We start from the raw sequence: 71597 nt of genomic DNA, 5'->3' as shown, positions 1-71597 counted from the left end.
TCTTTCTTGAGGGCTTAGTGTCTGAAATCACACCAGAGTTTTGCCAAATATCAGAGAAGGGTAAGAATATTGAGCCTCCTTTCCTGAAAAGAATAATACCTGATCACACGTACTTTTCATGTTCTGAAAACAATTATTAAAACATTTGAGTTTTATTAAAATAAGTTAGGTAAGTACAGTTATGTACCTTCACTAATAAAGTGACTGAAGCAAAGACAGCTGTCACTTGCACAAAATCATAAGTGGAATCCCTGATAGGATAAGCCTGCATGCTGCATTTGGGTTTCTGCCATCCACGTAACCCTGTGCAGAAGAGCAGAGCTCCTGCACAGTTCTGAATGGCATCCCTCCTGCTCAGTGCAGAGACCATTTAATGTGTTTGCCTGAAGGATCTCTCCTAGGTTTCCTCCTTCTCTAACTATAAGAATGATGTCTCCCTAAACCAACAGTGTTCAAAGGACAGGCTGTGGTTTGTGTCTTTGGATATACAAAATGTTTCAAGAATTTCTTGAATATAATTAGTTACAGGTAATTGGATTCCAAATTCTCAACAATTTATATGGCCTTCCCTAGACTGATCCATCTGAAAGTTCCTGAGTTTGTGGAGTGTTTCTGTATCTTCTTTCTATATGGCACTCTCACTGTTCCTTTTCTGTCATTTTTTTCAGAAGCAGATTCCTCTTTTACATTCACATAACACTCTGTGAACTACCTCATTTAGAAATGCAAAATCAGTTTTCCAGAACCTAAAACACAAGAACACTGTGGAATATTACTTTCCAAGAAGCATAAACTGTGCTTTAAGGGAGACTCTTCGAACCTATGGTTTGACTTCTTATTTTTCTCTGACACATAAATGTAAATAAAGATATAATTATATATATAATGTTCATGGAAAATTAGGACATTAGATGTGTTTTACCCAATACAGTGATGTCTTGAAATTGAATATTAATAGATTGTCATTAGTTGAAATTCTTAATACACCCTAAACTTGTTTTCACAAAATGTATCATCTGAAGAAGGCTGTATATTGTCAAGGCGGTATATTGTCACCCTGCTTATTTAACTTATATGCAGAGTGCATCATGAGAAACACTGGGCTCAAGGAAGCACAAGCTTAGAAAGTCATAGAAAGTCATATTATATGATGGACATTACTTTGCCAACAAAGATCCGTCTAGTCAAGGCTATGGTTTTTCCAGTGGTCATGTATGGATGTGAGAGTTGGACTGTGAAGAAAGCTGAGTGCCGAAGAATTGATGCTTTTGAACTGTGGTGTTGGAGAAGACTCTTGAGAGTCCCTTGGACTGCAAGGAGATCCAACCAGTCCATTCTGAAGGAGATCAGTCCTGGGTGTTCATTGGAAGGACTGATGCTAAAGCTGAAACTCCAGTACTTTGGCCACCTCATGCAAAGTGTTGACTCATTGGAAAAGACTCTGATGCTGGGAGGGATTGGGGACAGGAGAAGGGGATGACAGAGGATGAGATGGCTGGATGGCATCACCGACTCGATGGGCATGAGTTTGAGTGAACTCCGGGAGTTGGTGATGGACAGGGAGGCCTGGCATGCTGCGATTCATGGGGTTGCAAAGAGTCAGACACGACTGAGTGCCTGAACTGAACTGATGATGGACAAAATAAAATGAAAGGAGTTATTAGTTCTAACTTTTTCCATTTGCAACATTCCTTATTTAGATAACTATTGTGGATGGATCTACTAATCCAACTGAGTCTCTGAACTGTTTTTGTATATCCATTGCAGCTGGTATTTTCCTAAGGAATACTTAACACATTGAAGTGAGTACATTCACTCATCAGCTAGTAGCATAGTATGCACATAACTGATAAAAAATATTTGCACAGGAGTGCATAAGCAAGTGAAACTGTCTAAGAAAAATTTGAGATGTTTGCCTCAAAGAAAAACACATATTGTTACTGTATTTTGCATGCATACACAAATCAATTAAAGCCTTGAAGAGAATATGTTTGCTTCTAAGTATCAAGAAAAATAAGAGAGACATCTAAGAAGAGAGCATAGCGACCTCATTTTAGCATGTTTTGTTCAGACAAGGATACTTCTGTCCTGGGACAGCTTCACTGCTGAGGAGGACGATGACTCATTCTGAATTCTAAGTGGAGTATACACTTTATCAGGATTTATAACTTATGGTTTAACTTCTATCACAGACCTAGACATTGTATACATGTCTTTTAAGGGTCTCAAGATTTATCAGGTAAGAGTTCTCTCAGAATTAACTACTTCTCATTTTTGTAAAAGTTTATATACCAATTTAAACTACACATAAATAATTATGTATAAATGTCCATTTCCCAGTAGCAAGTTTATTCTCTTCTTTGTGAAATAGTTGTCAGTGGTCTTGAAGCATGATTGTTAATTTCTTTCTTTAATATTATTGGACTCAGAATTGGCTAGCATTTACAGTGATTTAACATAAAAAGAAAAGTGAAAAGAAGACCTCAGTTATCATTTCAAGAAAATAATATTTTTACTGTGTCACAAACAACTTTAAAAACTTACCTGCAACAGAGAAGCATGTCTCCACCATCCTGTTTCTCTGTGGGCTGAGTATAACTGGGAGACCAAGGCTCTTACATCTGAGTCTGTAGCTCTGGGGACTCAAACCCTGGAGGACCACTAGCAACATTTTCTTCACAAGCATCACAACAGATCTTTAAGGCAAATGGCAGGTCTCATACCATTTTTAATGACTAGAAATTTTTGGAATTACACAAAAAAGTGTACCTTGAAATTGGCTGCTGGGGTTTGTTTCCCTGTAATTAAAATGCCCCTGGAATGAATAACACGAAGTTGAAAGTAAGGGAAAAGATATATATATATATATATAACAGTTCAGTTCAGTCGCTCAGGCATGTCTGACTCTTTGCGACCCCATGAATTGCAGCACTCCAGGCCTCGCTGTCCATCACCAGCTCCAGGAGTTCACTCAGACTCATGTCCATTGAGTCAGTGATGCCATCCAGCCATCTCATCCCTTTTCCTCTTGCCCCCAATCCCTCCCAGCATCAGAGTTTTCCAATGAGTCAACTCTTCCCATGAGGTGGCCAAAGTACTGGAGTTTCAGCTTTAGCATCAGTCCTTCCAAAGAAATCCCAGGGCTGATCTCCTTCAGAATGAACTGGTTGGATCTCCTTGCAGTCCAAGGGACTCTCAAGAGTCTTCTCCAACACCATAGTTCAAAAGCATCAATTCTTCGGCGCTCAGCCTTCTTCACAGTCCAACTCTCACATCCATACATGACCACTGGAAAAACCATAGCCTTGACTAGAGGGACCTTTGTTGGCAAAGTAAGTGTCTGCTTTTGAATATGCTATCTAGGTTGGTCATAACTTTCCTTCCAAGGAGTAAGCGTCTTTTAATTTCATGGCTGCAGTCACCATCTGCAGTGATTTTGGAGCCCCCAAAAATAAAGTCTGACACTGTTTCCACTGTTTCCCCATCTATTTCCCATGAAGTGATGGGACTGGATGCCATGATCTTAGTTTTCTGAATGTTGAGCTTTAAGCCAACTTTTTCACTCTCCAGTTTCACTTTCATCAAGAGGCTTTTGAGTTCCTCTTCACTTTCTGCCATAAGGGTGGTGTCATCTGCATATCTGAGGTAAGTGATATTTCTCCTGGCAATCTTGATTCCAGCTTGTGTTTCTTCCAGTCCAGGGTTTCTCATGATGTACTCTGCATAGAAGTTAAATAAGCAGGGTGACAATATACAGCCTTGACGTACTCCTTTTCCTATTTGGAACCAGTCTGTTGTTCCATGTCCAGTTCTAATTGTTGCTTCCTGACCTGCATATATATACACACATAAAATGATGTCTAGAATTGGAAGTTTACATACATAGTTTTCTTTGCAATTTGGTTTGTCTGTTTCTTGAGTATATGTTTAATATCTATTCTTTCTTGGAATTAATTACCGTTTACCAAAAAATGTAAAAGATTCAGATATAATTTTCCAACTTTTTTTTCATACATGATATGCCCAGTGTTGTAATTATTTTCCTAGAAAGCATCTTGTCAGAGATATATTTCATGTTTGAGTTATAATGAACAGGACACAAGTCAATTCACAGTCAGCTACATCAGCAATACGTGAACCATGCACTTCCAGATGTTCAAGCTGGTTTTAGAAAAAGCAGAGGAATCAGAAATCAAATTGCCAACATCCCCTGGATCATTGAAAAAGCAAGAGAGTTCCAGAAAAACATCTATTTCTGCTTCATTGACTATGCCAAAGCCTTTGACTGTGTGGATCACAATGAACTGTGGAAAATTCTGAAGGAAATGGGAAGAGCAGACCACCTGACCTGCCTCTTGAGAAACTTGTATGTATGCAGGTCAGGAAGCAAGAGTTAGAGCTGGACATGGAACAACAGACTGGTTCCAAATAGGAAAAGGAGTTCATCAAGGCTGTATATTGTCACTCTGCTTATTTAACTTCTATGCAGAGTACATCATGAGAAACACTGGGCTGGAGGAAGCACAAGCTGGAATCAAGATTGCCAGGAGAAATATCACTTACCTCAGATATGCAGATGACACCACCCTTATGGCAGAAAGTGAAGAACTAAAGAGCCTCTTGATGAAAATGAAAGAGGAGAGTGAAAAAGTTGGCTTAAAGCTCACCATTCAGAAAACTAAGATCATGGCATCTGGTCCCATCACTTCATGGCAAATAGATGGGGAAACAGTGAAAACAGTGGCTGACTATTTTTCTGGGCTCCAAAATCACTGCAGATGGTGACTGCAGCCATGAAATTAAAAGACGCTTACTCCTTGGAAGGAAAGTTATGACCAACCTAGACAGCATATTAAAAAGTAGAGACATTACTTTGTCAACAAAAGTCCGTCTAGTCAAGGCTATAGTTTTTCCAGTGGTCATGTATGGATGTGAGAGTTGTACTATATGGAAAGTGAGTGCCCAAGAATTGATGCTTTTGAACTGTGGTGCTGGAGAAGACTCTTGAGAGTCCCTTGGAGTGCAAGGAGATCCAACCAGTCCATTCTGAAGGAGATCAGTCCTGGGTGTTCACTGGTAGGACTGATTTTGAAGCTGAAACTCCAATACTCCGGCCACTTGATGCAGAGAGCTGACTCTCCTGATGCTGAGAGGGATTGAGGGCAGGAGGAGAAGGCAACAGCAGAGGATGAGATGGTTGGATGGCATCTCCGACTCAATGGACATGGATTTGGGTGGACTCTGGGGGTTGGCGATGGACAAGGAGGCCTGGCATGATGCAGCTCATGGAATTGCAAGGAGTCGGACACAACTGAGCAACTGAACTGAACTGACCCCGTGTGTAATGGGATCCCCTATGATGTACAGGGAAGGCATGAGGTCACAGAGTCGGACATTCCTGAGTGACTGAACTGAACCGATGATGGAATCATTAATATTTGATTTCCACCCAATTGAAATCAGACAAAGATGCTATCCTGGCCTCTCTGTCTTTGTGGCTGAACTCACTGTTGACCTCTTCCCTCATCTGTTTGTATAAAATATCTAATACATTAAACACATTGTATCTTCCATATAGCTCACACTGTGAAACTGTACCCCTTTTATTTGTAAATCAGTTTGTGAAGAGTGGTCTAGGTGATTTTTGAATGATATTCAAGTAGGCCTTTATCTTATATTTCAATAACATTTTTTCAGTTTTGATTGACAAATGAGAGAGGAATTTAGGTTTGCCTCTGTCAATTTTCTGAAACAGCATAATTTACTCTCCTCTAGTGTAATGCATCCAGAATAACTAGATTGCTCTCCTCTAGTATAGTATAACTATAACTTATAACATTATTCTTATAGGATTAAGAAAAATTTCCAGAGGCATCCATACCATGACTCATTTTTTCCATGATTTTCCTGGAGAGAGGTCAGTCTAAGGAATACAGAGCTGCTTTGAAAATACTAATGTCCTGGATTTCTGATTTTCTTGTGATATTCTTGCCCCATATCTTTGGCTAAGAGATTAATCAACATATTAAATTGTGGTCATAATTTTTAGCCTCTGATCATGCATCTTAAAAGGTTCAATATTTAGAAAGATCGCTATATTTTTTTTCCTATTGTTACTGTTAAAAATTTGCCACAAACCTAGTGGCCTATAACAATTCATAATTATTATCTTGCTAGCAAGAAGTCCAAAATGAGTCTTATGGGGCTTGAGACAGGGAATGAGCACAGCTCTTTCCTTGTGGAGATTCCGTCTCTTTTTCCTGCTTCTGGTGGCTGCTGGCATTCCTTGACTCGCAGCAGCCTCACTCCAGTCTCTCATCCATTGTCACATTTTCATCTCCTCTGTAGCAAATCTCCCCCACCTGCCTCTTGTAAAGACCCTTATATTTAGTACTCAGATAATCTTCCTATCTCAAAGTCCTTATCACAGCTGTAAAGTCCCCTTGTAATAGAAGGTCACACTCACAGATTCCAGAGTTTAGAGCCTGAGTGACTTTGGGAGCTATTATTCAGTCTCTCACAGTAATTCTCTAATTTTGTCCTGAGAAGACTTTTTAAGTATGTATGTATTTGTGTATTTATATGCTTACACTGTCATGATTGTATTTATCTACCTTCTTCCACCAAGATACACAAAGTACTGGACAATGATGCTCGTTATGAGGAAATAACCACCCCCGCCCCTCAGGACTTTGCTGCTGTGATAGTCCTCTACTGTATCTGCACTTACTTGAAAATTTTGTCTTCTGTTTGTATCATCTTCTCCATTTAATAAAGACATGAAATTTGCTACTTTCTTCTCTTTCCCACCTTTATTGAGGCATACTATTTTCTAGCTTTATTAACTTAGGACTTTCCTGGTGGCTCAGATGGTAAAGCATCTGTCTACAATGCGGGAGACCCGGGTTCCAGCCCTGGGTCAGGAAGATCCCCTGGAGAAGGAAATGGCAGTCCACTCCAGTACTATTGCCTGGAAAATCCCATGGACAGAGGAGCCTGGTAGACTACAGTCTATGGGGTTGCAAAGAGTCGGACACGACTGAGCGACTTTTTAATGTGTACAATGGGATGATTTGATATACACATGTATTGGGAAACATTACAATAAAGTTAGTTAGCATATTTGTCATCTCACGTAGTTACTAATGTGTATGTGGTGAGAGCATTAAGATCAACTCTTTAGAAACTTTCAAGTATACACGACTATTTTTTAACTACAGTCACCATGCTTACATTGGATCTTCAGAACTTATTGCCTTCTTTTTTTCTGAAAAGCTTTATTTATTTATTTATTTTTAATTAATTTATTTTAATTGGAGGCTACTTACTTTACAATATTGTGGTGGTTTTTGCCATACATTGACATGAATCAGCCATGGATGCACACGCGTTCCCCATCCTGAACCCCACTCCCACCTCCCTCCATCCCTCAGGGTCATCCCAGTGCACCAGCCCTGAGCACCCTGTCTCATGCATCTAACCTGGACTGGTGAACTAATTGTCTTATAACTGGAAGTTGCACCATTAGACCAATATCTCCCTGCTTGCCTCATTCCCTAACCCTTGCAAACCACCATTAAACACTGCTTCTATGAGCTCATTTTTTCTGATTCCATATATAAGTGAGATGACATGGCATTTGTCTTTCTTTGTCTTAGTTTATTTAGCATATCACCCTCAAGATTCATGCATGATGTTGAAAATGGCAGGATTTCCTTCTTTTCTATACCTGAATAATATCATATATTATTATACATACTCATAAAATTCTTAATCCTTTCATTTGTCAATGGACACTTATGATACTTGTATGGCTTCCATGTCTTGACTATTGTGAATAATGCTGCACTGCATGTAGGGGTGCAGATATCTCTTCAAGATAAATTGATTTCGTTTCCTTTGGACATGTACTCAAAAGTGAGATTAACAAATCATACGGTAGTTGTATGTTCATTATTATGCACCTTTTTCTATACAGTCACCAACAGTGCACCAAGATTCTGTTTTCTCTTCACTAGTAGCAAATTCTTGCTAGCATTTTCTCTCCTCTCTCTCTCTTTCTTTTTTTTTTTTTGTCTTTCTGTTTAGTTTTTGGATAATAGCCATTCTTAAAAAGGTGTTGCTGCTGCTGAGTTGCTTCAGTTGTGTCTAACTCTATGCAACTCCATAGACAGCCGCCCACCAGGCTCCTCCGTCCCTGGGATTTTCCAGGCAAGAACACTGGAGTGGGTTGCCACTTCCTTCTCCAAAAGGTGTTAGGTGATATTTCATTTTGGGTTTAATTTGTATTTCCCTAATTATCAGTGATGTTGAACATGTCTTCATGTATCTTTTGGCTATGTGTATATTTTCTTTGGAAATAAGCTACTTCTCTTCTGGAAAAAAAAATCATTATAATTATGTTGTAAATCAAGGTGACTCTGCCTTTTGGCTAAGACTTCAATTTTTTCCGTGAGTTAAACATTTCAGAGTACTAAATAGTAAGGTCAGTTAAAGAGCAGTTCCATCTTTTAATTTTCTAGAGCCTGCTTTTCTCTTTACTAATATATCATTGGATAAGAACCATTTACCATTCACAGCACTTCTAAATCTTCTACATGTGAAATGTCTAAGTGGTTTTAGATTTACACCAGAGATTTATGTCACACTGGTTATAAACAAGAAAACTAAATATGAAGACACATTGTTTTATCTACTCCAAACTCCCTGAACATCAAAAAGTAATTGCTTCCTAGAAAAAGATATTTTGGTACTTTTAATGATCTCCCTTGGGGAAGAAATAAAGAACACTGAAACTTTTAATTGTGACTTTTCTTTCCCGTTGAAGCACGGAGAGCTCGATCTAAAAAAAAAAAAAAATTGTTTATTTATTTGTTTTAGAACACTACATCACAGATCAAAGATCCTTTCATAACCTCCTGGCAGTTCAGTTCTATTCAGTTCAGTCGCCCAGTCATGTCCGACTCTTTGCAACCCCATTAACCGCAGCACGCCAGGCCTCCCTGTCTATCACCAACTCCTGGAGTTTACCCAAACTCATGTCTATTGAGTCGGTGATGCCATCCAACCATCTCATCCTCTGTCATCCCCTTCTCCCCCTGCCCTCAATCCCTCCCAGCAGCAGGGTCTTTTCCAATGAATCAACTCTTTGCATGAGGTGGCCAAAGTTCTGGAGTTTCAGCCTCAACATCAGCCCTTCCAATGCACACCCAGGACCTATCTCCTTTAGGATGGCAGTTCATTCCCCTCTTATTTCTTGGTGAGTAACTTCATCTATAATTTGGATATTTTCACTTCCATGATATTGTTTATCTTGTACCTATGTGAATATTTATAATCAAGATATGTAGTATTCACTGTACTTTTGAATATAAATGAGATTGAATGATATTTATGCTAACTGGTATATTTTTCTAATGCAATAGTTTTAACTTGCACAGTATTTAATTGTGTGACTATACCATTTTTTAATGTCCGTTAAGGCTATTTCCATTTTTTGTCATTGCAATCTATATGCAGCTGAATGTTTTTGCACATCTTTTTGTGCATATACATTTGAGTTTCTCCAGAGCAGTGATTTGCCATGGTTTTCATGTGATGACATACACAGAAAAAAATACCTGTTGGATACACAAGGAAAAACTGAAGATGATTTGTTCCACATATTTTTTTCAGTTTTATCACTTCTTTATTGTATTTTCCTAATTATTTTGTCATAGATATTATAATATTGATATTTAGTAGATACTGATTGTAGATATTGATCTTTGGCTTCTTAAATATATTTAATTTTTTTCTCTCATTCTGAGGCTTCTTTTTAATGTTTCCATGTGCTTTGATAGAACATACTTTAATTCTAACACATTTATTTTGATTTTTAATATTAACCTACTCTGAATTCATAATTTGTTCATTACCTTAAGAGAGACCAACTTTTATAAGAATTTTTAATTGAAACATTAGCATAACAAGTAAGTATAATTGCTTAAAGAGAGATTTTCACAGACTTTCTATAAGGTTTTTAAATATTTCAGACACTTTTTCTTGTGAATCATGCAATTTTTCTGGAACCTGAATATTTTTGAGGTGCTATACTTCAGGAATATGAATATCACTATTTCAAGCTTTCCAATAAGCACAATTATAACTTGGTAGGTGTCCCAAAGCAGTTTAGCTAGAAAAATGTGGAATGATCCAGTATTATTCTGGCTTTTAATCCAAGTTATAAACAAATTTCTCCAATTATGGTGGACCAGAATCAAGCTCATCAAGGATATTATTTATCAATTATATCTAGCACTCGACACGTTTGAATTTCTGGGTCCAAGTAATTCAAATGAACAAATATACCTAAACTATTAACTACATTACTGAATAAACTCTTCAGATTTTCTGAAATCTGTATTAGCTTAGAAAGGGCAAGATCTGACCAGTTTTAATAATCTACATTCAAGGCCTAGTTATGAGACACTTTTGATAATGGAAGTGTCATTTCTGTGGTTCTGAAAACTGCAAGAGTCAAGTGTTTATAGAATATGCAACTACAGCTAAATACTCAAAATTAGACAAAGAAATATATTCCAGGGTACAGTACTCAGCAATAGAAGCATTTATATAAGTATGGTTATTTTTTATCTTTGAGTGTATTATTTATATTATTTTACCTTTTAAAATTTCATGTGACAACTATATTCATTAAAAAGACACAACCTGGGTGAAGTGTTAGTCAGTTAGTCGTATCCATGTCTTTGTGACCCCATGGGCTATAGCCAGGCTACTCTGTCCATGGGATTCTCCAGACAAGCGTACTGGAGTGGGTTGCCATTTCCTTCTCCAGGGGATTTTCGCAATCCGGGGATCGAACCTGGGTCTTCTGCATTGCAGGAGGATTCTTTACTATCTGAGCCACCAGGGAAGCTCCCTTACTTAGGTGAGCACAGTACTAATTATTATGAATTTAGTCAAAAATTTTCATTTCTTTTCATCTTTTATTCATCTGACAAGTATTCATTGGAGGCCAAACATGTTTATAGGTAATTTTTTAGGCATTAAAGATATAAGATACAATAATAATACCATAAATCTCTGGTCTCTTGGAGTGTATACAGGGAGAAGGAAATAAGAGACAAATAAATTGTTGCATGTATTAAACATATCATCAATTTCTAGGAAAAAATATACATCAAGTTAAGGGAATAAGGAGTGATTATCTCATTATGTTAGGTTTTCAGAAAAGAACTTTCTTGGAAGGTGATAGTTGAATACACACATACATGATTTCATTGAAAGATATTTATTAATGCTGGATTGAACACTAAAATATTTTGGAGTCTATTAATTTCTTTACAAGGTGTTTCATGTTTTTGTATTTCAAGTATTATGTCAGTGAGTATATCAGTATATATACTATATGTCAGTGAGTTCAGCGTGAGGATTAGCATGCTATAAAACAGACTCTACTTGAACAATTACTTATGAGCATTTGGAACTGAGCATACTATAGAGGGGCTTCCCAGGTGGCATTAGTGGTAAGGTACCTGCAGGAGACATAAGCGACTGGGGTTCAATCCCTGTGTCCAGAAGATCCCCTGGAGGAGGGCATGGCGACCCACTCCAATATTCTTGCATGGAGAATCCCATGGGCAGAGGAGCCTGGAGGCTACAGTCCAGGGTCTCAAAGAGACAGACACGAGTGAAGTGACTTAGCACACAGCATGCACATACTACAGAGAGAAAGGATGATGATGTGTGGAAGGCACAGGTAGACAGGACTGTGTGATGCCCACAGGTAGAAAGTATGTTTAAAATAGTGACAGAAGGGAAAGCTAGGAAATTATGACTGTGAACTTTCTTAATTCATTGAATTGGCTAAAGCAAAACAAGATCTAAAAGGGCAGCAGACTATTCATATCAAATATGTTAACTATGATGGACTCACAGTAGGCAGTACAACTGAAAGAATGAGTGTAAGAAACAGTCTACGCTCAGCTGTATCATCAGCCAGAAGGATGGAACACAGCTTCTGGGGCACAACAGCTGAGTAAAGTGCAGGTTTACAAACATCCAGGAAGCAGTTATGTACCAACAATACTAAAAATGAGTTGTTTTTTTTTAAGAATTGTGTTTGGTTTAGGAGGAAAGAGAGAGAAGCAGAATTCACACACCCTCCTTCCCTGTGTCTCTGTGTATCTTTTTCTGTCTCTTACAAGGACACTCATTGAATTTTGGGTTCAGTTTAAGCTCATCTTAACTATTACCTTAATTACATCTGCAAAGATCTTATTTTCAAATAAGGTGACATTCTGAGTTCTGGGTGACATGGATATTTGGGGGACACTATTCACCCACAGCACTTCCATGGTGGCTCAGAAGGTAAAGAATCTCCCTGAAAAGCAGGAAACCCAGGTTCAAACCCTGGGTCAGGAAGATACCTTGGAGAAGGCAATGGTTACCCGCTCCATTATTCTTTCCTGGAGAGTTCTATGGACAGAAGAACCTGGCAGGCCACAGTCCGTGGGGTGGCAGAGACAGACATAACTGAACAACTCAGTTTCACTTTTCATACACCCACAACGCACATCATTTTACACATGATATACAGCTATTTTATTTGACATTGAACTGAACAGAAACTAAGAGATCAAATAGCCAATTCATGACTCTAAATTTATGATCTAGTGAGTTGACTACATAATTTGAGTCATCATCTCTACAAGAAGATTTAATCAACACTATGTAATGATCAAATTTCTTTTGGACATACAGATCTTCAACCAAATTGTATTATGTGATTCATTAATATCCTGACACTCTCTTTCACATCTTTGTTCCTGAGGCTATAGCTCAGAGGGTTCAGTATGGGACTCACCACTGTATAAAATACAGAACCTACTTTGACCATGAGCCATGAGTTTTTGGAGCTGGGTACACAATAAAGGAACAGGACAGTCCCATGGAACGTGGTGATGGAGGTCAGATGGGAGGCACAAGTAGAGAAGGCTTTTCGGCGAATCCCAGCAGAGAGCATTTTTATGATAGAGACAAAAATGGAAATATAAGTAGTGAGGATAGTTGCCAGGCTGCTCACCTCATTGAATATGGCAATGGCAAAACAGCACTTGGCTGATGAAGGTGTCAGAGCAGGAGATGGAGACAATGACAGAGTGCTCACAGAGGAAATTATTTATGATGTTAGACCCACAGAAGGATAATGTCTGGAGAGAACAGGTGAGTGTCAGGGAGGAGACTACACCCCATGTGCAGGGACCGGCCACTAACTATGCACAGAGCTCTGGGGACATGACCACTGTGTAGAGTAGAGGCTTACAAATGGCCACAAATCGATCATAGGCCATCACTGCCAACATGAATGCCTCTGCCACTGCAAACAGAAGCTGAGAAGAATTGCATGATGCATCCCGTGAAAGAGACGGTTCTGTCTTCCACACCAAATTCTCCAAGAGTTTGGGTGTAACTGTGGTGGAATAGCAGAAATCAACAAAGGACAAGTGACTGAGAAAAAAGTACATGGGGGTGTGGAGTTGGGGGCTGATCCTGATGATGGCGATCATGTCCACGTTCCCCACCACGGTGACTGCATAGATGGTGAGGAAAACCAGGAACAAGGGAACCTGGAGGTCGGGATATTCTGAGAAGCCCAAGAGGGTGAACGTGGCCCTGGCACTCTTATTTCCTTCAGCAAACCACATAATTATTGTTGGAGAAAATCTGAGACAGTGACAATAAAATGATAACAATGATAATGATGACAGTCCATGGATGTCACATTTATCATGCAGCAGACATTGTATTAAAATATTGGCACATTAGTTTTGACCACTAAACAATACTTATGAATTTCAAAACAACCAGTCTCATATTTTACAAAAGGAAATGGTAGCATATATGAGTTAAGAAACTTGTTTGAATTAACACAGCCTGCTGGTGATGAGTTAGGTTTGAAGTGACCATGAGTAACAGAAATTGAATTTAGTTTAGAGTCAGAGAGAAATATTTTCTATAGTGTCATAGAAAAACATGTTTTTCACAGTTCCATCATTCTGAAGGTCTGTGGTGCTTAATGGGAGTAACATAACAATAAATGAAAACACAGCACTCAAATTTATTTTAAAAAGCAGGAGGAGTAATATTTTTAGAGGCCGTAGTACTTCTATCGTTATGTTCAAACTGAAGATCATCAAAAAGGCAGAGGTCATGAGTCACCACAAGAATTTTCACATTTTGGAAAACATAAATGGACGTTGAAGGAAATAAAGCTCTATCTTCAAGTTTTCCAATGATTCCAGTTTGATGCTGAAATTGTTGGCTTTGTGTTCAATGCAGCGACCTGGTAAAGCAATGATGCTGTATTGTAATTTGTAGCGCCCTCACTGTTGTTTTCTTTCCTGTTTGACTGTTTATCATTTGTCTCACATAGTGCCACTGATGCTCTTAATAGAGCCTTTTAAATTCTTTGATCAATATCTCTAACTTGCTATAAATATTTTTACTTCTAATAAATTTACTAGGAATATTATAGCATTAGATGCTTATAGAATATCTGAATTACAGAGTAACTTAAAATATATTTTGCTCAACTCTTCCACATTCTATACTGTTTCTCAAGAAAATCAGAAAATACAGTAATAAATACGAGTGGTTACATTATCACCCTCAAAACTTCTGGTGACAGGAATATTGAGTTTGATTAAAACTACAGGTGATGATCTTGCTTTGAGTCATACAATCATTTGTATACATTATTGTGAGAAAGCAAAAGCATCTTGTACTGGTAAGCAGTTTATAACAACAGAAGCATATTTATTTAGCAAAGATTTTAAAATAAGCTAACCAATAACAAGCACACATCTGAAATATTCAGATTAATAAAGACTATTAGTTCGACTCTCATAAACACAGATGCAATTTTAGTTTTGTCTGACCATGTGAAGGGAGAAATAATTCATAATTTCTTGAATAGCTTTATGGTAGTTTTGTCACTCAAAAAATGTATTTCCTACATGCAGAAAAGGGAATGGGTGGGAAGTGGAAAAGAGTGACAGACAGACTGGCACAATGAAAGAAGGAGTTGCAACCATAGATTTAAATTTGGTTCCAAGCTTTGGCATTTACTGTATGATCTTTGGTGAATCACTCAGATTTTATGAGCCTCAACTTCTTTATCAGTAATAGTGACATGATAATATATATTTTATATTATTGTATAAGTATTAAGTTAGGAAATGACATTAATATAATTAGCACAAAGTCTGATAGTTGTGGAGTTCAAAATATATAGGTTTTCCCACTCTCATCCCTTTTAATTCTTAACACTCTGAATAATTGGTATTATTTTTAAACACATATTATTTTAAAAAAATCTAAGAATCAGGTCAAGGTCCAAAGTTGGCAGCAACAAAAATGAAGGAACAATGCTGTTGGTAGCTTGATAGGGATTGCATTGAATCTATAGATTGCTTTGGGTAGTATACTCATTTTCACTACATTGATTCTTCCAATCCATGAACATGGTATATTTCTCCATCTGTTAGTGTCCTCTTTGATTTCTTTCACCAGTGTTTTATAGTTTTCTATATATAGGTCTTTAGATTCTTTAGGTAGATATATTCCTAAGCTAGAACAAATAATTTCACAATTTGTATGGAAAAACAAAAAACCTCGAATAGCCAAAGCGATCTTGAGAAAGAAGAATGGAACTGGAGGAATCAACCTACCTGACTTCAGGCTCTACTCCAAAGCCACAGTTATCAAGACAGTATGGTACTGGCACAAAGACAGAAATATAGATCAATGGAACAAAATAGAAAGCCCAGAGATAAATCCACGCACATATGGACACCTTATCTTCGACAAAGGAGGCAAGAATATACAATGGAATAAAGACAATCTCTTTAACAAGTGGTGCTGGGAACTCTGGTCAACCACTTGTAAAAGAATGAAACTAGAACACTTTCTAACACCATACACAAAAATAAACTCAAAATGGATTAAAGATCTAAACGTAAGACCAGAAACTATAAAACTCCTAGAGGAGAACATAGGCAAAACACTCTCTGACATACATCACAGCAGGATCCTCTATGACCCACCTCCCAGAATATTGGAAATAAAAGCAAAAATAAACAAATGGGACCTAATTAACCTTAAAAGCTTCTGCACATCAAAGGAAACTATTAGCAAGGTGAAAAGACAGCCTTCAGAATGGGAGAAGATAATAGCAAATGAAGCAACTGACAAACAACTAATCTCGAGAATATACAAGCAACTCCTACAGCTCAACTCCAGAAAAATAAATGACCCAATCAAAAAATGGGCCAAAGAACTAAATAGACATTTCTCCAAAGAAGACATAAAGATGGCTAACAAACACATGAAAAGATGCTCAACATCACTCATTATCAGAGAAATGCAAATCAAAACCACTATGAGGTACCATTTCACACCAGTCAGAATGGCTGCGATCCAAAAGTCTACAAGTAATAAATGCTGGAGAGGGTGTGGAGAAAAGGGAACCCTCTTACACTGTTGGTGGGAATGCAAACTAGTGCAGCCACTATGGAGAACAGTGTGGAGATTCCTTAAAAAACTGGAAATAGACATGCCTTATGATCCAGCAATCCCACTGCTGGGCATACACACTGAGAAAACCAGAAGGGAAAGAGACACGAGTACCCCAATGTTCATCGCAGCACTGTTTATAATAGCCAGGACATGGAAGCAACCTAGATGTCCATCAGCAGATGAATGGATAAGAAAGCTGTGGTACATATACACAATGGAGTATTATTCAGCCATTAAAAAGAATACATTTGAATCAGTTCTAATGAGGTGGATGAAACTGGAGCCTATTATACAGAGTGAAGTAAGCCAGAAAGAAAAACACCAATACAGTATACTAACGCATATATATGGAATTTAGAAAGATGGTAACAATAACCCTGTGTACGAGACAGCAAAAGAGACACTGATGTATAGAACAGTCTTATGGACTCTGTGGGAGAGGGAGAGGGTGGGAAGATTTGGGAGAATGGCATTGAAACATGTAAATATCATGTATGAAATGAGTTGCCAGTCCAGGTTCGATGCACGATACTGGATGCTTGGGGCTGGTGCACTGGGACGACCCAGAGGGATGGAATGGGGAGGGAGGAGGGAGGAGGGTTCAGGATGGGGAACACATGTATACCTGTGGCGGATTCATTTTGATACTTGGCAAATCTAATACAGTTATGTAAAGTTTAAAAATAAAATAAAATTAAAAAAAAAATGTAATCTAAAAAAAAAAAAAAAAAAAAAAAAAAAATGAAGGAACAATTTGTGATGTTGAAGAATAGCTCAACTCTTTTTTTTTCTTCTGAATTTCCTCTTGGCCCTGTTCATGTTAATTCATCAATCACTATCCTTCAATAAATTGTATCCATTTCCCCTTTGTGTTTTCATTATTATCTGACTCTTGCTAATCATCCAGTTTTAATCTCGTAGTCACCTAGGCTCAGCCAACTTGCCTGTAGTGCTGCTACCCTGGACTGTGAGAAAATTAATTTCTTCTTTTCTCAATTACTGTATCTGTTATGACAGTTTCTGACTCTTAAAAACTTTAATTTCTCCCTATTAACTAATTTATCAAGTCTAAATTTCTCTCCTCAGTTTTACCTAAAGCCTTATCCTAGCTATATTCTTCAATTTTCAATTTTCTTTAATCGCCAGTATTCTCAGAATATAATGCCTATTATTTCCTCTTTTCTTACATATTGATACAGCACTTGAACAATATACAAAGCATTTCATGAAAATTGCTATCATAAGGACACTTTTCCTTTTCACTTCAACAATATTTCCTACATCCTTGACATAGCTGCAGACATTACTGTCAGAAAAATGGAATTGTATATTATGGTGTTCATTATTATTATATACATATGATTCTTACCTTCTTTTGACTCAATTTTGAGGTGTTGAGGAATTCCCAGGCATTATAATATTTTTAAAATTTCATTGTGACTATTCTGCTAAGCACAGTGTGGATATCCTCAGAACAAAAATCAGGATGATACCCCAGTGAAGGGGGAGGAGATCAAAGCGCAGCCTTCAGGAAAATGGACTCAGGATATATCACCACACAAAGACTGACAAAGTGTCCACTGCTTTAGAGGTTTCAGGATCTCAGAGTTCCCCAAAGGACAGAAAAGAAACACGATATAACATCCCACCTGAAACTAACTCACCTGATGATCCTATATCTACTATTAAATGTCTCCAGGGGAGTTCCCACTCTGAATTCAACATGTAAAATATCAAGGAGTTGGTCAATGTAGCAGGAGCCCACAAAAATTTAATGGGACTGGAATATAATTCTTTCTTAATATGCAGAAAAACTAAGAGAAAGGAAGAGACAGAGAGAGAGAGAAAGAGAGAGAGATTTGGAAGCTGAATCTGATTCCTATGAACAAAATGTAGGGCTTATTTATGCTTCCATGACCTTGGGGATTTAGACCCCAGAGAGTATTTCTTGAGCTATTTCTTTTTATATCCCACATCCAGAAATTAGCTTGAATGCTTTTCTATGTGGCAATTTGCAAGAAGGCAATTTCTTCTAAATCACTGGAGATAGAGCCTCAATAGCCTATTTCATGGATTTCTTAAAAAAATAATTATAGAAAAATACATGAACTGAATAAGAAAACATGGTGACTACAATAAAACCTCAAATGAAAGATAAATAAGTTAATCTTTCAGAGATATTAATAACTGCTATCATAATATTTACTGTATGATTTTTCTGTCCCATTCTGTGTATGAAATGCTATGTGTTTTGAGATGTATGAACAACATAACTCGGTCTCTGGTTTTATTGCCTAACCTAAATGAATATTAGTCTCTGCAGAAACAGTGATGTTCTTTATTGAAATTAAATTGTGTTTCCTTCTATAAGTGGGCTATACACACTTTCAAGTTTCAGTTCAGTTCAGTTGCTCAGTCGTGTCCGACTCCTTGCAACCCCATGAACTGCAGCACGCCAGGCCTCCCTGTCCATCACCAACTCCCGGAGCTCACTCAAATTCAGTCCATCGAGTCGGTGACACCATCCAGCCATTTCGTCCTCTGTCGTCTCCTTCTCCTCCTGCCCCAAGTCCCTCCCAGAATGAGAGGCTTTTCCGATGAGTCAACTCGTCACATGAGGTGGCCAAAGTACTGGAGTTTCAGCTTTAGCATCATTCCTTCCAAAGAAATCCCAGGGCTGATCTTCAGAATGGACTGGTTGGATCTCCTTGCAGTCCAAGGGACTCTCAAAAGTCTTCTCCAACATCACAGTTCAAAAGCATCAATTCTCCGGTGCTCAGCATTCTTCACAGTCCAACACTCACATCTATACATGAACACTGGAAAAACCATAGCCTTAACTAGACGGACCTTTGTTGGCAAAGTAATGTCTCTGCTTTTCAATATGCTATCTAGGTTGGTCATAACTTTCCTTCCAGGGAGTAAGCGTCTTTTAATTTCATGGCTGCAATCACCATCTGCAGTGATTTTGGAGCCCCCAAAAATAAAGTCTGACACTGTTTCTACTGTTTCCCCATCTATTTCCCATGAAGTGATAGGAGCAGATGCCATGATCTTTGTTTTCTGAATGTTGAGCTTTAGCCAACTTTTGAACTCTCCTCTTTCACTTTCATCAAGAGACTCTTTAGTTCCTCTTCACTTTCTGCCATAAGGGTGGTGTCACCTGCATATCTGAGGTTATTGATATTTCTCCCGGCAATCTTGATTCCAGCTTGTGCTTCTTCCAGCACAGCATTTCTCATGATGTACTCTGCATAGAAGTTAAACAAACAGGGTGATAATATACAGCCTTGACATACTCCTTTTCCTATTTGGAACCAGTCTGTTGTTCCATGTCCAGTTCTAACTGTTGATTCCTGACCTGCATACAGATTTCTCAAGAGGCAGGTCAGGTGGTCTGGTATTCCCATCTCTTTCAGAATTTTCCACAGTTCATTGTGATCCACACAGTCAAAGGCTTTGGCATAGTCAATAAAGCAGAAATGGATGTTTTTCTGGAACTCTCTTGCTTTTTCCATGATCCAGCGGATGTTGGCAATTTGATCTCTGGTTCCTCTGCCTTTTCTAAAACCAGCTTGCACATCTGGAAGTTCATGGTTCATGTATTGCTGAAGCCTGGCTTGGAGAATTTTGAGCATTACTTTACTAGCATGTGACATGAGTGCAATTGTGTGGTAGTTTGAGCATTCCTTGGCATTGCCTTTCTTTGGGATTGGAATGAAAACTGACCTTTTCCAGTCCTGTGGCCACTGCTGAGTTTTCCAAATTTGCTAGCATATTGAGTGCAGCACTTTCACAGCATCATCTTTCAGCATTTGAAATAGCTCAACTGGAATTCCATCACTTCCACTAGCTTTGTTCATAGTGATGCTTTCTAAGGCCCACTTGACTTCACATTCCAGGATGTCTGGCTCTAGGTCAGTGATCACACCATCGTGATTATCTTGGTCGTGAAGACTTTTTTGTACAGTTCTTCTGTGTATTCTTGCCACCTCTTCTTGATATCTTCTGCTTCTGTTAGGTCCATACCATTTCTGTCCTTTATCGAGCCCATCTTTGCATGAAATGTTCCCTTGGTATCTCTAATTTTCTTGAAGAGATCTCTAGTCTTTCCCATTCTGTCGTTTTCCTCTTTTTCTTTGCATTGATCTCTGAGAAAGGCTTTCTTATCTCTTCTTGCTATTCTTTGGAACTCTGCATTCAGATGCTTATATCGTCCTTTTTCTCCTTTGCTTTTCACTTCTCTTCTTTTCACAGCTATTTGTAAGGCCCCCCCAGACAGCCATTTTGCTTTTTTTCATTTCTTTTCCATGGGGATGGTCTTGATCCCTGTCTCCTGTACAATGTCACGAACCTCTGTCCATAGTTCATCAGGCACTCTATCTATCAGATCTAGGCCCTTAAATCTATTTCTCACTTCCACTGTATAATCATAAGGGATTTGATTTAGGTCATACCTGAATGGTATAGTGGTTTTCCCTTCTTTCTTCAGTTTAAGTCTGCATTTGACAACAAGGAGTTCATGATCTGAGCCACAGTCAGCTCCTGGTCTTGTTTTTGCTGACTGTATAGAGCTTCTCCATCTTTGGCTGCAAAGAATATAATCAGCCTGATTTTGGTGTTGACCATCTGGTGATATCCACGTGTAGAGTCTTCTCTTATGTTGTTGGAAGAGGGTGTTTGCTATGGCCAGTGTATTATCTTGGCAAAACTCTATTAGCCTTTGCCTTGCTTCATTCCATATTCCAAGGCCAAATTTGCCTGTTACTCCAGGTGTTTCTTGACTTCCTACTTTTGCATTCCAGTCCCCTATAATGAAAAGGACATCTCTTTTGGGTGTTAGTTCTAAAAGGTCTTGTAGGTCTTCATAGAACCGTTCAACTTCAGCTTCCTTAGCGTTACTGTTCGGGGCATAGACTTGTATTATTGTGATATTGAATGGTTTGCCTTGGAAACGAACAGAGATCATTCTGTGATTTTTGAGATTGCATCCAAGTACTGCATTCGAACTCTTTTGTTGACTATGATGGCTACTCCATTTCTTCTGAGGGATTCCTACCCACAGTAGTAGATATAATGGTCATCTGAGTTAAATTCACCCATTCCAGTCCATTTTAGTTCGCTGATTCCTAGAATGTCGACATTCACTCTTGCCATTCTCCTGTTTGACCACTTCCAATTTGCCTTGATTCATGGACCTGACATTCCAGGTTCCTATGCAATATTGCTCTTTACAGCATCAGACCTTGCTTCTATCACCAGTCACATCCACAACTGGGTATTGTTTTTGCTTTGGCTCCATCCCTTCATTCTATCTGGAGTGATTTTTCCACTGATCTCCAGTAGCATATTGGGCACCTACTGACCTGGGGAGTTCCTCTTTCAGTATCCTATCATTTTGCCTTTTCATACTGCTTGTATTAATAGAATTAAATAATATAATCTCTTAAAAATGGCAAATGCATCTTGGAAATATGTTTCAGTCTCTAAAACCTCTGAGTGTCAATCAATCCACTGGTTTCACTACACTGAAATATCACACAGTTAGATCCACTGACTTGCCTGGTAGCTCAGCAGTAAAAAAACAAGTTGCCTGCAATGCAGGAAATGTAGGTTCTATCCCTTGGGTTTGGGAGAAACCCCAGAGAAGGAAATGGCTACCCCCTCCAGTATTCTTGCCTGGGAAATACATTGGACAGAGGAGCCTGGTGGGCTGCTATTCATGTATTTGCAAAATATTTGGACATAACTTAGTGACTAAACAACAACAAATGCTTTCCCTAGGCTCCTGACAACCTGACTAGCCCTTGCCAGACTCAACCAGGAAGCCATAACACACCAGAGGCTGTTTCCCACCAGGCACAGAATCATTGTACATTGCGTGATCTTGAAACAAAATCCTACAAGTCATCATGGATATTCTTTCACTGAGATAGATTTGAGTTCCACAATGCATCTTCACCCCATTGCTGACACTTCTGTACCCTGGACTAACTTTGGAGCCAATATCTACACTCTAGTCACCCAGAGTTAGCAACCTTGTTGGATATTAGTTTTCCATGCTGTACAATAAATTGCCACCAACTTAGAGACTTAAACTGCTATCACAGTTTCTGTAGCATAATAGTCTGGGAAGTGTTTGCATAACTTTATAAGATATTGCTAAACTATTTTCAAAGTTATTTAACCTTGTATTCTTATTTGAAATGCATAAGCATTCAACTTGTTCCACATTTTTGCCAAGATTTGAAACTCTTACTCATTTTAGCTATTCTAAATAGGGTACAGTAGTTTCTCCTTGTGGTTTAAGTTTTAATTTTAGTAAGAATGTCATTGATGACTAATGATGCTTAGTATTTTTTCATGTGTTTATAGATGGTTTGTGTGTTTTGTTTTGTCAGATGTATGCGCAGATAGTTCATCAAACATTTAAGTAGTTTTTTTTTCTTGTTGTTTTGACTATAAAGACTTCTCTGTGTGTTTTACATAGAAATAATTTATCAAATATAAGTTTGCAAATATTTACTCACAATCTATAGCTTATATTTTCATTTTATTAATGGTGTCATTTATGCTTAAGAAACTTTTACCAATTATTTTTAATGGTAATGAAGTTACTTTTATTGTTTTTTAAAGATCCATCATTTTTAAGTTCATTCAAAAAATTCTCACCCCAAGTTTTGAAAGATATTTTGTTTTATGCTAAATTTTTTAGTTTTAATTTTTATGTCTACATCTATGATTCATTCATCTATGACTTCTTGGAAGTCATGACAAACCTAGACAGTGTATTAAAAAGTACAGACATAACTTTGCTGACAAAGGTCTGTATAGTCAAAGCTATGGTTTTTTCAGTAGTCACGTTCACGTGTGATGGTTGGGCCATAAAGAAGGCTGAGTAATGAAGAATTGTTACTTTTGAATTGTGGTGCTAGAGAAGACTCTTGAGAGTCCCTTGGACAGCAAGGGGATCAAACCAGTAAATCCCAAAAGAAATCAACCATGAATAGTAGTTGGAAGGACTGATGCTGAAGCCGAAGCTCCAATATTTTGGCCATCAGATGAGAAGAACTGACTCATTGGAAAAGACCCTGATGTTGGGAAAGGTTGAGGATAGGCGAAGGGGGCAATAGAGGATGAGATGGTTGAATAGCATCACTGACTCAATGGACATGAGTTTGAGCAAACTCTGGGAGATGGTGAAGGCTAGAGAAGCCTGATGAGCTGCAATCCATGGGGTGGGAAAGAGTTGGACATGACTTAGTGACTGAACAACAGCAACGATTAATTTCATTTCATTCATGTTAATAGTTGTGTATGCTATAAAATAAAAATAAGAGCTTATTCCTCCGTGTGGATACTCAATTATTTCAGCCTTGTTTATTGAAAATTATCATTTCTCTATTTAATTATAGTAGCAGGTATTTTTGAAATTTAAATGACCAGAGACACTTGAGTCCATTTTGGTACCCTATTAGTCTAATATCCTATTGCCTTGATTACTGGAAAAGCTTTTGTAAGAAAATAAGGATATCCACTGGATCATGTAAAAAGCAAGAGAGTTCCAGAAAAACATCTATTTCTGCTTTATTGACTATGCCAAAGCCTTTGGCTGTGTGGATCACAATGAACTGTGGAAAATTCTGAAAGAGATGGGAATACCAGACCACCTGACCTGCCTCTTGAGAAATCTGTATGCAGGTCAGGAATCAACAGTTAGAACTGGACATGGAACAACAGACTGGTTCCAAATAGGAAAAGGAGTATGTCAAGGCTGTATATTATCACCCTGCTTGTTTAACTTATATGCAGAGTACATCATGAGAAACGCTGGGCTGGAAGAAACACAAGCTGGAGTCAAGATTGCCAGGAGAAATATCAATAACCTCAGATATGCAGATGACACCACCCTTATGGCAGAAAGTGAAGAGGAACTCAAAAGCCTCTTGATGAAAGTGAAAGTGGAGACTGAAAAAGTTGGCTTAAAGCTCAACATTCAGAAAACCAAGATCATGGCATCCAGTCCCATCACTTCATGGGAAATAGATGGGGAAACAGTGTCAGACTTTATATTTTGGGGGTCCAAAATCACTGCACATGGTGACTGCAGCCATGAAATTAAAAGACGCTTACTCCCTGGAAGGAAAGTTATGACCAACCTAGATAGCATATTGAAAAGCAGAGACATTACTTTGCCAACAAAGGTCCATCTAGTCAAGGCTATGGTTTTTCCAGTGTTCATGTATGGATGTGAGAGTTGGACTGTGAAGAAGGCTGAGTGCCAAAGCATTGATGCTTTTGAGCTGTGGTGTTGGAGAAGACTCTTGAGAGTGAGTCCCTTGGACTGCAGGGAGATGCAACCAGTCCATTCTAAAGGAGATCAGTCCTGGGTGTTGATTGGAAGGACTGATGCTAAAGCTGAAACTCCAGTACTTTGGCCACCTCAAGTGGAGTTGACTCATTGGAAAAGACTCTGATGCTGGGAGGGATTGGGGGCAGGAGGAGAAGGGGACGACAGAGGATGAGATGGCTGGATGGCATCACCGACTTGATGGACATGAGTTTGAGTGAACTCCGAGAGTTGGTGATGGACAGGGGGGCCTGGTGTGCTGCGATTCATGGGGTCACAAAGAGTCGGACACGACAGAGCGACTGAACTGAACTGAACTGACACAATATCCTTTCTGTGTTGGTGCTTGTATTTAAGACTGTAAATCTCATCAGCTTTTGCACAGTTAATGTCTCTATTAGACTCATTAAAAAAGTACCTTCTATGGTTAATAAAATGTAAAGACTGCACCTGCTATTATGCTAGCTTTCATTTTTACATATTTTCACAGGGAACTTGCTTTAATGAATTTATTGTGAGAAGTTTTAAATCAAATTCTATGTCAGGATTTTACATTAATGTCCAAGAGGTGGTTAGATTTGTTCAACGTTAAACTAGGTATTATGGTAACTTCCTCATCAGTTAAATTACTAATTTAAAGTATAACATGTTTTTGATTAAGAGAAACTAACTTATAGAGAGATTTGGCTGAGAATAGACACCTGTTAAGGCCCTTTGTTGTACAGAATGCTGTGCTTTAATAAATCATGATGTTGTAATAGAATGGTATCTTCCTGAGTAATAATTTATAGTGTTCCTCTAGTAAATCTTGAATAGCTTATTTAACTTCTGTGGTCAAAAAAAATGTTCTGCTTCCAGTCACATTTCTCTAAATCTTCATGTCACTTACATGTTTGCCATCATTTTTACTTTACTGTATTTGCCTCTACGGATTCTTGAAATTTTAGCTTCAAAGTCGCAATGAATCTAGTTTCTCTTCATTTCTTTGCATGCATCTGTCAGCCTAGTGATTTAAGGAAGCAGCATCGAAAGGTAAACTATTTAGTAATTTAGCAGGCCTTTGTTTCTCTGTGAAGTATTGAAGAGTCCTTATCGTTTAACGTGAATGAACACTGTGTGGTTATGTCCTGGTGAATAATTGACGGTTTAATGGAAGTGATGAAACTCACCCACCACTTAAAATGTGCTGATGGTTCTGTTGGAAATTGGTCATTCGTTGGGACAATTGTAACAGTGTGCCTTTCTCCCACTTGTTGGCCTTCTGATCATCTCATGCTTGTTTATAATAGACATAGTATTATTTATTATTTTTAAAATGTTCTTTACTTATGTTTTTGGCCATGCTGCACAGCTTATGGGATCTTAGTTCCCCAACCAGGGATCAGACCAGTGTCCTGGCAGTGAAAGTGCCAAGTCTTAACCTCTGGACCGCCATGGAATTTCCACTTAGTGTTTTCTTATAAGAAATGACTGAATCAGAGCCAAAGATGTTAGATTTGCGGGAAGCCAATTTAATGATGGTGGGTAGCAGTGTGCAGGAGACTCTGTGTGCTGGACATGTGCTTTCCGAGTCTTTCATCTCATCCCCAGGTGAGGTCCAGTCTACTGCTATCCCCATTCAGCAGACATAGACACTGAGGCTTAGGGAGGCCGGGCACCCTGCCCAGGCTCTCACACCCAGCAGCGTGGTGCAGACTGGTCTGATCAGAGCCTGGACACTTAAACATGGTGCCATCCAGCCACCTTTCCTCCAGAGGCTCTCGTGTCCATCACGGCATTCCTGATGGAGGGAGCATCAGGAGGGAGCTCTCTGCTTCTCCCCTCGGGTCACTTGGATGAGCCCCTGTTGTTGGAGTCCAGTGCCCCAAGGGCTGGCCTTCCTTGTCCCTCTCCTGCTCCCAGCCCGCTGACCGAGCACTCCTGGGCCTTCCCGCAGGACTGGGGTGGCTGTGCTCCAGTTCAGGCAGCTCAGTGCCGGGGAGCCCTTCTGCTGGGCACATCAGGCCAGCGCCGTCCCCCTGGGGTTGGTGACCTGGGTGTGCCGCTCGCCTGCTCTGTGGCCTGCTTTGCCCTCCTGTTAAATGGACACGGTGCTGCCCATCCTGGCCACGTGGGCACCAGTGGTGTGGCTCCCATCCTGGGGGAGGGCAGCCAGGCTGTGGACCCAGAGGCCTTCCTCAGGAGGATGCCCGGGGGAAGGGGCTGGCCAAAGTCCCTGACTTTGAGGCAGGTGTTTGTCTCCACTGAGTCCATAGCCAACCCAGGTGTGTCACTTCCCTGCTCTGTTCGTTGCTGTTTTCTGATTTTTATAAATGCTTATTTTAACTTGAATTTGAGATTGATCCCTGTTCAGTTCCATGTGGAAAATTTCTAGCCTTTGTAGCCTTCTGTTGTCTGAGGGTTCTTGTTAGAGCTCAGGGGAGGGAGCCCAGTTTATCCAGCTGCTGTTAAACGAGTTCAGCTGCATTTTGCACTGTCACTTTGTTGTCACCAAGCTCCCGTGGGACTGCACAGGGTCCGTATTCTTTACAGAATCCCACTAAAAAGGCACAGGTTAGTTGGTTAAAACAGCACACTCATTGTTTATAAAAATAAATGCCTTGCATGTCTCCTAAAACCTCCCCTGGCTTAACCACACACCCAGATGTATGAGTGAGACCTGTCTGGACCCTGAGGGGTTAATCTGTCCCCACACTGTTGCCACCACTGTCTTTCCTGTCCTCACACCCAGGACCAGCAGAAAAGCTGGGAGTCCAGGAGAGATCATCTCTCTTTTTGTTTTTTTTTAATTCGTTTATTTTTTAGCTGAAAGATAATTGCTTTACAGAATTTTCTTTTCTGTCAAACCTCAACATGAATCAGCCATAGGTACCCATATATCTCCTCCCTTTTGAACCTCCCACCCCTCTAGGGTGATACAAGATCATCTCTTAGTGAAGACCAGGGGGTGCTTTATGGAAACCACTGTGAGCGAATGCCACTCGAACTGCCTGTAAGTACTTCAGTGGGGAGCCCCGAGTCTGTATGTTACCGAGAAATATGATCCAGGCACATGGTGTTGGCGTGGAGGGGTTAGGTACCTTTTCTGTGTTTCTCTTGTTGTCATGGGTTCCAGTAACCTGCATCATCACTACAAATGATCTTGGGTGGTGGCACAAGCTGTGTCTTTTTCTCCTTCAAACAGAAAGGTCTGGACGGCTTTGCTGAGAGGTTTTGTACTCTAGCTGTGGTGCTTCTGAGCAGCATCTGGCGATGAGCACAGTCCTGTCATCAGGGCAGTTCATGCCATGCAGGGTCCACGGTGCCAGGGTCGCTCTGCTGTCCTGCCCGGCAGGGCCATCTGGTCGCTGGATTCCAGAGAGGGCCGAGCCCGGCTGCAGGGAGGCTCCCGTCCAGGGTCTCTGCACTCAGTCGGATGCTCTCGCTGCCCCATAGCCCTGCTTCTCTTGAACAAGACAGTCCTTTAAGATGGCATTAAGCTAGAACAAGGGGGTTTTTTGTACTTGGGGGAAAGCATAGCTAATAGATTTTCAAATAAGTTTCTGGTTATAATGTAACGCCTGTGTGATTGCCATTTTCAAAACAGTCTATTGTTAGCCAATTTGACACTTACCTCACTCCCTCAGCTGCCAGCTTTACGGGAAGAGGTAGGAGATGACAAGACCGCCATCAAATGTGAAACCTCGACCCCCGCCTCACCGCAGTCCTTTCGGCTGGGCCGCCTGCACATGGGGGCGCTGCACACAGCCACCCACGAGGACCTCAGGGACGCCCACAAGTAAGTGGCCTGTGTGCGCGTCATCAGTTTCAGGAGCCCTGCGCCTCTTGTCTTGAAGGAGTTGCAAGGATGATTTTAAAGGAATACCATTGGGTTCAGTGCCTGTATTTAGTGGTGAACTTCAGGTGCTGGGGAAGAAGAGCTCAGTGACCTCAGTGATTTTAGAAAACGTCCTTCTCTACAGATTGACTCCTGTGGGAGCTTTCTTCCTGATCTTGGTAGAGGTCTGCCTGGCCCGGGGCACGTTCCTGACAGTGACGGCCCTGTGCCTCTCAGGCTCGCTCTTGAGTGTCCCTCCTGTTTCCTCAGGGGTCTCCTCTCAGGAGACTCCGTCCCCTCCTGTGACTGACACTGTCCTCATTGAGACCACCACCTAAGCTCCCGTCCTGAGCCAGGCAGCACTCGATGGACGACACATGTGGTCACTTGGCCAGCTGACCTGCATGGTGACCGTCGCTCTCCTGCCATGGCCGGGGACAGTCACCCTGCAGGAGGTGGGGGGAACTGCCCAGAGCAGGGGAGCTTGCCTTCTGCTGGAGCGTTTTCACCTGCTGAGCAGCGACCCTGATGGAGGGTCGGAGTGCCCTCTGCACCAACTGGCCTGGAGTCAAGCCCTCCTCAGGGGAGAGCTCAAGGCAGAGAATCTCAACTTCCTGGGGTGGTTCTCTGTGTCTCGGAGCCTGCATTGCTCGTGTGGAGTGTGTTTGGTGAAGGAGACGCCACTGTCTGCTGCGAGGTTGAGGCACGGGTGTTGCTGGGTGCCTGTTTCTATCAGTAGCTCTTGTGGAGGGCTGTGTGTTTGCACGAGGGTGCCAGTTAAAGGTCCTTTTCTCTCCCTAAAGCTCGACAGGCTCTCAGGACAACCCCGGGAACAACCCCAGCAGCAGCACCAGCAGGCAGGACTCGCTGCACAAAGCCCCAAAGAAAAAGGGCATCAATCAAGTCCTCCATCAGCTGCTTGTTTCGCAAGAAGGAAAAGGGCCGGCTGAACACCCCAACAAGGAGGCATTAGGACCAGGTGGGTGCTTCACCGTTCAGAGGGAGGAGGGCCTGCAGGCATCTCCCTTCTGTGTCTCCCCTGTTGTCCCCACGAGGCTCCAGTCACTCACGCTGGGAGTCCTCCTGGGAGCAGGAGCGGAAGAGGGGTCTGTCTTCTCAATGAGTCTGAGATGATCAGATGAGTTAACGAGTGGATGGATGGATTGATTAGTGAGTGGTGGATGGATGAACAGATGGCTGGCTGGCTGGGTGGATGGACGGAGCATGGAATGAATAAAGCAGATGATTGTACTCCAATGCTAGAAACATATTGTACGAAATTGATTGAATAGGAGCTGGGCAATGATTGTTTCCTCCTAACAGTGACACGTGTTTGGAAACTGCCTAAGTGCTCATCAGTGAGGGGTGAAGTACAATCTGTGGACACCCCAAAAGGAATAGCCCGCCCTCCTTCCTGCCACCTTCCCCATCCCAGGAGCTCATCAGGGGTTCTGCCCATGCCCCCACCCCACCCCACAGCCACACAGGTCCTCCTGGGGTCCCCTCATCACACAGGGTTATCACTAGGCCCTCATCTCACTTGGCTTCATCTTCTTGAAGACAGGATATGTTCCTGCCTCTTCAGCCACAAATTTGTTGAGTCTTATTTGTGCTGGGTGTGGGATTTACAGGGGTAAGTAAAGCAGATGTGATCTGGAGCACAGTTAAGTGACAAGAGAGAAAAAGGAGCAGGTTATTAAATGCGATCCCTATTATTAATATATACAATGCTGCGATGGATGGTGCATTGATTATATACCAGATGCTGTGTGTGCCCCTTCCCAAGCAGGTGTTGCCCCCTCACAATTTACAGAGGAGGACACGGTGAACGGTCACACGGTCAGGGAGTGGTGAGGGCAGGTTCACACCCACGCAGCGGGACCAGGCATTTTGCCAAACCACAGCCACCTCTCTGGTGGATGCCACCGGAATGAGATGGTTCTATGGCATGATGATTCAATGGACGTAAGTTGGAGCAAATTCCAGGAGATAGTGAAGGACAGGAAAGCCTGGAGTGCTGCAGTCCACAGAGTGGCAAAGAGGGGGACACACCTGAGTGGCTGAACTAAAACCTGAGTGTGTGCTAACTTGCTTCAGTCGTGACTGACTCTGAGACCCCAGGGACTGTAGAACACTAGCTCCTCTGTCCATGGGATTCTCCAGGCGAGAATACTGGAGTGGGTTGCCATTTCCTTCTCCAGGGGATCTTCCCGACCCAGGGATCAAACCCCAGTCTCCTGTGGGCGGATGCCTTGCCATCTAAACCAGGACACTGCTAATTCCCTAGGCAAAATACAATGAAAAGAGCTCGTGTTCTACCAAGTGGAAAGATGATTTAAGAAACAGAAGGTGTCCTTTGTTGGTATATTTGAATCTTTCTTTAGATTTCGTTGATTTTTACTATTAAGCGTACTTGAACAAGGCAAGAGAGAAACCCCAGAACTGAAAAGCAATTGACTTTTTTGAAAGAAACCTGTGCAGGTTAAGCACTCTTCGTTTTTGAGAGATGGTGAAATGCAAAATCTTGATTCAACACATATGACTTTGGTGAACTTTATTTCAAATCTCCATGATGAACCCCTAAGGCGTCCAGGAAGAAAGGAGTAGAGCGGGAGACAAAAAGAGCAACCTTTCCCCTTGGTGCCATCCCAACCAGCTGCTTAGTTCCTTCATCTCATGAACTACCATCTGGGCTTATCTGGTTTGTCTGATTCTTGTTTCGGGGCCCGTTTCTAGTCACAAGGCTGTCAAGAGTGGGGTGGATGTTGGGGAGGGGGGGAAAGCCCTTCTTTCCATTCCACATGAGACCCAGTGGACAATCCAGGCCCTGGCTACTGCATTGAGTGTGCAGCAGCAATATCAACGGTGATGCTGGTTAACAATGCATATTCCTGGAATCCAGTCCTTTGGCTACTGACTGTGTGTGGTGGTGGTCTGGAACCTATATCTGGAAGCTTTCCTTATGATTGCAAATGACACCAAAGTCTGAGGACGATGGAAGATCTTCACATTTCTGCAAGAGCCACACACCTCCAGAAGGAACCACAAGACTTGCTTGAAATGGTCAAGGTATAAGTATTGGACTAAACGTTGGAAGGTCTCCACCTTTGCTATGGAAATCAAAATATCTTTCTTTGAAATGAAAATGGATCATACTCAACGTTCACATTCTTGTAGAGCTTTTGAGAAGCCCTAAATTGTAGAAATCTGCTGTACGAGTTCCTTGAAAGCAAGAACCTATATTTATGGATATGTCTTAGTGCCTTAGATTGTGCCTTGATTATAGTGTACACATCAACCCAGGAAATAAAGAATTGAATCGCCAAATATACAAAGAGATCAAAAGTGCCAAGCCAAGTGACACCTTGAGGCTTCCAAGAACTTTTCTGTCTTTCACACACTAAGTAAATCCTGAGCACCTACGATGAGCTGGGAGGCATGTAATAAGTTTCTGGAACTAGAAGGCGGAGAGAAGAAGACACAGAGTTCCTGCTTTCACTGAGACGAATCTAATGATACATCACAGGCAGATCCTTTGAGAACTTATCGAGGGGCCTCTTGTCTCACCAAAACCTGGGTGTCAGGGATGGCTTTTCAGAGTAACAATTGAGTTGAGGTCCATAGGTTGAACCTACGTAAACCAGGGTTAAGATGCAGGAAGAATTTCAGGCAGGGAAAATAGCATCTTGGAAGGCTATGTGACCAGGTAAACTTAGAACATTCAAGAAATGAAAAATGCCCTATGGGATGGAAGCCAAAGAGTACAGAGGGCATTCCAGTTAAAAGACATCAGAGACTAACGTGGGGAACAAGCATGAAGGGATGTGATCATATATTCAATATGATGGGAAAATACAAGAGCAGTTGGGGCAGGGAGATGATAGAATTTCTCTGCATTTCCAAAAGGTCATCTTGCTCCATAACACTAATGTTTGGAGCGACTCAACTCCAAGTTACAAGGAGGGACCACTTCCACGAGTTCGAATAGTCCTCATTGCAAAGTCTGTCAATAACGAATGCTAGAGAAGATGTGGACCAAAGGGAACTCTACTCCACATGCAGATTGTGTGGGTGAATTCTCTAAGAAATTAAGGGAAGGAGTGCTACATCTTGTTTATTGTATTGTGTTTGGGGGGAACTATTTTGGAATTAGAGGAGCCCATTTCTCAGTATATGATTTCCAAACTAGGCAAGTATAATTACAGTCTGATAAGATGTAACTCAAATAACTTCTGAATGTTAATTGATTTTGAAAGAGGAAATAATCTTGCAAGAGAAATATAGACAAACAGGAAAAGCATAGTTGTCAATATATTAACCTAGAGATGCTACAAATATTGTTTAAGAAATATGAAAGTTTCACGGAGTATTTCACATGAAGGAATTATTTCCTCTTAAAAGTCAAAAGGGCTTCCCTGGTGGCTCAGAGGTTAAAGCATCTGCCTGCAATGCAGAAGACCTGGGTTTGATCCCTGAGTCAGAAAGATCCCCTGGAGAAGGAAATGGCAACCCACTCCAGTATTCTTGCCTGGAGAATCCCATGGATGGAGGAGCCTGGTGGGCTACAGTCCACTGGGTCGCGAAGAGTCAGATACTACTGAGCAACTTAACTAACTTAAAAGTCAAAAAGGATCATGAGTCCACTCATAAAAATGATTTGTTCTTCAGTTTTATCATGAATTACCTGACTAAAGGATGATTATGTATTGTATTATTCCTTCAAAATTATAGCACGTTGTTCACTTTCCAGATTTTTATTTAATTGATATTTATTTAACATTGACTCTGTGCCAGCACTGCAAAGCCCACCCACACACCCTACACCAATTTTGTGACTTCATTAGAAACCGCTTAATCAAGCAAATTCTATAGTTACCTCTATTTTACATCCTAAATTGGCACATTATATGTCGCCCTACTTAACACTATTAAGATTATCTCTTTTTTAAAAATTCTTGATAAATATAATTCCTGGCTTCCTCACAAAATAATTTAAATTATATAAAAACTGGAACTTTGTCTAATTTATCACTGTATTCTTAGCTCTTCGAGGAATATTAGTACTAGATATTCAAAAGACTCATATTAAATGAAAATGATTTCAGTGGGTCTCAAAATAACTTGTCTTTAAAAGGCATTGGTGCGGGGAGCTGCCCGTCAGAACGGGGTCCTTTGTCCGAAGGACACAGCTCTGGGAGCTGCCTCAGTCCTTGAGGGTTTGCTTGCAAACATAGCTCTCTGTCCCGCCACCCCAGAGATTAGGCGCTTATTTACTGCAGGCACCTGGAGTTCTGTGCAAACTTCTCACGCACAGAGAAATATTATCTGGTGTAAGAAATAATAACAGGGTGCCATTCCCATGCTCTCAAGATTTCTTGTGACTGTTTGTAAGATGTGTAGGTCAAACAAAGAAAATGTTAACTGTCTTGTCTTTCTCACGCTCTTCTGTATAAATGTGAGATGCTGAATAAAGTTGGTGTCAGACTGCGTCCCTTCGTGGAGACGTGTCTGAACCTCTCGACCCCATCCTTGTTGGAGATTTCTCTTGCTTTCGTTTCTTTTCTCAGCCCCGCCGTGCACGTTCTTGGGACCTGATCGACTTTGCCGTCTAGCACCGGCACATTGGTGCCATTTAAAGTAGATATTAGGTTTCCATTTTCTCATCAATGATTCGTTTCATTGGTTTTGTCATTTCAGATAACTTTCTTGAACATCAGATCATGGAAGATAGAAATAATGTTACTGAATTTATCCTCTTAGAACTTTCTATGGACAAGAAAGTCCAGATCCTCTGCTTTTTATTTTTCTTATTCTGTTACCTGGCTATTTGGTTGGGGAATTTGATCATTGTGATTTCTATTACATGCAGTCAGCTAATCACCCAGCCCATGTACTTCTTCCTTAACTGCCTTGCACTCTCAGATCTCTTCTACACCTCCACTGTGACACCCAAACTCATGACTGACTTACTGATGGAAAAAAGGCCATTTCCTATAAAAACTGCATGACACAGCTTTTCACCACCCACTTCTTTGGGGAGGGGGGAATGAGGTCTTCACCCTCACAGGGATGGCCTGTGACTGCTATGTGGTCATCAGCAAACCTCTCCACGACGCCATCACCATGAACAGGCAAAAACGTCACTCAATTCTCATAGCGTCGTGTGCAGGGGGACTTCTTCATTCTCTTGGTCTCTTTCTTCTTGCGATTGTTTTACCTTTCTGTGGCCCCAGTGAAATAGACCACTATTTCTGTGATGCATATCTTTTGTTGAAACTAGCCTGCACTGATACACACAAAATTGGCTTTTTTGTCATTGCCAATTCTGGCTTGATGGGACTGGTGCTCTTTGTGGTTTTGATGGCCTCCTACATTTTGATTCTGTATAATGTGTGCACATATTCTGCAGAAAGCCACCATAAAGCACTTTCCACCTGTAGTTCCCACATCACAGTCCGTGATCCTCTTTTTCACACCTGTCATCTTTGTTTACATTAGACCTGCCACAACATTACCAGAGGATAAAGTGTTTACGCTCTTCTACACAATTATTGTCCCCATGCTCAACCCGCTTATCTACACACTTAGAAACATGGAGATGAAAAATTCCATAAGAAGAGTTTGGTGCAATAAAAGGTTCTGGGAAAGGAGCTTAATGATCTGAAGGTCATTCATCTCTGACGCCAGTGACTGTCTTCTCATCACTCCCTCTGTTGCTGAGTCTCTCCTGCTAATGGGAAAATCAGTCAGAATGTGTAAAAGCCCAGCCTCCAACAACAGCTTGCCTTCAGTGGTTCCTTCTTTATTTTCCTCTCAATGCGTTTTCCTTGATTTCACTTTTCACTAATAATCCCCTTTGTTTAAAAAAAAAAGAAAAGGAAACTTTTTACAGAGTAAAAACACACTGAAAAATCTGGAGGGAGAGTGATCCTGCCTGTATTGAAGGCTAAATCTAGGGGAGACTTCGCTCTCAAAATACTTGGCCTCAAGGTATAAAAGGTAATAATATGTTACAAGGTAAAAGACAGTTAAAGAATCCACCTGCTAATGCAGGAGACACATGTTCAATCCTTGGGCCAGGAAGATCCTCTGGAGAAGGAAATGGCTACCCACTCCAGTGTTTTTGCCTGGGAAATCCCATGGAGAGAGGAATCTGGTGGGCTACAGCCCATGGGGATGCAAAACAGCTGGACATGATTCAGCGACTAAACAAAAACAAAAAGGCAGTTATAGGAAAATAAGAACAATCACATACTGCAAACTCCTTTCAGAACTATATACCTAGCCTCGTATCCTACAACTCTAGATTTCTTTTAATCAAGTACCTAGAGATTTTTTTGTGTGTATTTGTGAACTGCTATTATTTTACTTAAGTGAAAAGAATATATAGATCTAAATACAACATAGTGTAAAGTCCAGCCTTATAGTCGACATGGCAAGTCTTACAGTCTGAAAAGCAAGTCACTGTGTGATCTGTTTGTGAAGTAACATTGTAAGTATTGGGGGAAATATATGTGTATGTGTGTGTGTATATATATATATATATATATATATATATATATATATATATATATATACAAACTCATGCTATTTGAACTGGGTTTGACATTAAGTATACATGATCAAGGAATAAATAAACTACAACTGACTTTGCTACAAAAAAGAAGAAAATATAAATCCTTTAGTTCCTCAAAACAGATGATTTATCTCAAAGTAAAAGACTTTCACTTACTATCTAAATTCAAGTGTAGAATAATCCTAAAATAATATTTGACAAAATATAGATCAGACTCAGTGATGGGAATATATATATATATTCTGCTGCTGTGCTTAGGTGTTTCTGACTCTGTGGCCACATGGACTGTAGCCCACCAGGCTTCTCTGTCCATGGGGATTCTCCAGGCACAAATATCGGAGTGGGTTGCCATGTTCTCCTCCAGGGGATCTTCCCAAGCCAGGGACTGAACCCAGGTCTCCCACATTGCAGGCAGACTCTTTACCAACTGAGCCATCAGGGAAGCCCAAGAATACTGGAGTGGGTAGCTTATCTCTTCCCCAGGGGATTTTCCCGACCCAGGAATCAACCAGGGGTCTCCTGCATTGCAGGTGGATTCTTTACCAGTTGAGCTACCAAGGAAGTCTAATGTGTATACATCCATACCTATAGGATTTTCATGATTTTCTAGGGCAAAGTATACATTTTGTTTGAAATACATTTTTAAGATTGCTGCATTTTCTTATGAAAATGTGCATAGTTTTGGATATAAAATGTAACTATTAATAGTATAGATTTGTATTCTATATAATGAGTTAAACTATATTTAATACTATAGATTTATTTTAGGTAATAGGATATTTTCTAATGTTTCTCTCTCAAATAATGTAATATTTTGTAGAATTAATAGGACAGATGATGGATTTTAAAGAATCATATTATTAATATGTCATAAAAATGTTGTTAACTGTTCTCCACACAAAGATAGGCCATATTAATATTTGGCTATATTATGTGTGTGTCTCCTTCAGAATTTTCCACAGTTTATTGTGACCCACACAGTCAAAGGCTATGGCATAGTCAATAAAGCAGAAATAGACGTTTTTCTGGAACTCTCTTGCTTTTTCGATGATCCAGCAGGTGTTGGCAATTTGATCTCTGGTTCCTCTGCCTTTTCTAAAACCAGCTTGAACATCTGGAAGTTCATGGTGCACGTATTGCTGAAGCCTGGCTTGGAGAATTTTGAGCATTACTTTACGAGCAACAAAGATCTGTCTAGTCAAAGCTATAGTTTTTCCAGCAGTCATGTATGGATGTGAGAGTTGGACTATAAAGAAAGCTGAGGGCCGAAGGATTGATGCTTTTGAACTGTGGTGTTGGAGAAGACTCTTGAGAGTCCCTTGGACTGCAAGGAGATCCAACCAGTCCATCCTAAAGGAGATCAGTCCTGGGTGTTCATTGGAAGGACTGATGTTGAAGCTAAAACTCCAACACTTTGGCCACCTGATGAGAAGAGCTGACGCATTTGAAAAGACCCTGATGCTTGGAAAGGTTGAGGGGAGGAGGAGAAGGGGACAACAGAGGATGAGATGGCTGGATGGCATCACTGACTCAATGGACATGGGTTTGGGTGGACTCCGGGAGTTGGTGATGGACGGGGAGGCCTGGTGTGCTGCAGTACATGGGGTCTCAAAGAGTCAGACACGACTGAGGGCCTGAACTGAACTGAATATGTATGTGTCTTATTTTTGTACTTGCAAGATACTTTGCAAATATTATTTTGCATATTTTGCTGAATATTTAAATGTCAAAAAAGAATGGTGTTTCAGAATTGTAAATAATAATCTTAAGGAGGCAGAAGTTATCAAAGTAACTGAATGAATATGTTGTAAATAATGTAAATCAACCAAATCTTACTTAATTTCCCAATTGAATTATCTCCTCAAGTGGATCAGTTGTTTGGAGTTACATTTTCATAAAGATCATCCATTCGTCTTCCCAGATAGTTGCGAATATCTGGTAATAACTGATATTTTTCAATATCCCCATCTCTGTGTTTGCTTATAGTGTTTAACAGCCTTCCATAGAGACCTCAGCTCTGCCTTCATGTGTAAATTAAGCAGAAACCATAATCCATGACCTTCAGCCATGAACTACAGAGTTTAATACCAGATATTTTGGGTGAGGACTTTTTAAAAAAGATGCTTACAATATATGCCATTCTTATCTCTCCTGTTAATAAATACAAGTACTAGGAAATAAAGAGGCCGGAATATATTGCTTCATTTCACAGAGACATCATTCATGCAAATCTCTCTCTCTCGGAATGAGGCTTAAAATAAGACATTATTCTGCCTGCCTCATTCAGTCTGGATTCATGAGCAGTTCAGGTTGTGGGGTGGTGGTTGCTTTTCGCTAGTAAATCACACTATATGAGAAAACTCATATATTGAGTTTAATTCCTATTATGTGGGGATTTCTTATGTTATGTCAGTTCAGTTCAGTTCAGTCGCTCAGTCGTGTCCGACTCTTCGTGACCCCATGAATCGCAGCACGCCAGGCCTCCCTCTCCATCACCAACTCCTGGACTTCACTCAGACTCACGTCCATCGAGTCAGTGATGCCATCCAGCCATCTCATCCTCTGTCGTCCCCTTCTCCTCTTGCCCCCAATCCCTCCCAGCATCAGGGTCTTTTCCAAAGAGTCAACTCTTTGCATGAGGTGGCCAAAGTACTGGAGCTTCAGCTTCAGCATCATTCCTTCCAAAGAAATCCCAGGGCTGATCTCCTTCAGAATGGACTGGTTGCATCTCCTTGCAGTCCAAGGGACTCTCAGGAGTCTTCTCCAACACCACAGATCAAAAGCATCAGTTCTTCGGTGCTCAGCCTTCTTCATGGTCCAACTCTCACATCCATACATGACTACAGGAAAACCATAGCCTTGACTAGACGGACCTTTGTTGGCAAAGTAATGTCTCTGCTTTTCAATATGCTATCTAGGTTGTTCATAATTTTTCTTCCAAGGAGTAAGCGTCTTTTAATTTCATGGCTGCAGTCACCATCTGCAGTGATTTTGGAGCCCCCCAAAATAAAGTCTGATACTGTTTCCACTATTTCCCCATCTAGTTCCCATGAAGCGATGGGACCAGATGCCGTGATCTTCGTTTTCTGTGTGTCGAGCTTTAAGCCGTTTTTCACTCTCCACTTTCACTTTCATCAAGAGGCTTTTGAGTTCCTCTTCACTTTCTGCCATAAGGGTGGTGTCATCTGCATATCTGAGGTTATTGATATTATCCCGGCAATCTTGATTCCAGCTTGTGTTTCTTCCAGTCCAGCGTTTCTCATGATGTATTCTGCATAGAAATTAAATAAGCAGGGTGACAATATACAGCCTTGACATACTCCTTTTCCTATTTGGACCCAGTCTGTTTTCCCATGTCCAGTTCTAACTGTTGCTTCCTGACCGGCATACAGATTTCTCAAGAGGCAGGTCAGGTGTTCTGGTATTCCCATCTCTTTCAGAATTTTATACAGTTTATTGTGATCCATGCAGTCAAAGGCTTTGGCATCGTCAATAAAGCAGAAATAGATGTTTTTCTGGAACTCTCTTGCTTTTTCCATGATCCAGCAGATGTTGGCAATTTGATCTCTGGTTCCTCTGCCTTTTCTAAAACCAGCTTGAACATCTGGAAGTTCACGGTTCGTGTATTGCTGAAGCCTGGCTTGGAGAATTTTGAGCATTACTTTACTAGCATGTGAGATGAGTGCAATTGTGCGGTAGTCTGAGCATTCTTTGGCATTGCTTTCTTTGGGATTGGAATGAAAACTGACCTTTTCCAGTCCTGTGGCCACTGCTGAGTTTTCCAAATTTGCTGGCATATTGAGTGCAGCACTTTCACAGCATCATCTTTCAGGATTTGAAACAGCTCCTCTGGAATTCCATCACCTCCACTAGCTTTGTTCGTAGTGATGCTTTCTAAGGCCCACTTGACTTCACATTCCAGCATGTCTGGCTCTAGGTCAGTGATCACACCGTCGTGATTATCTGGGTCGTGAAGATCTTTTCTGCACAGTTCTTCTGTGTATTCTTGCCACCTCTTCTTAATATCTGCTGCTTCTGTTAGGTCCATACCATTTCTGTCCTTTATCGAGCCCATCTTTGCATGAAATGTCCCCTTGGTATCTCTAATTTTCTTGAAGAGATCTCTAGTCTTTCCCATTCTGTTGTTTTCCTCTATTTCTTTGCATTGATCACTGAGGAAGGCTTGCTTATCTCTCCTTGCTGTTCTTTGGAACTCTGCATTCAGAGGCTTATATCTTTCCTTATCTCCTTTGCTTTTCACTTCTCTTCTTTTTCCAGCTAAGTCATACAGTGACTCACTTAGTGGCTCAGTCACACACTTGATAATGTAAGGAACAACACTTCTTGAAACAGGCAATATAGAAAACAATAGCAGTAATAGTAGAATCATAAGTAAGAAGTTAAGTCAAGAACTTCTAGTAGGTGTAGCCCAGTGACATCTCCATGTCATCTGACTTAGTTTGCTAAATGACTATAGCTTGCTGTTGATATCCTGGTTGTAGATCCTGAGCATCTGATCTTGATTCAAAGACTGGTTATTGAGATAAGCTTTAGAAACAAACTCAGAATGTCCTTTTTAACAACTTAATTAAACCTCTTAGCAATGTAACATAACCACAAGGAACTATCTCAGGAGTGTGTCTTAGTAAATACAGACCTTAACTTAAAAAACTGGAACTTAATATTCAGTGAAACATAATAGATGCCATAGGCCTGACATCAGTTAGGTGGATTTTTCTTTTAGAGCTCCCCAGTATACGTTGAGATTTCTGTATATGTCGGGAGACAGTCTTTTTATTTACCTGATAAGGCTGTTCAGAACCCAAGTGTCTCCAGCTTCTGGAGGGATGAGGCAGAGAGAAAAAAGGTATAATTTCACCCGTAGGAGTAAATCACTAGATTGTTTTAAATGACCAGTAACTCGAGGAGAAGTGCTTCTTTATATCTGAAAACACAGAGTAAAAATCAACAATATGTCAGACAAAAAGTCGTGAAAATTGCGGTCATATTTAGCAGTCTACTCCATCCCATGCAATTGATCCCTTTGTTCTGCTGTCCTTGCCCAATGGCCAAGGACATCAGTGAAAGCAGTAGTCTCGAAGAAACTCATGAAGCTTTTGTGAATGTCTGTATGACCTGTCCAGCAAAGTGGGTGCCCTGATCACTGGAGATTGTGGAAAGCACCTTTTAACCATTTTTTCTATTCTGAGATATTAATTCTGAAGCCAGGAAAGGCATTATCAAATAAAAATGAGGTTTGTCAGGGAGCCAGGAAAAGCCAAGTGGCCACGTTGGACCTCTCATAGCCCCAACTCTTTGGTTTATGGCCATTTTTAATCCATTTTAAATTCCCTGAAGAGGCGTTAACTTTTGTAGAAGCAGAATGAGCTTTGTTCATATGTGCTGTAGTCTGTTATCAAAAGCCACATTCCAAGAAAACTTTGTTCTTTTAATCAGTGAGAGAAAACCAAATTCCAGTTTGGTAACAGCTTATATTCACTGTGAAACAATAGTTATTCACTTAGTCATAGTCACAATAAGACTTCAAAGGCAGTTTAATGTCTTAACAAACTTGTAGCATGCACAAAACTCTTCTTTCACTTGCAACACACCTTTTTGCACTTTCTGTATTCGTCACTTCATTTGTCCACTTAGAGGACAGCCACCTGTACGTTTAGACTTACTTTGCTTTTCCTTAATAGAATGTAATTCCATTCCTTATTACTTTTTATTAAAAACACACATCTTACTTTTCTTCAGAAACCATGACTTGTACTTTACATCATCATTCTGTCGATTGGTAAGGATAAATCACCCAAAGTTATATCATTTATAAAAGTATCTGCACAATGTCTCTGTTAATTAGATCAATAAACAAACATCAGTATCATGTATCAATACAATAATGATTATTTCCCAGTTCACACAAGCCTCGAATTCATTTACTTTAATTTCCTTGAATTTAGAATTGTTTGATTTGTAAGCACTTACTTCTCTTTAGGCCAATTAATTAGAGCTCATTGAACCACATAGCCTTTAGCAATTTTTTCCAAGGATGGAGACATACACCGAGACACACACAAATCTGGACAGACAGAAACCTCACAGTTTTCCACCTGAAATTTAAATTGTCTCTTTGTCCCTTTTATTTTCTTGGCTTGAGTTCCAGCTCATGGCTGGAGTCCCGGATAGAGTGGGCTGTGTATCTCAAGGACATGATAAGAGTTAACTCAGGTTTTTCCCCAGGCATGTTTCTGTTTCTCAGGCAGGATCAGAGCTCCCCAAAAGAGTATTTTCACAAGTCAAACTTTTAGTAATTACATGTGCAAAAGGAACCAGTTTTGCAATTTCAAAAAGATTCCATTTTACCTAGTTTTCTCCGGAGTCTAAAGAATACACATGGCCATTCAGGGTTCAAAATGTCATTTCTCCTTCATGTAGTCATAGCTTCATAGCTAAAATTTAAACCAGAGAGTGCTCAAATTGGCTCTGATGACAGGGGTAGACTGATCGAGAAGATGTCCCAGCAGGGATTATCTCTCTGGGCAGGTGAGGTCGTCTCTTAAAGCAAAGAAACCCCATATATAAGGGATTTTTAGGCCTTGAGGATCAAAATTATCCCAGTTTTTCAAGATATTATTCAAGGGGTGGGGGTGGTTCTGGACTGTTAAGCCCCATCTGTAAGAGAGAAAAAAGCAGTGCCCAGTGCCATGGCTTTTTTCTACCAGAGGTGTCTGCCCCTGCTCTAGACGGGGTTGGAGACTGATTTTCCACCTAAGCTTCCTTCCCTGGCCAGAGCTAACCTGTCTCTTACAGGTGAAGGTGTCCTACTCCCACCCCCCCTCATTCTACCACCCAGGCATGGTGGAGATGCACCAGGGTTAGACCTGATGGGATCCCAGATTGATGTCCAGGTCCTCACCATTAAAACCTTGGTTTGATTTCCCTTTTATTCCGGCACCACCTGGGGTGGAACAGAGTAGTTTTCCGGATGCTCGCCGAGCCAAGACCACTAGGGGAAGCACCCAACTTCTGTGTACCTGCGCACATTCCTCATAACAGTATAGGTGGCAAGTCATAAAGGGATGAACAGAAAACCCAAGACATCCTCCTGAGAGTGGCCACACGAGTCTATTTAATAACAAAGGAGGCGATGGAGGGCCCGCCTGCGAGGAAAAACTAATCCTTCATATGCATGGAGTGCCAACATCATCCTTTTGATTCCTGTCCCTCAGACTGTACAAAAAGAATACCTAAGGAGTTAAGATAAGAGCCACTGGAGGGCTTCGTTTGCTCTGGTAAGAGCTAGCGCTACTAAGGGAAGAAGCCCAATGCACTTTCAATCTGCCCAAATCTGGGGTGTCCCAATCTGTGTCCTCAGGAATCTCATGCTCACCAGCAATGCCTCAATCCATATAGTCCAGAGGCATAGCCACGACAAGAACTTGCCTGTGTGTCTGTGGGGTCAGGATGGTGATTTCCAGTCTGAGAGATGTCCCTGGAGCTAGAGCTCCAGCTCGCTCCCTAAAGTGCTCCTGTCTGCAGTGTCCTGTAAAACTTGGAATGGGGGCCTTGCTAGAAAAGCACAATAACAGCATGGATTGCAAGTCCCTTGAAAGTCTACAATCCGGCACACGAGGTTAATAACTTTAATTCCCCAAGCAGATATGAAATGGTCAGAGGGACCAGGAAAAGCTGACTGGGGAAAAGAAGTTCAGTCCACATGCTTCTGATTTAGTAAAGTAGCTGCTGCTGCTGCTGCTGCTGCTAAGTTGCTTCAGTCGTGTCCGACTCTGTGAGACCCCAGAGTTGGCAGCCCACCAGGCTCCCCCGTCCCTGGGATTCTCCAGGCAAGAGTACTGTAGTGGATTGCCCTTTCCTTCTCCAATGCAGGAAAGTAAAAAGGGAAAGTGAAGTCACTCAGTCGTGTCAAACTCTTAGCGACCCCATGGACTGCAGCCTACCAGGCTCCTCCGCCCATGGGATTTTCCAGGCAAGAGTACTGGAGTGGGGTGCCATTGCCTTCTCCGTAGTAAAGTAGAGACCACAGTAAACGAGCAAAAGAATCTCAACTCTGAGTGTTCTTACCTTGTCTTGAAGATCTTGGACAAGCCCCCAAGATGATAACCTAGCAGTCAACGGTGACCGATGCCACTGGATTCATGGTGTCTGAAGAAGAAGATATTACCCTGGGGCCAAAGACAGTCTCAGTCACTCAGAGCTTTGTGTATATTTTATTTAAAGTGAAGGTGACAGAAAAAGCTTCTGACACAGACATCAGAAGGGGCTCACTAATTTAAGTGGGGCCATATATACGTCTCAACTAGCCTCTGAGAATAGACAAAAAACATCTCAAGGATGTGAGCGTTTTGCCCAGACCCTTTCCTATAGCATACATCCAAAGCTCAAAAAGAGGAATGTCCTTGAACCTGAGATACTGCTCCCTACAATGCCTACTTATCTTAGGCCAAAGAATGTGAAAAAGCAAGCAAGCTTGCCTCCTCCTTAAAGGGGCTTTAGGCTTGGATTCTTTATCAACCTGCTGGGACATGTAAGTATACAGTTAAAATCAGAAAACTCTAATGTGGTAATGGTGGTGAGTAAAGCATTTGTATAACATACCACTGATAACTCATATAAGTATATCACTTATAAATTCAGTATGAAGGTCAAAAGATAAAATATCAAAATAATGATAACTACAAAATGAAATAATGGAACCATGTTTGAAGAATTAGATGACAGTATGATACTAAGTCAACAAACAGAGAGACCCAATGAAGAGCTACAAATTATTTTTTTTAAAGGAAACTAACATAAATTCTGGATTTGAAAACGAAAATAATTGAAATGAAAAATTGATAGGTTCAATAGCACATATGAGATGCTGGCAGAAATAATCCATAAACTTGAAGATGAATTCATAGAAATCAATGTAAAAATAAAGAGAAAAAAATGTTGAGGGAAAATGATCTAAGGCATCCATTCATTACACCATCGAGTATGGAAGGAGAGAGACTCTCAGAAAGCAGGGAGAGAAAGGGGAGGGAGTAAAATTACTTGTAGACGGAATGGCTGACCGGCAGGTCAGAGCGAAAGGGAGGCACAGAGCAGGGCTCTTAGGGCGCCCCGCGGCAACCGCGTCCCTCTCCGGCCGTATGGGCCTGAAGGCGCCCGATCTCGTCCGATCTGGGAAGCTAAGCAGGGTCGGGCCTGGTTCTTACTTGGATGGGAGACCGCCTGGGAATACCGGGTGCTGTAGGCTCTTTGCCTTCCCTCTCCTTTAGCCCCCGCCCCCACGTCCCAACTCTTGGGCTCCAGCACCCCAACCCCCCCTGGGGGTGGGTGGCCAGGGCACCGACTCCCGCTGCAGACCTGGGGTGCCTCCGCGCGGCCCGCGAGCCCCTCCGCATTTGGCTTCCAGGAAACCAGACGACCGTCCCGCGGGTCTCCGTCTGGGGCTCCCTTGGCGTGCCTCAGGCAATCCCCGGGAGGCTGCACCAGCTCCAGCCCCAGCCCCAGCCCCAGCCCTACCCCCAGCCCCACCCCCACCCCCCATCCTCGCAGGCGAACGCCCGAGCTCGCGCGCATCTGCGTGCACACACAGATATATGTGCACAGACGGTGCATGTATCTTGTTCAGTTATACTTTTGGTGGATATGTGCCTGGGAGTGGGACTGCTGAATCATATGGTACTTCTAGGTTTAGTTTCTTCAGGAACCTCCATACTCTTTTCCATAGTGGCTCTACCAACTCACATTCCTACTAACGGTGGAGGCGAGTTCCCTTTTCTCCACATCCTCTCCAGCATTTGTTATCTACAGACTTTTCCATGAGGATCATTCTGACTAATGTGAAGTGGTACCTCGTTGTAGTTTGGAGTTGAGTCTGTCCAATCATGACTGATGTGGAGCAAGATGACCTTTTTAAAATGCAGATGCAGTTCTGTCACCTCCCTGTTCCAACTGCTCTTGTATTTTCCCATCATAGTGAAGATATGACCAAATCCCTTCATTGCTTGGTCCCCACTTTCTTCTCTGATTTCTTTTCACTGGAATGCCCTCTGCACTCTTTTGGTTCCATCCCATAGGGCATTTTTCATTTCTTGAATGTACTAAGGTTCCCTTGTCACGTAGCCTTCCAAGATGCTATTTTACCTGCCTGAAATTCTTCCTGCATCTCAACCCTGGTTTACGTTGGTTCAACCTATGAATCTCAACTCAATTATTAGTCTGAAAAGCCTTCTCTGACATCCAGTTTTTGGTGAGGGAAGAGGCTCCTATAGAAGTTCTCAAAGGATCTGCCTGTTATTTATCATTAGATTAGTTGCAGGGAAAGAAGGAACTGTGTTTCTTCTTCTCTCCGCATTCTATTTCCAGAAACATATTGCATGCCTACTAGCTCATAGTAGGTGCTCAATATTTATTCAGTGTGTGAAAGACGGAAAAGTTCTGTGAAGCCTCAACTTTTCACTTGGCTCAGCACTTTTGATCTCTTTGTATCTTTGTCAATTCAGTTCTTTTCTTTCTTCTGTTGATGTGCACACTATATTCAAGGCACGATCTAAGGCATGAAGACATATCAATAAATATAGGTTCTTGCTTTCCAGGAACTCGTACATCATATTTCTATAATTCAGGGTTTTTTTTAATGCTCTAGAACAATGTGAACTTTTAGTATTATCCATTTTCATTTCAAAGAAAGATCATTTTACTTACATAGCAAAGGTGGAGACCTTCCAACTTTCAGTCCAATACTTATACCTTTACCATTTCAGGCAAGTCTTGTGGTTCCTTCTGGAGGTGTGTGGCTCTTCCAGAAATGTGAAGATCTTCCATAGTCCTCAGACTTCGGTGTCATTTGGAATCATTAAGAAAGTTTCCAGGTATAGGTTCCAGACCACCACCTCAAAGAGTCAGTAGCGAATGGAGTGGATTCCAGGAACATGCATTGTTAACCAACATCACTGGTGATTCTGTTGCTACAGACTCAATGCAGTGGGCAGGGCCTGGACTGCCCACTGGGTCTGATGTGGAATGGAAAGAAGGGCTTACCCCCTCCACTGTTTCTAGCCCTGTGACTAGAAACGGTCCCCAAACAAAAATCAGACAAACAAGATTATCCCAGATCATAGTCCATGAGATGAAGGAACTAAGCAGCTGGTTGAGATGGAGCCAAGGGGAAAGGTTGCTCTTTTTTTCTCCACCTCTACTCCTTTCTTCCTTGATGCCTTAGTGATTCATCGTGGAGATTTGAAATAAAGTTCACAAGAGTCATATTTGTCGAATAAAGATTTTGCATTGAATCAACTCTAAAAAATGAAGAAAGTTTCACCTGCCACATGTTTCTTTTAAAAAGTCAATTGCTTTTCAACTCTGGGGTTTCTCCATTGCCTTGTTCAAGTAGCCTTTTTTTTTTTTTTTTTCGGTGAATTCAAGTAGCCTTAATCGTAAAAATAAAATAAAACTAAATGAAGATTCAAATATACCAACAAAGGAAAGCTTCCGTTTCTTAAATCATCTTTCCACTTAGTAGAACACTAGCTCTTTTCTTTGTATTTTGAGTAGGCAATTAGTTGTGGCTCAGATGGGAAGGCATCCACCTGCAGGAGACTCAGGTTTGATCCCTGGGTCGGGAAGATCCCTTGGAGAAAGAAATGGCAACCCACTCCAGTATTCTTGACTGGGAAATGCCACGGACAGAGGAGCCTGACGGGCCACAGTCCATGGGTAGCATAAAAGTTGGGCACAACTGAGCAACTAAGAGCAGAAGTATTTCCAAGGACCACATTCAAGAGATTTGGAACTCTTGCTTGACTCCCTCATGTTGACCATGTTGACTAGGCAGCAGATAGCAGCTGATTCATCTGTACAATTAAAAAAGAATGTGTCATTCTGTTCTATACTTTTCTGTACTGTAGGAAGAGACTGTACAGAGCAGATGTCTGGACTTGTACAGGACTTTCGGTCCTTTAGAGGATTACAGTGGCACCATCAATGCTTGCCAGAGGTGGCAGGAAGGCGGCCCTGGAAGTTTGAGTCCAGGCATGTCCAGTGTTTTAGACTCATATATCAGATGAGTCAGAGTGCATTTACCCTTCACTATGTCTCCATAGAAAGTTGCTTTGGGTTTGGAGGTACACACACACACACACACCCTGCCGCCGAGACAGGTCAAGAGCTAGAAACCACAGGTAAGGGAGACGGAGAAAGAGGGAGAGAGAGACAGCAAGAGGACACGCAAGCTTCCCAACCCCCGGCCTCCACACCCTCCCCCTCCACTCTGGGTATCCACCCGGCCCCAAGTCGACCCGACCCCACCCTCACCCACCGACACACTCACACACACTCTCACACACTCACCCTCTGGCCTGGGGGTGGGGGCTGGGTCTCGCCTTAGGTAGCCAGGCCGAAGGGGACCTTTGAGACCTCGGCTTCGAGGAAGTCTTGGGGTCCCCACGGGTGACCGCCAGCCCCAGGGCACCGCGTCCAGCCGGGGCCCGGCCCAAGGCTGACGCCCCCTCCCTTGGGGAAGCTGCTTCTTCCGCGTGGCCTTCCTCTGAGGTGCGTCACGGGCTGTGCCAGTGTGTCTGTCTCAGATCCGATGCCATCCTCTCTCCCCTGTCTGTCTCCTGTTTGCTGTCTCTCTGTCACTCGCTCTGTGTCTCCATCTGTCTCTGCCTCCCTGTGTGTGTGTGTGTGTGTGTGTGTGTGTGTGTGCACGCGCGTGCGCATGCGTCTGTCTGTCTGTCTGTCTGTCTGTATCTCCCTCTCGCAGTCTTGGAGTCTGTCTCTGAACTTTCATCTCTTTCTGCCTCTGTCTCTCCTGACACCCGGCAGCCCGTCCGTTCCTCTGGCCCCAGCCTCTCACAGGTGCTATGGCTCTGGCTGATGAGCTTGCGACGGCGGGCTGTCGACTGTCTGTGTGTCTGTCCGTGTGACTGCCTGTCGCTCGTTTGCTCTCTCAGGAAGGTTGTGTGCTTGTCCGGCGGCGTGGGGGAAAGGGGGTGGGGGCTCGGTAGGGCGAAGGGGCGGGACTGAGGCGCTCGGGAGGACTGCGCCTCCGTGGCTCCCGGTGGGTTTGGGCACCGGGCAGGTGTCCGGCAGGATGGGCGCTCAGGGCCCTGGCTGGGCTGCGCCTAGGCCCACAGGAGGCTCAGAGGCCCGCGGGCCGCGGGGGAGCGGGTGGCGGCGGGTCCGAAAGCCAGACACCTCTGGGCCGCACGGCCCTGAGCAGCGAACGGGATCCGGGGAGGCCCGGTTCGCCGAGCGCAGCCGGGCCTGGAGAGGCCCGCGGTGGGAGGGCACCGAGACCTCCGCGCCCCTCAGCCCACCCCCCAGGCCCCGCACGCACGCACGCACGCCCGGCATGCCGCTGGGGGTCCTGGAAGCCCTCAGGGCTGCCGAACCTGGCCAGGCGTTTGCTGGCCACGGGGCGGCGGTGTTCGGGGGCGTGGCGGCATAGGCCGGCCGGAGTCTGGTCGCGGGTCCTTCGGCTCAGGTACAGCGCGCGCCCCCGTGGAGAGGTGCGGCCGGCTGGCCCGACCGGCAGGTCAGAGCAAAAGGGAGGCGCAGCGCAGGGCTCTTAGGGCGCCCGGCGGCAGCCGCCTCCGTCTACGGCCATACCACCCTGAACGCGCCTGATCTCGTCTGATCTCGAGGGCTCACATTTGATGGTGGGCTTGTCATTTCGTACCTCTTTCTCCTAAAGCTGGCAGCTGAGGGAATGAGGGAAGTGTAAAATTGAATAACAATAGACTATGTGGAATCTGTGAATCTGGAGCTCTGTGAATCCGTAGGTCTAAGGAGAGACTGGCAGCTGCCGATGTGGAGTATCTGTCCCCATGACCACGTTTACGTTATCAAATGTGCCATTGACCGCCCTCCCCCCACCCCGGGGGGCAGGGACCCCCACGTGGCAGCCTCCAGGCTCGCTCTCTCCAGCTCATCCACCCTCTAGAAGTTTCCCCAGACCCTCAGTAGGAGTGGGCACTGCTGCGGGTGTGCATTGTGTGTCCTCGTGCCCCATGTGACGTTGCACGACTAACCGCACTCTGTGTTTGCACCCTTCCTCCCACGCTCATGGGACCAGGCAGCGTGGCGGGAACGCAGGGGCTGGATTCTGCTACAGTCAGGACTTGCTCCTGATGTGCTTCGGGGTGAGTACAGGCCGGCCTGGTCCTGCGGGGGCACGGAGCCCACGCCCCAGGGAGTGGAGGGTCAGCGGGTCTCCGGAGGTTAGCCTGGGAGAACCCTCACAGCAGAGAACGTGACCTTGGCGCCCCACTGCCGCCGGAGTGGTCAGAGCATGGCCAAGGCCCCTCGCATAGGGACGCGTGGGTATCCCTCCCACAGTGGCAGTGCTGCCGGCCACGCCCTGCGTGCACGTTCTCGGAGGGAACAGGGCCCAGACCGTCAGGGTTCACGAGGCTGCCCTGCCCTGGACCTCTCCGTGCAGAGGCCAGCATTTCACACGGAGGTGCACCGGCATCTGGGGCTCGGCGGCCACTAAGGGGCCACCCTCCCTTGCAGGTGCTGCTCTGGGTGGTCCTCTGGTGGGTCCGGCCCTGGGGCCCAGCCCTGCTCGAGCAACTTTGAGGGCAGGAGGCTGTCTGCTCTGTCCTGTTCACATCTCAGCTAGAAAGCTGGATTGGGCTTCTGAGGGTTTTTTTTTTACCAGCAGCTTTTAGCTATATGTCAGAATAAAGTCAGCCACTGAGTTCTCTCCTTGATCTGCTTGGTCCTCCATGTTTCTCTGAATTCTCAAAGCAGCTGAAGCCCCAAATGGGGTAGGGGGTGGGGGTGTCAGGAGGGGCAGGGGCTGGGGCACCAGCTGCCATCCCAGGACTGACTTTTCTGTGTGTTTGTTTCCAGTTTACCTGCACGAATTCTCCAGATGTTTATACAGCATCCAGTATACAACAAAGACTACATTTTGAACTCGATGTCATCTTTACTCTGTTAATACTTGTTACATGGATCCGAAGATATTACAGGGTTTTTAATTAGTGAAAAATTCATGAAGACCATAGAGAAAAAATATTTTAGAATTTAATGTTTCTGATATTAATGTAAACTTATGACTTCATTTATAGAATTACTTCCTTTTTCTTGTATATTCAGGCTATGAATATCCTTTCAGATCCATTCATGTTCTGATACCTGATTTCAGTCTTTCAAATGAATGTACTGTAGTGCTTGTCTGTATAAATCCTATGAACAAACACAGGGCTTTTGTAAATGATGCATTTATTGTCATTATTCTTGTTTTTCAATGTTAAACCATGAGAGAAGGGGTTTTCCTGAGATTGTAAAATCATCATGACACGGTGTGCATTATTATCCTTCCAGAATGTAACCAAGCTCTCCAACAATCACTCTGAAATAAGCAAACTTAATTTCAACCAATTGTTGTTGGATGTTAACGACTGGCCTAAACTGTACTTTTTCTAGCAAGAAATGGTTTTTGTCCACAGCGTGAAGTGATTTAAAAGTACTGGGTGTTAAATGTGAGCTTCTAATGAAATTTGGGCTGAAAGGATGCCTAGAAGATGACTATGAAGATCTGTCCTGTAACCTAGTCTCTGTGGACCCGGATCCCTCCTCTCCCGTGAGACTCTTTGGGGACCAATCGCGATGCCCTGCACCTGCTGCAGAGCCATCAAGCTGGACAGTGAAGGTGCCACTTCCCAGACAGACAGGGTAGTGCAGCTCTGACAAAGGCCTTATTTTTATGTAAATCATCTTTTTACATGTTTGTAAACATGTGTAAAGAATGGACCTAGGTGTACATTTTTAGATTGTGATGACATAGCCATTCTGGATTGTATAAATAGCAAATGTAATCTTTACTTTTTCAGCAGCACATTAAAAAAGCCAGCAAGAGATGCGTTCAGGTCACAGTGTGATATTTATTATGCAGCTGGTATCTTGGTAGACAGAGACAGCATGTCTCTTTACATGTGGGTTCCGCCTTTAATTTACTTGTACAATTCATTGTTATCATTCTATTTTCCTATTAACCTTTTGTGAACTTCCCGAATATGTGACAAAGTATGTACAGTCTACTTTTGAACTATTTTCATCACAGTATTATTTATTGCTTTCTTTCAATCAAGTACTGAAGCAAAATTTCCCAGGGCCAATAAAGAGTGCCGAGGGTAAGCTGTACTCTCACTGAGAACAGACCAGAGCTGGTAATGGGAGCCCGTGTCATCCCACGGACATTCTCTTAAGAGAAACGGACGGATGCAATGGAAAGGCCAGAAGGCGGAAGCATAGGTGTCCCTAGAGGGCGCCCGACGGTGTGTTCATTCCCTTGGCTCCGGAGACAAGAGGCTCCATCACTTCAGCATCTGCGGGGACAGGGCCCCTCTGCTGCTGAGGCGTGGGCAGCGGGCCGAGGGTGGGAATAAAGTGCAGGTGTCGAGGCTCGCCATCGGTCACAGGGTGGGGTGTCCGAGGGCAACCTTGATGGGGACCCGAATGATGCACCCTAGTCCAGCATCAGGTCCTCCCTCAGCATCAGACCCTAGTCCAGCATCAGACCCCAGTCCAGCATCAGATCCCAGTCCAGCATCAGGCCCTCCCCCACCCTCAGACCCTCCCCCCACCTCCGACCCTTCCCCAGTATCAGGCCCCCCACCTCCAGTATGAGGTGTGGCAGCCCTAACTTGTCTGGTACTCCTGAGCACACTCAGGCAGCCCCAGAGCAGCAGGGCAATAGCTCTGGCAGGAGGTGCATCTTTAGGAATCACCTCCAGAGCAGCAGCAGCTGGCGTTTGTTTCAGGTCAAGGAGAGACAAAGAAAAGGCACTTGTGCAGGAGGCAGTGGAGGTTGTGTGCACGTCCCCCAGCTCTGCTTCCTCCCCGTAGGGGCTTTGCTCTCCTGCTCTCTCACAGGCCCCAGGGTGGTGTCCTTCCAGATTCACGGTCTCCTTGATATCTCAAGCCCAAGTCCTGAGTTGCGTCCCAGTCCGGTGTGGCAGAGGGCTGGGAACACCCAAGCTCAAGGGCTGAAAGGATCCCAGGGGGACAGCCGGGCCCCAGCAAGTGGCAGGGCAGGGGATGAGGGTGGCCGCCCACAGAGGGCCCCGGAGCAGCACTGGAAGGAGAGCGGTGATGCCTGAGCTCACTCGGGGACGCTGCCCCGCCTGGCACTCAGAGATGTTACTGCCAGCAGCTCTGGGGATGCAGGAAGCCCGGTGAGTGACACCACACCACCCAGGCCGTGTGGTGGGCACTGCTGACCATGGCCTCGGTTTTCATTCTGGTTCCAGCTGTCCCTCCAAGGGCTGACGGGCTCCTCTTCCGAATGGCACAGATATTTCGCTGTTGTCGCTCATCGTGTGTTTTCCTCTTTACAACCTGTGCTTGCTGCTCTTCCAGTTTAACTTAGGAGCGGCCCTTATGTTCTGCGTTTCTAGTTGTCAGCATTCACTGGGGCTTTCCAGGTGGCGCTAGGGGTAAAGATCCTGCCTGCCAATGCAATAGATAACGAGAGATGTGGGTTCGATCCCTGGGTTGAGAAGATGCCCTGGAAGAGAGCATGGCAACCCACTCCAGTCTTCTTGCCTGGAGAATCCCATGGACAGAGGAGCTAGCGGGCTACAGTCCCTGGGGTCGCAGAGTCAGACACGACTGAAGCAGGTTAGCACACACTCAGGTTTTAGTTCAGTCGCTCAGTTGTGTCCGACTCTTGTCACTCCTTGGATTGCAGCACTCCAGGCTTTCCTGTCCTTCACTATCTCCTGGAGTTTGCTCCAACTCATGTCCATTGAACCATCATGCCATAGACCCATCTCATTCCTGTTTCATCCACGAGAGAGGTGGCTGGGGCTCGGCAAAGTGCCTGGTCCCACTGGGGGGGTGTGAACCTGCCCTCACCGCTCCCTAACCACGTGACTGTCACTGGGTCCTCCTCTGTGAATCGGGAGGGGGCAGCACCTGCTTGCTAAGAGGCACACACAGCATCTGGTACATAATCAATGCACCATCCATCTCAGCATTGTATTTACTAATAATAGGGATAGCATTTAATAATCTGCTCCTTTTTCTCTCTTGTCACTTAGCTGTGCTCCAGACCACATCTGCTTTACTTACCCCTGTACATCCCACACCCAGCACAAACAAGACTCAACAAATTTGTGGCTGAAGAGGCAGGAACATACGCTGTCTGTCCTCAAGGAGAGGAAGCTGAGTGATATGGGGGCCTGATGATAACCCTGTGTGATGAGGGGACCCCAGGAGGACCTGTGTGGCTGTGGGGTGGGGTGGGGGCATGGGCAGAACCCCTGATGAGCTCCTGGGGATGGGGAACGTGGCAGGAAGGAGGGTGGGCTGTTCCTTGTGGGGTGTCCACAGATTGTACCTCACCCCTCACTGAGGACCACTTAGGCCGTTTCCAAACACATGTCACTGTTAGGATGAAACAATCATTGCCCAGCTCCTACTCAATCAATTGCGTAGAATATGTTTCTAGCACTGGAGTACAATCATCTGCTTTATTCATTCCATGCTCCATTCATCCACCCATCCAGCCAGCCATCTGTTCATCCATCCACCCCTCACTAATCCATCCATCCATCCACCCAACCATCCACTCATTAACTCAGCCGATCATCTCAGACCCATTGAGAAGACAGACGCCTCCTTCACTCCTGCTCCCAGGAGGACCCCCAGCGTGATTGACAGGAGCCTCGTGGGGACGACGGGGGAGACACAGAAGGGAGATGCCTGCAGGCCCTCCTCCCTCTGAACGGTGAAGCACCCACCTGGTCCTAACGCCTCCTTGCTGGGGTGTTCAGGCCGGCCCTTTTCCTTCTTGCGAAACAAGCGGCTGATGGAGGACTTGATGCCCTTCTTCTTTGGGGCTTTGTGCAGCGAGCCCTGGCTGCTGGTGCTGCTGCTGGGGTTGTTCCTGGGGCTGTCCTGAGAGCCTGTGGAGCTTCGGGGAGAGAAAACGACCTTTAACTGGCACCCTTGTGCAAACACACACCCCTCCACAAGAGCTACTGATAGAAACGGGCACCCAGCAACACCCGCGCCTCAACCTCGCAGCTGACAGTTGGAGTCTCCTTCACCAACCACACTCCACACAAGCAATGCAGGCTCCCGGCGTCAGACAACCGCACTGGGAAGCTGAGATTCTCTGCCTTGAGCTCTCCCACGAGGAGGGCTTGACTCCAGGCCAGCTGGTGCAGAGGGCGCTCTGACCCTCCCTTAGGGTCGCTGCTCGGCAGCTGACGACGCTCCAGGAGAAGACGAGCTCCCCTGCTCTGGGTAGATCCCCCCGCCTCCCACAGGGTAACCATCCCCGGCCGTGGCAGGAGAGCGACGGTCACCGTGCAGGGCCGCTGGTCAGGTGACCACATGTGCCCTCCATTGAGTGCTGCCTGGCTCAGGACGGGAGCTCAGCAAGTGGTGGTCTGAATGAGGACAGTGTCAGTCACAGGAGGGGACAGGGTCTCCTGAGAGGAGACCCCTGCAGGAAAGGGAGGGACCCTCAAGAGCGAACCCGAGAGGCACGGGGCCGTCACCGTCAGGAACGTGCCCCAGGCCGGGCAGACCTCTACCAAGAGCAGGAAGAAAGCTCCCACAGGAGTCAATCTGTAGAGATGGACGTTTTCTAAAATCACTGAGGTCACTGAGCTCTTCTTCCCCAGCACCTGAAGTTCACCACTAAACACAGGCACCGAACTCAGTGGTATTCCTTTAAAATCATCCTTGCAACTCTTTCAAGACAAGAGGCGCAGGGCTCCTGAAACTGATGACGCACACACAGGCCGCTTACTTGTGGGCGTCCCTGAGGTCCTCGTGGGTGGCTGTGCGCAGCGCCCCCGTGTGCAGGCGGCCCAGCCGAAGGGACTGCAGCCAGGCGAGGGTCGAGGGTTCACATCTGATGGCGGTCTTGTCATCTTCTACCTCTTCCCGTGAAGCTGGCAGCTGAGGGAGTGAGCTAAGTGTCAAATTGGCTAACAATAGACTGTTCTGAAAAAGGCAATCACACAGGCTTTACATTATAACCAGAAACTTATTTGAAAATCTATTAGCTATGCTTTCCCCCAAGTACAAAAAAACCCTTGTTATAGCTTAATGCCATCTTAAAGGACTGTCTTGTTCAAAAAAAGTGGGGCTATGGGGCAGCGAGAGCATCTGACTGAGTGCAGAGACCCCGGACGGGAGCCTCCCTGCAGCCAGCCTCGGCCCTCCCTGGAATCCAGCGACCAAATGGCCCTGCGGGGCAGGACAGCAGAGCGATGCTGGCACCGTGGATCCTGTACGGCATGAACTGCCCTGATGACAGGACTGTGCTCATCGCCAGATGCTGCTCAGAAGCACCACAGCTAGAGTACGAAACCTCTCAGCAAAGCCGTCCAGACCTTTCTGTTTGAAGGAGAAAAAGACACAGCTTGTGCCACCATCCAAGATCATTTGTAGTGATGATGCAGGTTACTGGAACCCATGACAACAAGAGAAACACAGAAAAGGTACCTAACCCCTCCACGCGAACACCATGTGCCTGGATCATATTTCTCGGTAACATACAGACTGGGGACTACCCACTGAAGTACTTACACGCCGTTCGAGTGTCATTCGCTCACAGTGGTTTCCATAAGGCACCCCCAGGTCTTCACTAACAGATGATCTTGTATCACCCTAGAGCGGTGGGAGGTTCAAAAGGGAGGAGATATATGGATACCTATGGCTGATTCATGTTGAGGTTTGACAGAAAAGAAAATTCTGTAAAGCAATTATCTTTCAGCTAAAAAATAAACTAATTAAAAAAAAAAAAAGAAGAAGATGATCTCTCTTGGACTCCCAGCGTTTCCGCTGGTCCTGGGTGTGAGGAAAGGAAAGACAGTGTGGGAACAGATTAACCCTGCAGGGTCCAAACAGGTCTCACTGATACATTTTGGTGTGTGGCTAAACCTGGGGAGGTTTTAGGAAACATGCATGGCATGTATTGTTATAAACAATGAGTGCGTTGTTTTAACCAACTAACCTGTGCCTTTTTGGTGGGATTCTGTAAAGAATACTGATGCCATGCAGCCCCAGAGGAGCTTGGTGACAACAAAGTAGCTTAGTGCAAAATACAGCTGAACTCATTTAACAGCAGCTGATAAACTGGGCTCCCTCCCCTGAGCTCTGACAAGAACCCTCAGACAACAGAAGGCTACAAAGGCTAGAAATTTTCCACATGGAACTGAACAGGGATCAATCTCAAATTCAAGTTAAAATAAGCATTTATAAAAATCAGAAAACAACAACCAACAGAGCAGGGAAGTGACACACCTGGGTTGACTATGGACTCAGTGGAGACAAACACCTGCCTCGGAGTCAGGGCCCAGGCCAGCCCCTTCCCCCGGGCCTCCTCCTGAGGAAGGCCTCTGGGTCTGCAGCCTGGCTGCCCTCCCCCAGGATGGGAGCTGCCCCACTGGTGCCACATGTGGCTAGGAAGGGCAGTGCCGTGTCCTCGCTGAACAGGAGGGCAAAGCAGGCCACAGAGCAGGCGAGCGGCACGCCCAGGTCACCAACCCCAGGGGGACGGCGCTGCTCTGCTGTGCCCAGCAGAAGGGCTCCTGGGCACTGAGCCGCCTGAACTGGAGCACGGCCACCCCAGTCCTGCGGGAAGGCCCAGGAGTGCTCGGCCAGCGGGCTGGGAGCAGGAGAGGGACAAGGAAGGCCAGCCCTTGGGGCACTGGACTCCAACAACAGGGGCTCATCCAAGTGACCCGAGGGGAGAGGCAGAGAGCTCCCTCCTGATGCTCCCTCCATCAGGGATGCCGTGATGGACATGAGAGCCTCTGGAGGAAAGCGGGCTGGACAGCACCACGGTTAAGTGTCCAGGCTCTGATCAGACCAGTCCACACCACGCTGCTGGGTGTGAGAGCCTGGGCAGGGTGCCCGGCCTCGCTAAGCCTCAGTGTCTATGTCTGCTGAACGGGGATAGCAGTAGACTGGACCTCACCTGGGGATGAGATGACAGACTCGGAAAGCACGTGCCCGGCACACAGAGTCTCCTGCACACTGCTACCCACCATCATTAAATTGGCTTCCTGCAAATCTAACATCTATGGCTCTGATTCAGTCATTTCTTATATGAAAACACTAAGCGGAAATTCCATGGTGGTCCAAAGGTTAAGACTTGGCACTTTCACTGCCGGGACACTGGTCTGATCCCTGGTTGGGGAACTAAGATCCCATAAGCTGTGCAGCACGGCCAAAAACATAAGTACAGAAATTTTTAAAAATAATAAATAATACTATGTCTATTATAAACAAGCATGAGATGACCAGAAGGCCAACAAGTGGGAGAAAGGCACACTGTTACAATTGTCCCAACGAATGACCAATTTCCAACAGAACCATCAGCACATTTTAAGTGGTGGGTGAGTTTCATCACTTCCATTAAACCGTCAATTATTCACCAGGACATAACCACACAGTGTTCATTCACGTTAAACGATAAGGACTCTTCAATACTTCACAGAGAAACAAAGGCCTGCTAAATTACTAAATAGTTTACCTTTCGACGCTGCTTCCTTAAATCACTAGGCTGATAGATGCATGCAAAGAAATGAAGAGAAACCAGATTCATTGCGACTTTGAAGCTAAAATTTCAAGAATCCGTAGAGGCAAATACAGTAAAGCAAAAATGATGGCAAACATGTAAGTGACATGAAGATTTAGAGAAATGTGACTGGAAGCAGAACATTTTTTTGACCACAGAAGTTAAATAAGCTATTCAAGATTTACTAGAGAAACACTATAAATTATTACTCAGGAAGATACCATTCTATTACAACATCATGATTTATTAAAGCACAGCATTCTGTACAACAAAGGGCCTTAACAGGTGTCTATTCTCAGCCAAATCTCTCTATAAGTTAGTTTCTCTTAATCAAAAACATGTTACACTTTAAATTAGTAATTTAACTGATGAGGAAGTTACCATAATGCCTAGTTTAACATTGAACAAATCTAACCACCTCTTGGACATTCATGTAAAATCCTGACATAGAATTTGATTTAAAACTTCTCAAAATAAATTCATTAAAGCAAGTTCCCTGTGAAAATATGTAAAAATGAAAGCTAGCATAATAGCAGGTGCAGTCTTTACATTTTATTAACCATAGAAGATACTTTTTTAACGAGTCTAATAGAGACATTAACTGTGCAAAAGCTGATGAGATTTACAGTCTTAAATACAAGCACCAACACAGAAAGGATATTGTGTCAGTTCAGTTCAGTTCAGTCACTCAGTCGTGTCCGACTCTTTGTGAGCCCATGAATCGCAGCATGCCAGGACCCCCTGTCCATCACCAACTCTTGGCGTTCACCCAAACTCATGTCCATTGAGTTGGTGATGCCATCCAGCCATCTCATCCTCTGTCGTCCCCTTCTCCTCCTGCCCCCAATTCCTCCCAGCATCAGAGTCTTTTCCAATAAGTCAACTCTTCACTTGAGGTGGCCAAAGTGCTGGAGTTTCAGCTTTAGCATCAGTCCTTCCAATCAACACCCAGGACTGATCTCCTTTAGAATGGACTGGTTGCATCTCCTTGCAGTCCAAGGGACTCACTCTCAAGAGTCTTCTCCAACACCACAGCTCAAAAGCATCAATTCTTTGATGCTCAGCTTTCTTCACAGTCCAACTTTCATATCCATACATGACAACTGGAAGAACCATAGCCTTGACTAGATGGACCTTTGTTGGCAAAGTAATGTCTCTGCTTTTGAATACGCTATCTACGTTGGTCATAACTTTGCTTCCAAGGAGTAAGCGCCTTTTAATTTCATGGCTGCAGTCACCATCTGCAGTGATTTTGGAGCCCCCCAAAATAAAGTCTGACACTGTTTCCCCATCTATTTCCTATGAAGTGATGGGACCAGATACCATGATCTTAGTTTTCTGAATGGTGAGCTTTCAGCCAACTTTTTCACTCTCCTCTTTCACTTTCATCAAGAGGCTTTCTAGTTCCTCTCCCTTTCTGCCTTAAGGGTGATGTTATCTGCATATCTAAAACTCTACTAATTCTACACTTAAGAGGGTCATTTCTTTATGTAAGCACAATCTCATTTATGAATTATACATGATATGTAGTTTAGGATCCATCTACATACATTATGCTTATAACTGCATGCTGCTGCTGCTAAGTCGCTTCAGTCGTGTCCGACTCTGTGCGACCCCATGGACTGCAGCCTACCAGGTTCCTCCGTCCATGGGATTTTCCAGGCAAGAGTACTGGAGTGGGTTGCCATTGCCTTCTCCTGTAACTGCATAGTGATACACCAATTCAACTTACTGCTATGGGGGAAAAACACCATTTAATGAGACATGAAGACAAAGCACAAACCTGACTAAGGGGACACACGCTGTGGACCACAGCACGGCTATGACCAGAGCAAGTGAGGGGACGGGGGAGGGGAGATGGATGGGTAAACTACACCCTCGGGGGCTGGGGGGGGATCTGGATTCATGACGACTAAGCAGACAACAGGATGAGAGAGGGAATCAATACCAATGATGAAAGCAGACACACTGTCAGAGAACTCCAACAGCAAGGAAAACATGCAGAACTGTTCTTTTCCAAATATTCGGAAAGAAATCAAGCATGAAACCACAGAGAAATCGTCAAAGAATTTTAAATATCAACTAATTAGCCAATGATGCAAATTATAAAAACAGTGTGTCAAAAGACCACAAAATGGACTAGTTACCACTTCACAGGCCGCTAAAATGATTCACGGTTAATTTAATTATAAGCTGACTAACAATGCAGCTAACATGCAATGGGTGGTAACAGAAAAAAGAGACAATACAAGTCCAGTTACAAAGCAGGATGTTGTACACGTGATTTCATGGGGTGAACAGCAATGCACTCACAACACCTAAGCTAAACACGCAAGAAAGCTGGAACATGTGCTTTAGAGCCACACACTCTGTCACCAAAAGCCCTAGGTCGTCATCCCAGTTTTAGACTCGGAAAAGTGAGGCAGCCCGACGTCTTCCCTGGGGCCCTGGGGCCCTGGGCTTTTAACCTGGTTTCACACGCAGAGCTGGCCTGAGCGCGTGGCCAGGTCCATCAGTAAGCAGACCAATGTAGATTCTTGGTTTTGTTCCCACCGCATGCCCTGCACCCTGTAGCCAGGCATCCCCAGTGGAAAATGTGCTGTACGGCTTTCCCATGCCATGAGAGCTGCCTATGGTTACTTTCACGAAGCTGTCTGCTCCCTGAGAACAGAAACTTCCCTGCAGCTGCTGTGCCCTGCACAAGGCCAGGCCCAACGTTACAGAGGCAGGCTCTGGCTGAGTTCATGATGACGTGCTAAGTGGTGGTCCAAATATCAAGACTAATTTGTTGCTGTGCCATTGTGGAATGATTAAAGACGAGGCAGTTTAAAAACTTTTAGACCTCTGAGCGTAGCAAATGTACCTGATTTTCTTCTGGGTATAAAGAGAAAAAACAAAAAACAAACAAAAAACAGCATGCTGGGGGAGGGATGCGGCAGGGAGGAGGCAGTCACATACCAGAGTCATGATGCCCAGCTGGTCTGCCTCCTGCGCCAGGCTCTGCTGCCTCCTTCTGGGCTTGGGCAGGGGCGGGCAGGAGCCAGCATGCGAGGAGGTGGGAAGCAGGTTGAGGGAGCTCACTGATTTAAAACGACGGAGGCTGCCTAAGCTCCCCCTGCCCTCCCTGCTCTCAGTCTCCTCCGCCCGCTGCTCCGTGTTCTCCTTTTCTTCTTCGATCAACCTAAAATAGAATAAAATGCGTCACCTGCCTTTGTCAGCAGAGGAACCTGTCTGGACAATAAATTTGGGCTGGCATTCTGTGTCATGATTAGCAAATTCCAGAAACAGTTGCTCAATTAACATCTCAGACAAAAGGTTCTACCTTTCCTCTTTGGAATATTCTCAAACTTAGAGTAACTTAGCCTTGAGTCTTACAAACTGGCCCTGACCATCCACGCTTGATTTCACTTATTTACTCTAACATTCTGAAGGGGCCCCGGTGGCAACTCTCTTTCCTGTGAAGAGATACCTCAAGTTGACAACCCTTACCTCCCCTGCTCTCAGGGCAGAGATGCACGTCAAGTGCCTCAAGTCTTTTCCACTGGGGATCAGGAACTCTGTATAATCAAAACAGCAATTCACAAACAAGCTGCAGTTTCTAAACACAAGTCTCCAGACCAGATGAAGTGCTGAGTTGATCTTTTTTTTTTTTTTTTTTAAGGTTGTATACATACAAACGCATCACTTGATGAAGTTCTCCACCAGCTTTGTGTGAGTTTCTGGATTCATGTCAATGTGCTGCATTAACCTAGAATTCACAGTTTCTGCTCTTCTCCCCTAATGTGTGGTGGATGTTTTTATATAGCAGTTTAAATATACGATTATGCAAATACAATGATTTTCAAATTAAAATACAAGATTCTTACAGGAAGTAAACTCTCCAGCTTCACTTCAACTCATACATCTGGAAAGTTTTTCACTGTTGATAACAAGTTGATGGACAGAATTGACCGTTTACATCAAGTCAACTTGTCGCATAAGGAAAAATCACTTTTACCTGAAAACTTGCTGTAAAAATAAAAATATTAATCTATAACCGTTCCATATTTCCTGCAGGGACGCAGAAAGACCATCTTTCTGAGCTCGTCTGTGCTCAAACACGGCCCACAAAGCTGTCTGTCTTGGCGTGAAATGGGCAGGTGACACCACCTGCGTTTGCTGGTTGTCCCGTTCACCCCCTGCCTCTCCCCCGGAGCCCCGCGCTCGGCCGACAGGAACGGGCACCTCGGCCTGGGCTGACGTGATGAGACCAGTCTGAGCAGCAGCTCTGCCTGGTCCTGTGCAGGGTCACCGGCCTGCGGCCACTCTGAACGTGGACTCGGGACACGGGCATAGCTGGGCAGGTGTGGCACCAGGCAGGCCTCGGGGCCCCCAGCCACCTGGCTGCACCCAGACCCAAGGCCCCCTGCTCACCACGAGGCAGGCCTTTGGATTCTATCCTGTTTTGAAAATTGTTATACCTGCCAAGATGGTGTCTAAAGAAAACATCTTAAATATACTGATGAAATGAGAAAAACTCAAACACACGTCCTTGGACCACTGTCTTACAACAAGCCAATCTTCATACTACATTAAGTTAAAAAGGAAAAGGCAGATCTGAGTGGGAATTTGCCAACCCCAAAACCCCAGCTTTCACCAGGTGGCTTTTCAGCAGAACGTGGGGGGCTCTGAGGGACACAGAAGGGTCCACGGGCCGCAGGGGACACCGCCTCGGCACCTCACCCACCTTGGGGCTCAGAGCTGAGGGGGGACACCCCACAATGCCGCCCCCCCCCCCACAGAGCGCTGACACCACACCGTGGACAGAACGCCCCGGCTGCCCGAGCTCTGTAATCAAGGGCCATCTCAAAACTGAAAATTCTTGAAGCAGACCTGAGGTCAGGTTTCTTACTATGGAACACTCAGACGTCCCTAGGAGAAGACAGCTCCTCAGAGAAACCGAGTTTCTGGGGAGCTGAGTTCAGGATCACCCACCGGATCTCTTCGTTGATGGCGTCCAGCTGCTCCTGCATCATCACGGTCAGAGTCTTGGCATTGGCCTGACTGCTGGGCGACAGCTGAGTGGCCGAGCTGAAGAGGGTGACCCTGTCGCCCTCGTCGTCAGACACGCCCTCGTCACTCTCAAACGCCTGGGCCACATCGGCCAGCATGCTGGCTTGCTGCGTGCACACCCAGTCCTGCTCCTTCGGGGTCTGCACCTGGGCACGAGAGGACCACGTCTCGTCAGCGACATTCAGGGCAGCTCAAGTCTATCAGGAACTGAACCCAATTTTACATGGAAGCCCTGACTGTGGATAAATGGGCCATGCTCATGAGACACTGCCATCTCTTAAGCGAACAGGACTCAAGAAACAGGCAGGGGGAGAATCCAGTTCCTAGATGGCCTGGTGACACCCAGGTCTCAGCGTGGACGGCAGGCAATCCTATGAGGTTATTCACAAGGGTGGGCTGATGGAGTCAGAGACAGAAACCGAAAATTACAAAAATACATCCATGCCTCCATCAGCCAGGCTGGAAGAAAATAAGAAAAAAGAACCCTTCAGCTTGGCAGCCGCTGGGTCCCTATCAGCGGTCATCACTGGTACCGGTTCACCAGAATGTGCCGTCCTCGCAGGCTCCCAGTCCTCCGTTTCCCAGGCTGGTCTGAACACCCACAGAGAGGCGCAAGCAGGGGCAGCCAGGAGACGGGAGGGCCAGCCCCTCCGCGGCTCTCCTCTCGGGACACAGGCCCTCGGGCTGTTCTGGGGGATGGCTCCTCGCACCGCAAGGGTGGCTCTGTCATCAGAGACACATGGGATTGTGCCTGCGGTGCCCCGTGCCGCCCTCCCGCTCTCACACCTCACACCCTTGTCTCTGCAAACGTCCCCCCTGCCACACTGTCACCCAGGTCCTGCCTTCTTTCCCAGACATGACCTCAAAGGAACTGAGGGGCAGCCTCGAGGTGCTGGCTTGCTGGCTCCCTGTCCCCTGTGGCCAGTGCCCTCGCCTCCTGTCTTCATCACGACCCCGCCCCAGGGCTGGGCTACCCCATTCGCTGGCTCCAGGACCACCTGCCATCATTCCTGCTCTGCTCCAGCGAACCAGCTGCCTATGGGTTCACCCCCATCAGCCCGGTCGGCATGTCCTCTCCCTTCTCTCGCCTTCCAATCGCACAAGGGGAACCAGCAGATTCCTCCTCCAGGGCTCCCTGCAGCGCCCACTGCGGGTCTCTGAAAGCTCCTTGGGAGTGGCCTCTACAGTCCCCCTCCCTGCCCGGTCTCCACTTCTCTGCCAGCAGGCGGTGAGCCCCGCCCTGCAGGGCAACTCCCCGGGGGCTCGAGGAACCCATGTTACCAAGCCCCCTCCCTTCCTTGCCCTCCCCCACGCCACACCCCCACCCCCAGCATGTCTCTCCCTGGTCTCCAGGCCCTGCCCTCCCTGCGGTTATTCCTCAGTCCCTTGCGCCCCTTCTCAACCTTGGAATGCAGGATGCCCCACAGCTCTACCCTTGCACCCCATCTCTCTCCACCGGCACCTGCCTGGTGACTTTACCATGCTCGTGCCTTTAAATGCCATCTGTATGCCCACGACCCCAAGTCCACCCTGAGCTGAATGAGTCCTCTCCCGGATGCAGGCCGGAACACTCAGCTGTTCTCCTGACACGTCCCCGGGACACCCCATGGGCTCGTCCACCTCAACAGGGCTGAGGCCCGGCTCTTAGCTCCCCGCCCCGGCAGCCCTCCTCACCTCAGGAAACAGGCTCTGGCCTCGAGCTGCTCAAGCCTGAGCCCAGGCTCCTCCCTGATGCGGCCTGCTCTCTCCCTTGTCCCCGCTGGTTGACATGACCCTTTTTCTATCTCCGAGTGGCTACTTCTCTTCCTGCCTCCGGGTCTCTGGTTCAAGGTCACCCTCCTGGTGTCACCTCACTGGCCACCCTGTTTACACACGATCGTCCCCTCCTCCTTGGACAACTCAGGCACTCTGGTCTCCTTTCCCTGCTCATTACTGTTCAACAGGCTGCGCGGGTTTAAAAAGGGGTCCACAAATTCTTCCATCCTCCTCCCTTCAAGAGGCAGAAGGGGCAACTCCTGCTCAGCCCCTGAGCGAGGCAGGACTTAGCAGCTCACTCTCGCAAACATAAGTGAAGGTGTGCGGCCTCGAGACCAGGGCATGAAGGGCCCCGGGCTAAACCCCGCACTCTTGCTCTCAGAGGGTGTTCGGAGGAAAGCCAGGCCATGGGAAAGCCACACGGCAGGGACCTCGGCCTGTCCCCAGCAGCCAGGTGAGTCTGAAAGCCTGCCATCCAGCCCTGGGGTGCCTTCCCGCATCTGTGCCCTCAGGAGGCCCTGAACCAGGCCCGCTTGCTACAATGCACAGGCACTGAGGACTGTGAGCTGCTCCCTGGGAAGTCACTAAGCTTTGCAATGATTCGTTACGTAGCAGTGGATAAAGAACACACACGGTTTTTAATTCACTGCTGGAGTCCTACTTCTGACCATGTCTGGCCCAAACTAACTGCTCACTGAATGTGGAAGCTCAAAACACAGACATGTATGAACAAATACATGGCATGAATGAGGTGAAAACATAAAGGCACTTAAACTTCCAATGAGAATTCCTCTCACTATAAGCTGATGGATATGTGTATCCATTTACTCGTAGGACGATTTCAAAACTGTGCTAATTAGTACCATGCTGGGCCTCACAATAGGCCACAAATTATTAAAATTGGTTAAGGAAAAAAAGCATGCCTTAAAAGTAAACTCGTAGCCAGAAAAAGGAAAATGGGAAGACGTAAAGCGACCTATCAGCGCTTTGTTCCAAACCCACCTCAGGACCACAGTGTGAGGGGGCAGGTGCCTCACAAGGTGCCCACCAGGGATGGGAAGGGGGCGGCGGGGTCCTTGCCTCGGATGGCTCATCGTGCAACGCTGCCAGCCGGCCTTTCTGGGGGCACCACAGCACTGCCCCGTTGCCCAAGGAGTCTGCCGGCCAGTCCGCCACAGGGAACCTGAGGTCCGGGGTGCTGCCCAAGTGGGGTCGGCTGAAACACACGGCAAAGAGCAGCACTGTTAGAAGAAAAGAGAGCTCACTCTGTCAGACGGGCCAAAGCCTGTCCATTTGGAAGATCGGCAATTTCACAGCAAAAGGGCCCCCGGGAGGGCACTGCCCTCCTGGCTCCAATAGCAACAGGCCGCCCGCTGCTCCGCAGACACTCAGGGCTCATCCCCAGCAGCTGGAAAACTCCTGTATGTGGGGAAGGCAGTGCTGACGCGAGGGTGTGGAGCTGACTAGGACAGGATCGGCTGTCTGGGGTTGGGGCGTCCAGGGTCCCCCTGGAGCCCGCTCTCAGGTCCCAGGGCAGGGCCTGCACCTGCTCTGCTTTCCCCTTGGCACCCCACCTCCCCTTCGGCCCACGCCTGCTCTGACCTCCCTCTCCCACGGGAAGTCCGTGGATCACAATCACCGGTCTGCCTGGAACACTGTCTGCACGGCTCTCAGTGTTTTTAAAGGCGCCTCAGACAACCCGCAGCAGAAAAGCCTCAGACCCACAGCTCGGAGCTGAGCACCATTGGTGTCTCCCATTAAAGCAGAGGTGAGCGTGTCACCGGACTCTGGGCTGAACAAGGCCCAGCACAGATGCTCAGGCCCTGAGCACTAAGGCCTGGGCCTGCAGGTGCCAGGAGCTCACTCAGCAGGGGCCTGCTGGGAGGCAGGGCGGCCCCGCCTTGACTGTGAGCCGCCTGCACTGCAGGACCGCCCGGGCTCTGCTCAGTCTTCTCTCTGGGAAGAGGGGGGTGCCTTCACGTGCAGGAGTCCCTAAACCCAGGAGACAGGGCCTTCGTCCGAGGACAGGACACCCCATACGCTGCAGAGTGGCCAGGGCCGACCACCAGCTCAGCCTGCTCGGGGTCACACGCTGCTCTGCTCGACGGTTTTGCAAGGAACACTGTGCTGCACAGGAGATGGAAGTCTGGAATCTCCTGGAGCCACACCTGTCTTCCCTCCCGTCTCCCCTCCCTCCTGACAGAACTGTTCCCTTCTCTGCTCCACTTCCACCCAAGGGCCTGGGGCTAGAGCACACTTGGGAACTGGGTGGGGGGTACGACACAGTCCCGCTGTGGACTGCGGGCCCTTGAAGGTCCTCTGAGGGCCACAGAGGCCTCCGGGTTGGGTCGCCCCCCAACCATCGCCTCCCGGTCCCCTCGCGGGGTGCAGCCTTCATCTCTCTCCCCCTCCTCACCCGAAGCTCTTTCCTCCGGGAGAAGGTCTCAGAGACAAGGTGACCAATTCCTCTGGGAGGTCCCACCAAATACGCCATGCCTGCCCTGCCTGGGAGCCAGTTTTCAGTCCCCACTCCCTCCCTCCTGAGGCAGCACAGTGCCCCCCACCCAGCCCACACTGCCCACAAGCCCCACTCCGAGGCCCCACCTGTGCTGCTAAGTCACTGCTGTGAACCCTCTAGAGCTGCCTCCTGGAGGCACCCCTCCCTCGCACCAGCCGCTGTGGCCCACTGTCTTCAGAGCACAGCGGCTCCTCCTGCCCCACGGCTGCTTCCTCTTCTCGTCTCTCACTCTCACTGACACACACGGGACTGGTGACCAGGACCCAGGCTTCTCCATCTGAAGCCCCCAATTGTGTCAGGCCTCGGGTCCTGGCACCAGGTCCCTCCTCGTTACCCAAAAACCCCCAAGAGGAGGAGGCCGTGTCCACCTCCTCTTCCTCCACTGTCTACGCAGTCCTCCTCACACTCACCTCGTCCACCCCGGGAGCAGGGGTTCCCCACCTCTGACAGCCCCAGCCCCTCACCCTGGAGGAGCTCTGCCACCAAGTCCGGCCACGTCCCCTCCTGTTCTACAGGGCACGTGCTCTCCTTGAACTCCACCCGCCGTGGTTTCAGACACAGGACCAGTTTCTGGCTCTGCCTTTGTCTCAAATGACATCTCCTTTTCTCTAGAAGAAGGCTGGGTGGGGGCTCTGGACTGCGAGGATCCCCTAAGCACACAAACACAGAAATATGCGTATGGGCTCCAAACTGTCTCCTAAGTCAGGCTGCAAGCAGTAGTCGATTTCCTACAGATGAATGAATGTCACCAGTAAGCACTTAATAACCTTTGCTAGAGTTTCTCTCTCACTTGTGACCGTTTTCCGTGAAGAAGCCAAAGAAACATTTAAATACTCAATAAGAATTACCGCCCCTCTAACAACGAGGAAGAAAAAAGCAGGATGCTCAGTAATCTGCTCTCCTCATTCACAAGCCAGGTGATTCCTCCCACCGCAGTCAAAAGACTACAGGTCATTAACCTTCTGCGACTCTTCAGAAACATCGGTGTCACAGTCTGTCAGGCCCCTTAAATGAATACGCCCAAATATCAACTGGTCGGCCCCCTACTTCCAAACCTCTGCCTGTGGTTTTGAGTGTTGTCAGTCCTGTGACTACCACTCCGTGGTACCAAGTTTGACCCTAAGGAACGATGCTTGTCTCTTCCCTCTCGCTGGCCACGAAGCTACAGGCTCCTTGAGGTGCGACCATGAGCAACACCCAGTCATACTGTCCACACACCAGACAGGCCCTTGTCACACTCGACAGCGCTGAGGGGAGCTGCCCGGGGGAGCAGCCTACCTGTGGTGGAAGGGAGCCCCTCGCAGTCTCGTCTGGTCCACTTCGGCTCTCAGGGTTTCCAGGTTTAGAATCAGCTGGTCCTACGAAAAAGCAAATGACACAGCCTGCACCGCTTGCTTTCTGGATGTTAAGTGACTTGCACCAAAATGTGCAGAACAGGTTACATGAGTAGGTATCAACTCCCAACATTTTAATTCTGAGAACATGTTCTCTAAGAGTCCCTAGCAAATAGAAACACTCAGAACAATATTAACCCTTATAAACCATAATGAGGAGGAAGTTCCATCTCAGGTGTAGAAAAGGTTTCTCTGGAGGAAACATGGCAAGCCATTAACAACGATGAAGTCTGTAGAGAGAAGCTGGACTTCAGGCGGGGGGTTCGGGTCAGGGGGACACGACTCACTCTATTGCCCTCCCTCCTCTCACTGCTTTCAATTGTCTCCATGGAGCTCACCTGCATTCCTCACATTCATTCCTCTACAGCCCACTTCACTTGCTCATGGGATAAAACAAGTCAAACGGGCCAAGTCTGTGAGTCACTCAACTCAATCTGGAAGCTCTGTGCTGTCGGCCATGGCAGTCACTCGCCTCGTGCAGCCCCTGAGCACGTGAGACAGGCTGCTGCAAAGCCCGATGTGGAAATCACACAGAGGATTTCAAGACTCGTGGTGAAAGAAGGACGTCGAGTAGCCCGTTGGTTTTTAGGAAATTTTAGATTGTGTAGGTGGCTCGTATTATCTTTCTGACGCACAGCACAGCCCACGTGAATGGCTCACGCTTTGTCTCAGCTCTTGGGTGAATCCAGAAAGGACTACTCAGAATTCTGAACCACACACAACAGCCACACACTCTAAATCCATCTATAATGCAAACACATTCAGTGTTCAAAACCAGAAGTGCTATACGTGTTACAGCAGTGGATTCGCCATAAGGAGAATGTAACTCGACTTCTGCTAAGCATCTGCTCAAACTCATGTCCACTGAGTTGGTGATGCCGTCCAACCGTCTCATCCTCTGTCATCCACTCTCTCCCTGACTTCAATCTTTCCCAGCATCAGGGTCTTTTCCAATATGAAAATTCATATTAAAAAACTGGAAATAATTACCTCAAACAATTTTTAAATGCAATAACAAAGTTGCCAAGTCTGTGTTTTATAAAATGAGCATCAATTTCAAGGTTTAAAAAGCTGTTTCAGAACCTACTGTATTAAAAAAAAAATGGAGAGAAGACAAAAGAATGATCTATTTGAGATTGGCTCTGTATGAGAAATTGCTGAGACGAACTGACGGGACGGGTCATGGGTATTTATTATACTACTCCATCCACTTTTGTGCATGTTTGCAATTTTCCATCGTAATACATTTTAAAAGTTTATTTTCTGTTAAAGCAGAGTCTTCTCCAGCAACACAATTCGAAAGCATCAATTCTTCAGTGCTCAGCCTTCTTTATGGTCCAACTCTCACACCCATACGTTACTACCGGAAAAACCATAGTTTTGAGTATATGGTTTGTCGGCAAAGTGATGTCCCTACTTTTCAATATGCTGTCTATGTTTGTCATAGCTTTCCAAGGAGCAAGCATTTTTTAATCTCATGGCTGCAGTCACCGTCTGCAGTGATTTTTGAGCCCAAGGAAACAAAACCTGTCACAGCTTCCACAATAAGGCATCGGCATTCAAAGATTTTTAAAGCAAAACAAAAGTTGACTTTGAATTGGCTTAGTCTAGTCATAAACAGCATCCCGATCTCAACAGCCTCTGAGCAGCAGTTATGAAAGTACGAAGTGCACCCCTGATCGGGAGATACTGAGCTCTCCGCCTAAGCGGGGAGGGCGCCTCACCGCGGGTCGCATGATGGGAGTCAGAACCACTGCCCCCTGGAAGCCCGCCTGTGAGGCTCTGCAGTCCAAGCCCAAGAACACAGGTATGGTGGGGACAGTACTGACACGTGAGGCTGGACCCGGGATCCCCACTCCATTTCCTGGATGGTCTGTATTGCCGTGTGGCCAACCTTTCCGGGAAACCTCTCTCAGGACTCGGTGACGCGAGCCTCCACCATCACCCTTTCCTGTCGTGATGCGCCTTCTGTCACAGCGCA

The 71597-nt window shown here is 44.9% G+C and overlaps 1 long non-coding RNA gene and 2 pseudogenes across 1 annotated transcript; 2 read left to right on the top strand and 1 right to left on the bottom strand.

Moving 5' to 3' along the window:
* Positions 1-12769: 12769 nt before the first annotated feature.
* Positions 12770-13709, bottom strand: LOC129636324 (olfactory receptor 5D13-like; annotated as a pseudogene).
* A 15848-nt stretch (positions 13710-29557) lies between these two features.
* LOC129636139 (uncharacterized) lies at positions 29558-51292 on the top strand. Its single transcript, XR_008706683.1, has 3 exons — positions 29558-29727; positions 50417-50483; positions 51199-51292. It is a non-coding gene; the product is annotated as an uncharacterized LOC129636139 (long non-coding RNA).
* LOC129636357 (uncharacterized) lies at positions 45471-45589 on the top strand (annotated as a pseudogene).
* Positions 51293-71597: the final 20305 nt, after the last annotated feature.

This window comes from Bubalus kerabau, chromosome 21 (assembly GCF_029407905.1).
Source record: "Bubalus kerabau isolate K-KA32 ecotype Philippines breed swamp buffalo chromosome 21, PCC_UOA_SB_1v2, whole genome shotgun sequence".
Lineage (NCBI taxonomy): Eukaryota > Metazoa > Chordata > Mammalia > Artiodactyla > Bovidae > Bubalus > Bubalus kerabau.
Note: the sequence above shows the minus strand (reverse complement) of the source record. Positions and strands in the feature narration are given on the sequence as shown.